We start from the raw sequence: 53709 nt of genomic DNA, 5'->3' as shown, positions 1-53709 counted from the left end.
CACACAGTAAGCGCTCAATAAATACGATTGATTGATTGATTAAGCACTTACTGCTAGCCAGGCACTGTACTAAGCACTGAGGTGGAGACAAGCACTGAGTTGGACACAGTCCTTGTCCCACATGGGGTTCCCAGTCTTAATCCCCGTTATATAGATGTAACTGAGACACAGGGAATAAAATAATAATAATAATGGTATTTGTTAAGTGCATGCTATGTATCAAGCACTATTCTAAGCGCTGGGGTGAATACAAGCCAATTGGGCTGGACACAGTCCCTGTCCCACATGGGGTTCACAGGCTTAATTCCCATTTTACAGATGTGGTAACTGAGACACAGAAAGGTTAAGTGACTTGCCCAAGGTTATGCAGCAGAGCTGGGATTAGAACCCAGGTCTTTCCGATTCCCAGGCCCATGCTGTAGCCACGAGGCCACACTTCTTAGAGGGATTATAATCTGGAAATGGTTTACCATTGCCTCCTTCTTCATAGTAAACTTGAGTCTCTGCCCTCGACTCTCTCCCCTGCTGCTGCTGCCCAGGACGGGTGAGTTTTGACTTTTAGCAGATTGCCTTCCACTTGCTAGCCACTGGCCAAGCTAGGAATGGAATGGGTATGCCTCTGCTTGACTCTCCCTCCCATGGCCAAGACTCCCCCTCCTCCTCCCCCTCACCATTCTCCCCGCCTTACCTCCTTCCCCTCCCCACAGCACCTGTATATATGTTTGTACAGATTTATTACTCTATTTATTTTACTTGTACATATTTATTCGATTTATTTTATTTTGTTAATATGTTTTGTTTTGTTGTCTGTCTCCCCCTTCTAGACTGTGAACCCGCTGTTGGGTAGGGACCGTCTCTATCTGTTGCCAACTTGGACTTCCCAAGCACTTAGTACAGTGCTCTGCACACAGTAAGTGCTCAATAAATATGATTGAATTGAATTGAACTGAGCCCCCTCCTTCCTCTCCCCCTCCTCCCCCTCCACTTTACCTCCTTCCCTTCCCCACAGCACCTGTATATATGTATATATGTTTGTACGTATTTATTACTCTATTTATTTATTTATTTTATTTGTACATATCTACATATCTTTACTTGTACATACGATTGATGATGATGATGATATTCTATTTATTTTATTTTGTTAATGTTTTGTTTTGTTCTCTGTCTCCCCCTTCTAGACTGTGAGCCCACTGTTGGGTAGGGACCGTATCTATATGTTGCCAACTTGTACTTCCTGAGCGCTTAGTACAGTGCTCTGCACACAGTAAGCACTCAATAAATACGACTGATTGATTGATTAATTGATTGATTGATTGATTGATGGTAGAGTGCTGGAAACTTTCCACGTGTGATCCTGAGAGGATTCCCTACCTGTAATTTATTTATTTATTTATTGTAATTTATGTATCTGTTTGTAATTTATGTATTTATTTTTATTTATTTATGTACACCCATGTCTGTTTCTCCCTCTAGATTGTGAGCTTGTTGTGGGCAGAGAATGTGTCTATTTGTTGTGTGTTGTATTCTCCCAAGTGCGTACTACAGTGTTTTGCACATAGTAAGCGCTCAATAATTGCAATTGAATGAATGAATAAATACCTTGCAATGATGTGGGATTAAATAAGGCAACTGATATGAAAGCACTGAGCAAAATCAAGGGATTATTATTATTATTATCACTACTTCATAGAGCACTAGCCTGCTAATTCCTGGATAATGTCTCCCCAGCACTCGGCCTTCCCAAAGTATGACAAACAGGTGCAGGCAACTCAGTGACCTTGGTCTCTCTGAAAACAGAAAAGAATTCGTAACGGGTCACGTGGAAAAGAACCGCAGCCCCGGCTCAGCAATAGCTTCTGAAGCGCTTGAATCATGTAGGGAGAAGACACGTCAGCTCTCTAATTAGAGTCTCACCCAAGAAAGGGCAGTAAGATAATTTGCTGAGGATAAGTTTAGAAAGGTCCTTGAGAAAACATCTAGTCCATCCCCCATTCATTCCTTCAATCATATTTACTGAGCTCTTACTGCCTGCAGAGCGCTGTACTAAGCTCTTGGAAGAGGGCAATGCAACAATCAACAGACACATTAGCTGCTCACCACAGTTTACCCCAGGCTGGTCCTCACTGGTCAGTATAGGGATGACTTTTTCTCAGGAACAAGATTTTCCCAGGAATAGGCATTTTTTTGTTATTGTTGTGTTATTTGTTTAGACCTTACTGTCAATCAATGAATGGTGATTATTGAATACTTACTCTGTGTAGAGCACTGAACTGTAAGCCCTCGGGAAAGTACAATACGACAGAATTAGTAGATATGTTCCCTGTCTATAACGAACTTATAGTCTAGAGGATCAATTTATGAGCTTATAGTCTAGAGTACAATCTTACTACGTGCCCGGCACTGTACTAAGTGCTGGGGTAGATACAAGCTAATCAGGTTGGACACAGTCCACAGTCTGCATGGGACTCAAAGTCTTAATCCTCATTTTACAGATGAGGGAACTGCGGCACAGAGAACTGAAGTGACTTGCCCACGGTCATGCAGCAAATACAATGAACAAATATGACAATTATTATTAATACTAAGTGGTGGAGTCAGGAATAGAACCCAGATCCTTCTGACTCCCAAGTCTGTGCTCTCTCCAGAAGGCTATGCTACTTTTCACTTAAATCTTTTTTCACTAGGTTTTCCCATACCTCATCTTGGTGTCTTATCCTTCCCAGCTCAGCTTTTGACAGTCCTGGCTCCCCATTTCCATTTAAGGAGACCTACAAAAAGCCCCCCAAAGCTCTGTCTTTTGAGTGTCATCTATTGTCAACTTTCCACCCTTTCCCCTACTTCCTCAGCAAATAAAAGCAAGATTTTCCTTCATTCCCATGGACTTTCTAATTTGCTTGAATACGGGATGGGGTAGGAGGGGTAAATGATGGCGCACTGGGAGGATTTCAAAGCTTCTGCTGGGAAATTTGCTAGAACTTGGGGCTGGGACCCCTGTTCTCAATCAGTCAATCATATTTATTGAGTGCTAAGTGCAGAGTACTATACTAAGCACTTGGGAAAGTACAGTACAGCAGAATTAGCAGACACGTTCCCTGGCCATAATGAGTTTACAGTCTAGAGGGGGAGACCGATATTAATATGAATAAATAATTTCTAATACATAATTTAAAGATACGAACATAAGTGCTGTGGGGTTGGGGGTGTGATGAATATCAAATGTCCAAAGGTTACGATTGAAGCCAGAAGAGAAAGCGAGACGGGGAAAAGAGGGTTTGATTGGGGTAGGTCTCGTGGAGGAGATGTGACCTTAATAATGCTTAACAATGGAGAGAGTGGTGGTCTGGTGGATATAGAGGGGATGGGAGTCCCAGGCTAAGGGGAGGATGTGGGGAAGGTGGTCAGTGGCAAGATGGATGAGATCAGGGCATAGTGAGTAAGCTGGCGCTAGAGGAGCAGAGCTTGTGGGCTGGGCTGGGTTTTGTTGTCAGTTCAGCTCCCTTCTGCCTCTTCAGCTCATTGAGGAGGAGGGTTCCCCAGCATTCATCAGAGCAGAAGGGCCCCTGCATTTACCCCTCCTACCCCATCCCATATTCAAGCAAATTAGAAAGTCCATGGGAATGAAGGAAAATCTTGCTTTTATTTTCAGAGAAAGTAGGGGAAAGGGTGGGAAGTTGACAATAGATGACACTCAAAAGACAGAGCTTTTGGGGGCTTTTTGTAGGTCTCCTTAAATTGAATTGGGGAGCCAGGACTGTCAAAAGCTAAACTGGGAAGGATAAGTCACTAAGATGAGAGCTTCACCCCAAGGAGAGGCTCACACCACTCTCTGATTCATTCATTCATTCAATTGTATTTATTGAGCGCTTACTGTGTGTAGTGCACTGTACTAAGCACTTGGGAAGTACAAGTTGGCACCATGTAGAGACAGTCCCTACCCAACAAAGGGCTCACAGTCTAGAAGGGCGAGACAGACAACAAAACAAAACATGTAGACAGGTGTCAAGTCGTTAGAACAAATAGAATTAAAGCTAAATGCACATCATCAACAAAATAAATAGAATAGAAAATATGTACAAGTAACATAGAGTGATAAATCTGTACAAACATATATACAGGTGCTGTGGGGAGGGGAAGGATAGGGCGGGGGGATGGGGTGGAGGAGAGGAAAAATGTGGCTCAGTCTGGGAAGGCCTCTTGGAGGAGGTGAGCTTTGATATGGAAGTTAGGCTGATGGGAACATTTAGCAGAAAGGGTCACCTTGGTGACTACGATTTTTCAAGCTTAAATTACTACTCTCCCATAATCCCTTAACTCCAATTATGCCTTAGCTTAGCCGCCCTCCTACTTGGGTTGTCATTCTCCCCCACCCCGCTTTTGAATGGTATTTGCTAGGTGCTTAGTGTATGTCAAGCACTATTCTAAGCGCTGGGGTAGATACAAGTTTATTAGGTTGGACACAGTCCCTGTCCCACATGGGTCTCAGCATCTAAATAGGAGGGAGAACAGAATTGGGGTACAGAGAAGTTCAGTGACTTGCCCAGGGTCACATTGAAAATATTTGGTGGAGCCGGAAATAGAATGTAGATCCTTTGACTCTGAGGCCCAGGCTCTTTCCATTAGGCCAGGTGGCTTCCCAAGTCTCAGTTTCCAAAGAGGGCCCTTTTTCCTATGGACTGCCAATTTCTAGGATTTCTTCATCCAATGCTAATTGCTCCTCAGACACTTTGGTCCTGGGCTTCTGGTATTCAGGTGGCTTGTCTCTCTCTGTCTAAGGAAGGGGGAGGAGCTCGTTGTGGGCAGGGAATGTGTTTGCACACAGTGAAGCACTCGGTAAATACAACTGAATGAATGCATGCATGATTTAATCCCCATTTTAGGGATGAGGTAACCGGGGCCCAGAGAAATTAGGTGACTTGCTCAAGGTCACACAGCAGACATGTGGCAGAGCAGAATTAGAACCCAGTTCCTCGAACTCCCGGGTCTGTGCTCTTTCTACTGGGCCACGCTGCTTCCCTTGAAGATGAGCTGACTCTTTCTATCTCCATATTAAAGGAGGAAGGTGGAATCATATACTCTAATGACCAACACTGTCCTACCAACAATCCCGCACGGGTTTGACCCTATAACCCTCCAGCCCCCTCCTTCTGGTTGTCAGGTTACCAGTAGCCACATTCTCCCTTTCCCTTCTCTGGCTTGGGTAAATGTTGATTCCAGATCTTTTTGTTTCAGGTAACCCACTCACTCTTTCTAGTCTCTAAACTGGTTACTTTCATTCAGTCGTATTTATTGACTGCTTATTGTGTGCAGAGCACTGCACTAAGCATTTGGGAAGCACAATTCAGCAAAAAAGAGAGACAATCCCTGTCCACAATGGGCTCACAGTCTAGAAGGGGGTAATTATGGTATTTGTTAAGTGCCAAGCACTGTTCTAAGTGCTGGAGTAGATACAAGGTAATCAGGTTGCATGCTTCAGAGTCTTTGCACTCCCCTCTCATGTCTGAAAATAAATAATAATACTAATAATGTTATTTTCTAATCACCTACTGTGTGACAAACACTGTACTAAGCACTGAGGCAGATCCAAGTTGGTCAGGTCTGACATAGTCCATGTCCCACTGAGGGCTCACAGGGAAAGTGTGAGGGAGAACAGGGATTGAATCCCCATTTGCCAAATGAGGAAACAAAGTTAAAGGATTTGCCTAAAGTCACACTGCAGGCAAGTGTCAAAGCCGGTATCAGAACCCAGGTTCTCTACCACATGAGCCTGGGCTGTTTCCTGCAGGACACATTGTCCACACAGCAAAGCAGTAGGGGCCTTATCTGTTCCAGGGAATAGACTGGCTGGACACTGGTTAAATGGTCACTTACTCTGTTTTGGTGGTCTTCTCATTCATTGTTAGGCTGAAGATTCCCTCTCGAGGCTCCTTTTCCAGGTCTCACTTGCAATGAAAGACACAGTGACTATGTTCGTTAAGGGCTCTAACCCCCAATCCCCTCAAGAAGTCCAAAAGGACAGCAAACTAAAAACCATCTCTCATTCAATTCAATTCAATTGCTAGAGAAACAACGTGCCTAGTGGATAGAACGTGGGTCTGGGAATCAGGAGCATCTGGGTTCTAATCCCGGCTCTGCCACTTATCTGCTGTGTGACCTTGAACAAATCACTTTGCTTCTCTGGGCCTCAGTTGTCTCATGTGGAAAATAGGGATTAGGACTCTGAGCTCAATGTGGGACAGGGACTATGTCCAACCTGATTATCTTGTATCTACCCCCAGTGTTTAGTACAGTGCATGGCACATAGTAAGTGCTTAACAAATACCATAAAAAACAAAACAAAAAACCTTACCAGCTATTTGGAAAATGGTCCAAAAATGCTTCTGCGATTTGGCTGCAGAGATTGAGGCAGGAATGGGGAGGCACTGTCATCTGGTGGCAAAGATTCAGAATCACAGCTCAGCAGAAAGAGATTTAAGCTCACAAATTCAGGCTGGGGTAATAATAATAACAATAATAATAATAACTATGGTATTTGTTAAGCGCTTACTATGTCAGGCACTGTACTAAGCGCTGGGGTGGTTATGAGTAAATTGGGTTGGACACAGTCCCTGTCCCACATGGGGCCCACAATCTCAATCCTCATTTAGCAGAGGAGGGAACTGAGGCACAGAGAAGTGAAGTGACCTGCCCAAGGTCACACAACAGGCAAGAGGTAGAGCCAGGATTAGAACCCACGACCTTCTGACTCCCAGGTACATCACCTCTATCCACTATACCATGCTGCTTCTCATGAGTGAGGTGGACAGTGTACTTCTCAGTCAATCACATTTATTGAACGCTTACTGTGTGCACAGCACTTTACTAAGCACTTGGGAGAGTATGATATAACAGACACATTTCCCGCCCACAACAAGCTCACAGTCTAAAGGGGGAGATAGACTAATATAAATAAATTATGTATGTATGAAAGTGCCATGGGGCTGGAAGGGGAGATGAATAAAGGGAGCAAGTCAGGGCGATGCAGAAGGGAGTGGGAGAAAAGGAAAGGAAGGTTTAATCAGAGAAAGCCCTCTTGGAGGAGATGTGCCTTCAATAAGACTTTGAAGACGGGGAGAGTAATTGTCTGTCGGTTATAAGGCCAAAGGTAGGACGTGGACGAGTGGACACTGGCGAGATAGATGAGATTGAGGTACAGTGAGAAGGCTAGCATTAGAGGAGTGAAGTTTGTGGCCTGGGTTGCAGTAGGAGAGTAGTGAAGTGAGGTAGAAAGGGGCCAGGTGATTGCTTTAAAGCCAATGCAGAGGAGTTTCTGTTTGATGTAGAGGTGGAAGGGCAACCATTGGAGGTTCTTTGAGAAGAGGGGAAACAAGGCCTGAACATTTTTGTGGAAAAATTATCCGGGTAGCAGAGTGAGGGATGGACTGGAGTGGGGAGAGATGGGACGCTGGGAGATCAGCAAGGAGGTTGATACAGTAATTGTGGAGGGTTAGGATAAGTAATTGGATTAATGTGGCAGCAGTTTGGAGGGAGAGGAAAGGGCAGATGTGAGCGATATTGTTACGGTGGAACCAACAGGATTTAGTGATGGATTGGGTGGATGTGGATTGAATGAGAGAGAGGTGTCAAGGATAACGCTGGCTTTACAGGCTTGTGAGACAGGAAGGATGGTGGCATAGATTTGCTTGTTCCCGGCTTGGTTGGCTGCTCAGAGGGAGTTGGGAGGAGAGACGATTTTCCTGGCAAAGGCAGTGAGAGACAGGGCAGTGTTGCCTGGTAGAAAGAGCAAAAGACTATTTTTCTTTTTTTTTAGCGGTATTTGTTAAGTGCTTGCTATGTACCAGGCAGGTGACAAAGCCGGGATTAGAACCTTGGTTCTCTGATTCCCAGGCCTGTATTCTTTCCACCAGGCAGCCCTGCTTCTCCTAGGTCTAATCCCGGCTCCACCCTTTGTCTGCTGTGTGACCTGGGCCAAGTCACTTTAACTTCTCTGTGTCTCAGTTTCTTCAGCTGAAAAATGGGGATCAAATACCTATTCTCCCTTCCTCTTGGACTGGGAACCCCTTGTGGGACAGGGACTGTCAGATATACTTACAATATAATAATAATAATAATAATAATAATGGTACTTGTTAAGCGCTTACTATGTGCAAAGCACTGCTGGGGGGATACAAGGTGATCAGATTGTCCCACGTGGGGCTCACAGTCTTAATCCCCATTTTACAGATGAGGAAACTGAGGCACAGAGAAGTTAAGTAACTTGCCCAAAGTCACACAGCTGACAATTGGCAGAGCTGGGATTTGAACCTATGACATCTGACTCCAAAGCCTGGGCTCTTAATGTACACCTAATACATTACGTCTAACACATTCATTCATTCAATCATATTTATTGAGCACTTATTGTGTGAAGAGCACTGTACCAAGCATTTGGAAAGTATCCATAATTATGTTATAAATTATTTGTTTATATTAATGTCTGTCTCCCACCCTCTAGACTGTAGGCTCGTTCTGGTCAGGGAACACAGCTACCAACTCTGTCGTGTTGTACTTTCCCAAACGCTTAGTGCTCTGCACACAGTTAGTGTTCAATAAATACCATTGATTGAGCCACTCAATAAATACCATTGATTGAGCCACCCTAGTGCTTAGCACAGTGGTGGGCACTGAGTAAGTGCCTAACAAATACCACAAATACTAAGGGTTTGGTGAAGCTGGGAAGTGGGGGCATTCCATGGAGGGGAAATGGTGAGAGCAGAGAGTTGGGAATGGAGAGTGGAATGTGAATACAGTTTGGTTTCCTTGGGAGGAGCCAGGATTTGGAGCCGGGTTGCAGCTAGAGAAGAGATCAGAGAAGAAAGAGGAATCCAGCTGATGGAGAGACAATAGCGATGCCCTCTGGCTTGAAGTGCTGCTCATAATGATGTTCTGCTATGGGAGGCAGTGTGGCTTGGGGCCAGGAATCAGAAGTACCTGGGTTCTAATCCCGGCTCCGCAACTTGCCTATTGTGCAACTTGGGCAAGTCTCTTCTGGGCCTCAATTACCTCATCTGTGAAGTGTGGATTAAGATTCTGAGCCCTGTGTGGGACATGGACTTTGTCCAAACTGATTAACTAACTTCTACGTGCCTAGCAAATAGTAAGTGTTTAACGAATAACATTTTTTAAAAAACTGTCCAAAACTCTGCTTATTTCACTAGGTCGACTCCCACTCCTCAAATCAATCTGCAGTGCCTCTCTCTTTGTCTCTTCCTCTCCCTCTCACTCCAATCTCCAAGCCCTCAGGTGATGCCTGCATGCCTGTCTGCATGCAAAACAGAGACCTCTGGCTCTAACCACCTTAGGTTATCTAGATCAATCAAATACTCTAATTTATTGAGTGCTTGCAGTGTTCAGAGCACGGTACTAAGCACTTGGGAGAATACAATATAACAGAGTTGATAGACTTGTTTCCTGCCCACAAGGAGCTTCCCATCTGTAAGGGGAGACAGACATGAAAATAAATTATGGATATGTACATCAGTGCTGTGGGGCTGAGGGTGGGGTGAATAAGGGGTACAAATCCAAGGGCAAGAACAATGCAGAAGGGAGAGAGAGTAGGGGAAAAGAAGGTTTAGAGAAGGCCTCTTGGAGGAGATGTGATTTTAATAAGACTTTGAAGGTGGGGAAAGTGGCGGTCTGTCAGATATGAAGGGGGAAGGATGTGGCTGAGGTGTCTGTGGCGAGATAGATGAGATCAAATTGCTGATGTCCAGGCCCACTGACACGCACATACATATATACATTCCTGGAGAGGCGTCACCTGTCTGAGATGACAGTAATAATAATATCTGTTAAGCACTTACTGTGTGCCAAGGAGCAAGGCTTATTCATTCATTCATTCAATCGTGTTTATTGAGCGCTTACTGTGTGCAGAGCACTGTACTAAGTGCTTGGGAAGTACAAGTTGGCAACATATAGAGACGGTCCCTACCCAACAGTGGGCTCACAGTCTTAGTGGATAGAGCTCAGGCCCGGGAGTCAGAAGAACCTGGGCTCTAATCCGGCTCTACCACTTTGCTGTGTGACCTTGGGCATCTTACTTCACTTCTCTGGGCCTCAGTAAAATGGGATTAAGAGTGTGAGCCCTGTGTGGGACAGGGGCTGCGTTCAACCTGATTAACTTGTATCTACCCTAGTGCTTAGAACAGGGTTTGCCACTTAGTATATAACAAGTACCATAATCATTATTATTATTAGATACAATTTAAACAGATCAGACAGAGTCTGAAGTCCCACATGGGGCTCCCACTCTAAGGGGAAAGGAGAGTGGAGGAGGAAAGAATCCCATTTTAACAGAGGAGGAAATTGAGGACCAGAAAAGTTAATTGATTTGCCCAAGGTCACACAACTGGGAGGTGGAAGAGCTGGGATTAGAACTCCTGAAGACAGAGCATACTTAGCCTCTATCACAAGCACCTTGAGGCCTTACCATTCTCCTGTCAGGCCTCCCTAACTCTTATGCGGGGAGGGGTAGAACCCTGAGGAAAGAGTTGGGAGATACAGTTTCAAGAGAAGCAGCATGGCTTAGTGGATAGAACGTGCTTCAGGGAGCCAGAAGGACCCAGGTTTGGATCCCTGCTCCACCACTTGTAGGTTGTGAGACCCTGGACAAGTCACTTCACTTCTCTGTGCCTCAAATACCCCATCTGTAAAATGGGGATTAATATTGTGAGCTCCATGTGGAGCCCTGAGGAAAGAGTTGGGAGATACAGTTTCAAGAGAAGCAGCATGGCTTAGTGGATAGAACGCGCTTCAGGGAGCCAGAAGGACCCGGGTTTGGATCCCTGCTCCACCACTTGTAGGTTGTGAGACCCTGGACAAGTCACTTCACTTCTCTGTGCCTCAAATACCCCGTCTGTAAAATGGGGATTAATATTGTGAGCTCCATGTGGGATATGGACTATGTCCAACCTGACTAGCTTGTATCTACTCCAGTAAGCAGTACAGTGCCTGGCACATAGCAAACACTGAACAAATATCATTAAAATAAAGAGAGAATCTGATGCAGTTCTAAGAGGAAAAATCCCCATCCAGGAGTGAAAAGATGTGGTATGTAAAAAGCACCAACACAGGGGAAAATTTCAGAATGAACTACGTTGAGCTGTGGGAATTATACTGGAAGGAATTTCCTTCCCGGGTGGATGAGCTGGATGGGCCAGCTGGGCTCTCCTTTTGATCTCTGAGTCAGGGATCAGCTGGCAGCCTGCCTCCTTTGGAGTCTCCCTCTGGCTCATGTCAGCCTTCTTGGAGCTGGGAGAGCCAGAAGAGGAGGAAGTTGGGAGGAGGGGGCTGGACTGAAAGGCTCCTCCCCTGCCTCAGGTGGGAACCAAACAGGAAGCTCACAGGTGAAGAGGAGGAGGAGGAGGAGTCAGGAAAGACAAGCAGAAAATCCCTTGTTGTGAGTTTCTGCCTACATCCGACCCTGTTCTAAAGTCCAGGACTGGGTGTCTGAAGCCAAGCTGGTGGTGACAGAAAGGTGAGAATGCCCCTTGTGTGGCTCTTTGACTTTGGGTTGCTGCCAGGGGTGGGAAAGGGGACAACGAATCAATTTCCTTTGTGCCCTCACCCAGATCTAGGGGCACAGAAATTTTGGAGGGGGCTTTATACGTGTCTGAGAAGCGATCTGGCCCGGAGGGAGGTTGTAGAGATTTTCATAAGGTGCCACCCTGACCCTGAAGGATTCTTTAACCTCTCTGATGCTTTGGCTGCCCTGAGAGAGCCTTGGGAGGATAATGATCGTTTGTATTTACTAGGGAGAGGAGATGTCTGCTGCTTTGGCTGCCCTGGGAGAGCCTTGGGAGGATAATGATCGTTTGCATTTACTAGGGAGAGGAGATGGGGTGTTGGGTTTAGACCTCAGGTCTGGAGGGGCCCAGGCCCAAGTGACTTGGAAGGCAGATGTCATGAGAAGAGAGGTGATGTCGAGGCACCTTGTCTGCTGTATGACCCTGGGCAACTCACTTCATTTCTCTGGACCACAGTTATCTCATCTGTAAAATGGGGATTAAAAGTGTGAGCCCCATGTGGGACAGAGACTGTGTCTAATCTAACTTGTATCTACCCTAGCATTTAGAATAGTGCTTGGTACATAGTAAGTGCTTAACAAGTACCATAATCATTGTTATTGTTACCCATGTGGTCAGTGTCAGGGTCATCATGGAGAAAGAGATCTCATTCTCCATCTCCGGTGGCTCTTATCTCTGTTTGGCAGCAGGCCTGTGGATGGAGCAGAAAACTGAGGATGGGAAATGCTGAATAAGGGCTGCTTTTTGAGTAGCTGTGGCTCTCTGCTCCTCTGGCCTTGATTTTTTTTTTTTGTTTGTTTGTGTGTGGTTTTTTAATGGCATTTATTAGCCACTTACTATGTGCCAGGCACTGTTCTAAGCTCTGGGGTAGATACGAGATCATCAGGTTGGACACAGTCCCTGTCCCACATACAGCTCACAATCTTAATCCCCATTTTCCAAACGAGTGAATTGAGGCACAGAGAAGTGACTTGCCCAGGGTCATACAGCAGACAAGTAGCAGAGCTGGGAATAGAACCCAGGTCCTTCTAACTCCCAGTCCTGAGCTATGAACACTATGCTACGCTACTCCCATCCTAGGCAGAAAAAAAAGTCACCTCCCACTGGCCCTGGTTACAGACATTGAAGGTAAGGGACCGTTTGGCTTCAGATAAAAGTCAGGATGCGATCTCACACTTAGGAGCTTTGTACATAGGTCCCCTGGGCAGTTCCCCATTAATTCTGTTTGGACTTTAATAAGGGCCTCAGACTCCATTTGTGCCTCAGTTTCCTGAAATTGTACCAATCACCTCTTAGGGGCATTGAGGACATTTACTCAGGAATGACTGGGGAGTGTATTGAAAATTCACACAAGAGCTTATTAAAATAATAATACCAGGAGGTGAATCAGCCCATGAAAGCCAAGTCAGGTGTTGAACCAAACCGGCAGTTCAGCTGTGTCAGGAGCAGGAAGCACGAGCCAACTGAAGCTATTTTCTCTTTAATGGTGTGTAAGTGCTTACTGGGTTCCAGGCATTGTATTAAGCGCACGTGTAGATACAGGCTATTCGGGTTGGACCCAATCTACGTCCCAGGGGAGCTCATGGTCTAAATCCCCAGTTTACAGATGAGGTAACCGAGGCGTAGAGAAATTAAGTGACTTGCCCAAGGTAACACAACAGATGTGGCCGAGCCGGGAGTAGACTGCTGAACAGTGGGCTTGTTCTACCCAGTTTTATGCCCTATTTTATTCCTGTTGCCCAACCTGGAAGCAAATTATGGGTCAGAATGCAAAGCACTAAGATAGGGAACGGCAAACAGGATCCTTTGTCCTTGTTCTTAGCTTCAGTAGGTTCTGGGATCTTGGTGAGGTGGGTGACATTACCCAGGGAAATAGTGTCTCCTGAATTAGGATCTGAAACCTTTGGAAATGGCAGACAATTTATTCGTTGAGGTGGCGCCTCTTTATTCGACCCTTGGGAAGCAGCATGGCCTAGTGGATAGAGCATGGGTCTGGAAGCCAGAATGACCTGTGTTCTAATTCCAACTCTGCCAATTGTCTGTTGTGTAACCTTGGGCAAGTCACTTCTCTGTGCCTCAGTTACTTCACCTGTAAAATGGGGATGAAGACTGTGAGCTCCATGTGGGACAGGGATGGGGCTCAACCTGATTATCTCATATCTAACCCAGGGCTTTGTATAGTGCCCGGCACATAGTAAGAGCTTAACATATACTTTTTTTAAAAAAAAAAAAGCCTCTGCTGTTTACCAGCACTCACTACAACCCCTCTTCCTTTGCTGCCTCACTTGTCTCAGCTGGTCCCAGTTCTTGGGGATTCTTGGGGTGGGATGGAGGACAGGTATTGATAAAGCTGCGCTTTGCATGGTTAATGTAAAGGGATGGGGGTGGGGGAGGTCTCCCTTCTCCAAATAGTTCAATCCCTTAATAGCTGGGAAGTCAAGGTGTTGGTGTGCCTAAACACTACTGTATTTAAACCAAGAAAACTCCATGGATACACTACCCCAATGATTGGAGGTGGGGCATGCTGGGAGAGATGCGTCCATGGCATCGCTTTGGGTTGGCGATGACTCAACCGCATAAGACAAGAAAGTCCTGGAACTGAAGGGGGACTATGTAGGGGGGCCACATTCAGTTTCTTGCCCTCACTTATTTTCCTGTCTGGCTCTCCCACTAGACTGTAAGCTCCTTAAGGGCAGGAATTGTGCCTACTAAGTCTGTTGTACTCTCCCAAGCACTTAATATGTTGCTCTGCACAAAATAAACCCAGAATACCACTGCTTTCTGTAGAAGAAATCTAACACTCGAGTGAAGAGTCTGGTTTCCGGATGTCACGTTTTGGATAAAATAAGACTATTTAGCACTGTCCCTACATTTCAGTCTTTGCCATGGGGAGAGGTGGATTTCACCTAAATTAGGTTAGGGAGGCCTGAGTGAGGGAGAGGAGCCTGGAAGGGTTGGCTGGGTAAGCTGTGCCGAAAGGCCTGGAGCGGAAGGACCTGGGTTCTAATCCCGGCTCCACCCCTTGTCTTCCAAGTGATCTTGGGTAAGTCACTTCACTTCCCTGAGTCTCAGTTCCCTCATCTGTAAAATGGGGATGAAGACTGTGAGTCCCATGTGGGACAACCTGATTACCTTGTATCCCCCCCAGTGCTTAGAACAGTGCTTTGCACATAGTAAGCGCTTAACAAATGCCATCATTATTACTGTTATTACTGTATAACAATAAATGAACCCATTCCCTGCCCACAACGAGCTTACATCCTAGAGGAGGACTTATGGTATTTAAGTGCTTACTATGTGCCAGGCACTGTACTAAGCACAGTAGATACAAGGTAAGCAGATCAGACACAGCCCTTGTCCCACCTGGGCCTCAGTCCTAACCCCTATTTTACAGATGATGTTACTGAGGCCCAGTGAAGTGACTTCCCCAAGGTGACACAGCACACAAGTAGTGGAGCCAGGATCTTTCCCAGGTCCTTCTGACTCCCGGGCCTGTGCTTTCTCCATTTACTGTTTGTCAAGATGGTTGTCTATCTTAACCTTCTCATATACTCCATCTGTTGTTGTCTTATGCTGTCAAGTCGTGGCTGACCCATAGTGACATCATGGACACATCTGTCCCAGAACGTCCTACCTCCATCTACAATCATTCTGGTAGTGGATCCATAGAGTTTTCTTGGTAAAAATACGAAAGTGGTTTACCATTGCCTCCTTCCGCATAGTAAACCTGAATCTCCACCCTCAACCCTCTCCCCGGCTGCTGCTGCCCAGCATGGGTGAGTTTTGATTGGTAGCAGATTGCCTTCCACTCGCTAGCCACTGCCAAGCTAGGAATGGAATAGATATGCCTCCGCTTCACTCTCCCTCCCATAGTCGAGACTGGTAGAGTACTGGAAACTCTCCAGGTGCGACCCTGAGAGGCACACACTCCATAGTCGATGATATTTTTTGAGATCTCACTGTGTACAGAGCAGTACAATAAGCATTTAGGAGAGCACAGAGCACAATACAACAGAGCTCGTAGACATGATCCCCATCCTCAAGGAACTTGCCGATAACACAAGGATACTCTCACAGTTCTCCTGCATTAGATGGCAGTGTCGCCATTCCCATTTTTACAGATGGGATAACTGAGGCCCAGAGGTGGTGGCAAGAAGGTCACTGGGAGGGAAGTTGGGCCTAGAAATAAATGCAGGCCTTCAGTACTCAGTTGGGGATCAAATTGGCCCTCCTGAGAAGCCATGTAATGGTGATTAATGAAGTTTTAATAGCTTTGTTGCTTCTCCTACAGTGCGGCTCAGCTGGGAGTGTCCTGCAGAAGGCAGTCTTGCCAACTGGAAGGAGCCCAGGACTTCCTAGTCCTCATTCCAGCTCTGCCACTTAACTCTCTGTGTGACCCTGAGCAAGTCACTTAACTTCTGGGATCCTCAGTTTCCTTATCTGCTAAATGGGGGCAAAGTGCCCATCCTCCATTCACTTAGACTGTGTGCATCATTTGTTCATTCATATTTGAGTGCTTACTGTGTCCAAAGCCCTATACTAAGCACTTGGGAGAGTGCAAAATAACAATCAATAGACACATTCCCTGCCCACAATGAGCTTGCACTCTAGAGGGGGAAACGGATAGTAATATAAATAAATTACAGGTATGTACGTGAGTGTTATGGGGCTACGAGGAGGGGATGAATAAAGGCAGCAAGCCAGGGCAAAGCAGAAGGGAGTGGGAGAAGAGGAAAGGCGGGCTTATTCAGGGAAGGCCTCTTGGAGGAGATGTACCTTCATTAAGGCTTTGAAGGCGGGGAGAGTGATTGTCTGTTGGATATGAAGAGGGAGAGGCAGGACTTGGGCAAGAGATCTGCAGTGAGAAATGATCGAGGGACAGTGAAAAGGTTAGCATTAGGAGAGTGAAGTGTGTGGGGTGGATCGGTCTGTGTCCAGTTGGATTATCTTGGCTCTTCCCCAGAGTTTGGCACAGTGTTTGGGACATAGTAAGCACTTAAAAAAGACCCCCATTGCCGTCACCAGCCTGAAGCCCACAGACATTTTCCCCTGGATCTCTGAATTTCCCAAGCTGTACACTGGACTATCTTGCTCAGCAGGTGGCCAGCGCCTTTGGCTTCAGTGACGTCTTATAAGTCCTTCAGGCGTTTCCTGCCCTAGTTTCCCTCATCTGTGAAATGGGGACTCAGGTCTCTCTGGAAAACCCGCCATCACCCTGGCAGTCAGTGGTGTTGGGAAATTGCGAGACCACCCTGACTCCGCCTCTCCTTCCTTCCTCCAACCTCTGAAGTAGCATTTGAGTAAGGCTGCTGGATTTTGAGAGTGAGGGAGGAGATTTGACTGGTGGCAGTAGGCCAGATTTGTCACGTACCCAGGCAGCTGAAAACTTTGATCAGGTGCCACAAAGACTGAGGGTGTGTGTGAGTGCGTGCGTGCACGTGTTGCACACTCCCTACTCTAATGTACTGTGCTTTATTGTCTCTCCCAAGTGCTTATTATCATTTTTGTTGTTTTTATTATTATTATTATGGTGTTTAAGCACTATGTGCCAACTACTAAGCACTCGGGTAGAAAGGAGTTAATTGGATTTGCACAGTCTCTGTCCCTCAAAGGGCTCACAGTCTTAATCCCTATTTTACAGGTGAGGGAACTGAGGCACTGAGAATCGAAGCGACTTGCTCAGGGTCACACAACAGACAAGTGGAGCCGGCATTGGAACCCAGGGCCTCTAGCTTCTAGGCCCGTGCTCTTTCCACTGGGGCATGCTTCGCTCTGCATGCAATAGGTGCTTAGTAAACACTATTTTGTTATCATCATCATTGCATTTCAGCACTTAGTATGTGTCAAGTACTATTTTAAGCATTGGAGTAGATACAGATTGGATTTGACACAGTCCCTATTCCACATGGAGCTCACAGTCTAAGTAGGGGGAAGAAAGGGCAGTGAATGCCTGTTTTACAGAGGAGGAAATTGAAGCACAGGGAAGTTGAGTAATTTGCCCAGGGTCACACAACCAGACCTCTGGCAAAGCGGAGATCAGAATTCGGGTCCTCTGATTCTGGGGCCTGTTCTTTTTGCTCCTGGTTGATGGATTACTCTCCCAACCACTTAGGTCTGACACTCAGTAGGGACTGAATAAATCAAAGGTAAAGACTGGCTAATTTGTTTCTGCATTATTTTCAGACAATGAGAAACAGCCTGGCCTAGTGGATAAAAAATGAGCCTGGGGGTCAGAAGGAACTGATTCTGATCCCGGCTCCACCACCTGTCTGCTGTGTGAACTTGGGCAAGTCACTTGACTTCTCTGGGCCTCAGTTCCCTCATTTATAAAAAGGGGACTAAGACTGTGAGCCCCATGTGGGACAGGGACTGTGTCTGACCTGATTATCCTCTATCAACCCCAGTGTGTTTAGTACAGTGTCTGGTACATAGTAAGCACTTAACAAATACCACAATGATTATGCTTTTTTATTCTCCGGGCCTCAGTTCCTTCATCTGTAAAATGAGAACTAAGACTGTGAGCCTTATGTGGGAAAGGGACTGTGTCCAACCCGATTTCATTCATTCAATCATATTAATTGAGTGCTTGCTTTGTTTACAGCACTGTACTAAGCACTTGGGAGAGTACAATAAAACAGACACATTCCCTGCCCACAACGAGCTTATAGTCTGGAGGGAGCTGGGAGTGAGACAGATATTAATATAAAAAAAATGCAATGCCTTGCCCACAGTGAGCACTTAACAAATACCACAATTATTGTTATTACTATTATTCTGTGGGCCCTAGTTCCCTCCTCTGTAAAATGGGGATTAAGACTGTGAACTGTGGAAGAAAAACTTCATGAACTCTGTGTTGTGTTTAAAAGGGTACGTCAGAGACAAGTTTAACGCTACTAGTGTTTCTTCCAGCACTATTAGGAAGAGGTGGTTGAGTGGTGGAGCGTCCCCTGCTAGTCAAAGCCAGCTCAACTTCAAGCAATGCACAGTGCCTTTATATAACGTTGGTACTGTGCTTAGAACAGTGCTTTGCACATAGTAAGCACTTAACAAATGCCATTATTATTACTGCATTCATAATCATCAGAAGAATGCAATAAGAGAAATACCTGAGGATAGAAAGCAGCACATCCCTCGGGTGTTTTCTGTTCAGCCCTGGACCTGCATTGTTCTAGGTGATAATAATAATAATGATGATAGCATTTATTAAGTGCTTACTATGTGCAAAGCACTGTTCTAAGCACTGGGGAGGTTACAGGGTGATCAGGTTGTCCCACCGGGGGCTCAGTCTTCATCCCCATTTTACAGATGAGGTAACTGAGGCACAGAGAAGTGACTTGCCCAAAATCACACAGCTGATAATTGGCAGAGCTGAGATTTGAACCCATGGCTTCTGACTCCAAAGCCCGTGCTCTTTCCATTAAGCCATGCTGCTTCTGATCTGATACTACTGCTAAGCAGGGCCTGGAGTCTTGATTAACTCAAGGGAGTAGTTTCTTGGCTTTAGAAGATCAAATCATCGGATACACCCAGAGTGGTCAAGCAAGCCTAGGGCAGAGGGGAAGGGCAGCGAGAAAGGGGGACAACTGCAGGGCTTTGACCATTGTGTTTTCACAGAACCCCACATGGGACAGGGACTATGCCCAGCCCGATTTGCTTGTATCTATCCCAGTACAGTGCTTATCACACTTTAAGCGCTTAACAGATACCACAATATTATTATTATTCAGCTGTGGGGTTGTCTTCCTGCTGCCTAATTATGCAGCCCGAGAGAAAGCTTGACTCAGCAGGCTCCCACTGCCCGGGGCCTGTCCCGTGACAGTGACCATTTCTAGCTGGGCTCAGAGCCGACAGGCACTGAAATTTCCAGCCCTCTCCACGGGGCTTTTCTCTGGACCCGTGCCTTCTCCCCGGAAGCAAAGAGGAGTCGAGTGGAGCAAAGCCATCCAGGGCTCAGGGCTGGACTGGTTCCTGTCACAAGGAGCCCTGCAGAGGGGTCCCCTGGGAGTGACGCGGTGTGGCTTAATTGGACTCACCTCCTCTGAGCAACTCATGGGATGTCCGAGAGCCGAAGGGGGATGACTCTGTCCCCCCAGGAAGACCCCTGGAGAAGCCACTGTAGCCTCCAGGCCTGCAGGACAGGGGGAAAGCAAGCAGCTGATGCTATCTACCTGCCCCCGTCCATCTGGGTAAGGTTTGGGTCTGAATTGTTGGAGCAAGAAGTCTGCCTTCAGGCCGGGTCTGTCTGTCTCTGGTCTGAGGCCCCTCACCTGCTCCTTGGAAGGAAGGTAGGAGAAGCAGCATGGTATAGTGGGTAGAGCACAGGCCTGGGAATCAGAAGGTCAAGCGTTCTAATCCAGGCTCCTCCACCTGTCTGCTGTGTGACCCTGGGCAAGTCACTTCACTTCTCTGTGTTTCAGTATCTCATCTGTAAAATGGAGATTGAGACCAAGTCTCATGTGGGACAGGGACTGTGTCCAACCCGATTTACTTTTATCCACCCCAGAGCTTAGTACAGTGCCTGGCACATAGTAAGCGCTTAACAAACACCACTATTTAAAGCTCTAGTCCACAGCGGCTTCAGGGAGCTCAGTCTCCCAACCTCGCAGCTGCTTCGATGGGATTTATGTTCCCAAGTGCCCTTTAACTAACTGGATTCCGAATTGATCAGCAGTGGTTATCAACCACTTATGGGGTGCAGAGCGCTGTATGAACACTTGGGAGAGTACAATAAAGTAGACACAGCCCTACTCTCAAGGGGCTTCCAATCTAGTGGGTAACAAAGAATCTAAAATAAAACTACCTGTAGGGGAAGCAGCCCGGGGTAGGGGATGAGCATCTAGGTGCTTAGGCAGTGTTGTACTCTACCAAGTGCTTAGTACAGTGCTCTGCGCACAGTAAGCACTCACTAAATACCACTGATTAGGCAATTAGGTATGCGTACCTAGGTGACACAGAAAGGAAGGAATATAGGGCTGGCAGGGGATGAGACTTTAGTCAGGGAAGCTTTCTGAAAGAGATGTGATGTTAGTAGGGCTTTGAAGATGAAGGGGGTACGGGTCTTGTTGGAGATGTAGCGGGAGGGAGTTCCACACAGGAAGAAGGGTGTAAGTAAGGTGTAGACGGCAGAAGAAATGAAAGCGAGGGACAGCGAGGAGGTTGGCTCTAGAGGAGCAGAAATGTGTGGCCTGGGTTATACCAAAAGAGTAGTCAAGAAGTAATGATTGAAAGGAGAAAGCGACTCAGCCAGGTTTCGACCAGGTGACTGAGAACAACCTGACGTTTGAATGCGTACATCGACTCAAGTTAATAACTCGGATGAGCATGTGTTTTAGAACATTCTTAAAAATGAAGGGGTTATCATTTTGGCATTTGTTCAGGCACGAGGTGAATGTAAGAAGGTTTTGCCCTATCTCCTGCAATCATTAAAGCATCTTTTTTTCGGGGGAGAAATATTAAAAATTTCAAATTAACGAACACAAATCTAGGATCCCCTTTGTGCCGTTAATTTAAGAGTTTACCCTAGGTCCCTAAGGTTCAAGAGGCATCGTTTTAAGTGGGCAGATTTTAATATTCTGGTTATTGCTTTTCTGGATGTATTTTAATTATCTGGTTTCTCTTGTATTTGCATCTTGAGGTAATTTCTTACAGCTAGGGAGCAATTGTAAAAATCTTAAAAAAAATGTAAATAACAGATAAATGTATCAGAATTCAGCTTGCCTATGTTTTGAAGAGGGTGTAAGAACAGGTAAGTGCTTAGTGCAGTGGTCTGCACATAGTAAGCACTCAATAAATATGATTGAATGAAAGAACAAGTACTTGAGTGAGGTTGGGTGAGGTTAAGAAGTTGAAACTTAGGTCAAAATGGACATTTGGAGGTGAGATCCCAGAGATTTTTCACTCACTTTAACATGGAGGGAGAGAATCAAATCTCTTTCTATCTTTCGGTTTCTCTGACTCTCCCTCTGTATCTATATTTTTTTGATGATGATGGCATTTAAGTGCTTACTATGTGCAAAACACTGTTCTAAGTGCTGGGGAGAATACAAGGTGATCAGATTGTCCCACGTGGGGGGCTCAGTCTTTATCCCCATTTTACAGATGAGGTAACCGAGGCACAGAGAAGTTAAGTGACTTGACCAAAGTCACACTGCTGACAATTGGCAGAGCTGGGATTTGAACCCATGGCCTCTGACTCTCAAGCTTGTGCTCTTTCCTTTGGGCCATGCTGCTTGGATAAATATGTGCATGGATGGAAGCTGCATTATTTTATTTGACTGTATAATAGTAACTTTGGCGTTTAGGTGTTTACTATGTGCGAAGCAGTGTACTAAGCATTGAAGTAGATACCATACTGCTCCTGTCCCGTGTGGGATTCTCATTCTAAGGGGGAGAGAGAGAACAAAATATTCAGGCCCCACTTTGCAGATGGGGAAATTGAGGCACAGAGATGTTAAGGGAGCTTTCCAAGGCCACACAGCAGATGTGGCAGAGCATAGATTAGAACCCAGGCCTTCTGACTCCATCCTGTTCTCGTTCTCTTAGGCTGTGCTGTAGGCATTTGTGTTTGCTGTTGACACGTGGTTTATTATGTACCTCATGAATATTTCTAATCTGGTATGTCAGCATTTAAACAAAGCTATTAACGCTCATGAATTTTGCACAAAATTCCTCTATCTTACAACACAAAGTGCATCCAGATTTTTCTGGTTAAATAGATATCGAGGGACGGAAAGTGAAATGACAGTCTCACACATAATAATAATAATAATAATAATAGTGGTAGTATTTGCTAGGCACTTACTATGTGCCAAGCACTGTACTAAGTGCTGGGGCAGATACAAGTAGATCAGGTCGGACACAGTCCCTGTTCTATATTGGACTCACAGTGTGAGTCGGAGAGAGAACAGGTATTTCACTCCCATTTTACAGATGAGGAAACTGAAGCACAGAGAAGTTTAGTGATTTGCCCATCACACAGCAGGCAACTGGTAGAGCCAGGATTAGAACCCAGGTCTTCTGACGCCCAGGCTGTTTCCATGAGGCCATGCTGCTTCTCGGCATCTGAAACAGTGGATGAGCTCCAGTTCAATCACAAAGACATAAAGACCATGAAGGAATTGATTGCAATCCATCCAAGGTATTTATTGAGCACAGTAGTAAGAGCTTGGGAGACGTGGTCCTTGCCCACAAGGAGCTTACAATCTACAGATTTGCTTTCGATTGCATAGTGCCTCTCTCTTTGCTCCCAGGCATGACCCCGCTGATTGCGATCAATCATATTTAATCAGTGGTATTTACTGAATGCTTACTAAGTGCAGAGCACTGTACTAAGCGCTTGGGTGAGTACAATATAACAGAATTGGTAGGTAGTTGCCCTGCCCACAACGAGCTTACTGTGCAACAAGTGAGTCAATGGGCAGGAGTAAAATACCCACAAGAATTTTACGTACCAGACCCAGAGACCTCAGCTGAGTTTCTAGGCTTTGCTGTAGCGCCAAAGGTCAGTGGGGTATCTGCCAGGGTAACCACCAGGGCAGCCTCTTTGTCTTTGCCACCCCTATCCTCCGGCTATTTAAGAACCACATAAATAATAATAATAATGATGGTATTTGTTAAGCGCTTACTATGTGCGAAGCACTGTTCTAAGCGCTGATATGAGGACCCTTGGTTTGTGTGCACCAAATAACAGCATTTGAGGGGGGTTTGGACCTATGTTGCCGAGAAGCAGCGTGGTCTAATGGATAGAACACGAGTCTGGGAGCCAGAAGGACCTGGGTTCTAATCCCGGCTCTACCACTTGTCTGCTGGGTGACCTTGGGCAAGTCACTTAACTTCTCTGTCTCAGTACCTCATCTGTAAAACAGGGATTGAGACTGTGAGGCAACCTGATTACCTTGTATCTACCCCAGTGCTTAGAACAGTGCTTGGCACATGATAAGCACTTAACAAATACCATTATTATTATTCTCTGGACCTTACTTACCTCATTCATAAAGTGGGGATGAACACTGTGAGCCCCATGTAGGACAGGATCTGTATCCAACTTTCTAGACTGTGAGCCTGCTGTTGGGTAGGGACCGTCTCTATATGTTGCCAACTTGTACTTCCCAAGTGCTTAGTACAGTGCTCTGCACACAGTAAGTGCTCATTAAGTACGATTAAATGAATCAATGAATGAATGAATCCAACCTGATTTTGCTCGTATCCACCCAAACGCTTAGTACAGTGCCTAGCACATAGTAAGCACTGAACAAATACAGGAATTATTGATGACGATTATTAATGACCATCAAAACCAAAGTGGTTTTTTCTTCTGTCACACAATATGGCATTATACCTGGAGCGAGGGGAGAGGCAGCCGGCCTGAATTTCCCTGGTGCCACTTTCCAAGGCCAGTGAGAGCCTCTGAGGGCCAATCCTGTGGTTCTGGGCTGTCTCCCAGCCCTCTTGCCCTCATTGATTTCCCATTTTTTTTCTCTCTCCCCCATGGGAGGACGCCGGCGCGGAAGAGGGTGTCAATGAGGGCGAGAACCTGTTTGGCCACGTGACTCAATACTGCTTCTCTCTTTGACAGTCCCAGACCATGAACTATGTGGGCCAGCTAGCGGAGACGGTGTTTGTGACGGTGAAGGAGCTGTACCGGGGCCTGAACCCGGCCACGCTGACTGGATGCATCGACGTGCTGGTGGTGAGGCAGCCGGATGGCTCCTTCCAGTGCTCCCCCTTCCACGTGCGCTTCGGCAAGCTCGGCGTCCTGCGCTCCCGCGAGAAGGTGGTAGGTCCCGTGGGGTCCGGCCCCCTCTCCCTCTCTCCGAAATCTTCCTGGTGTGGGGCTGGTCCTCCTGACCCACCGTGCGACAGATGAGTGGCCAGACCTCAGGATCCAGGGTTGGAACACATGGTCGGTCAATGGGGTTTGCTCTGCCCACTGGGGTGGGGCCTAGGGAGAGGAGAGTGAACTATAGAGCACAGGACTGGAAGTCAGGACCTGGGTTCTAATCTCAGTTCCACCACTTGTCTGCTGGGTGACCTCAGGCAAGACACTTCACTTCTCTGCACCTCAGTTACCTCATATGTGAAATAGCGGTTAAGACCTGAGCCCCATGTGGGATGGGGACTGTGTCCAACCTAGCTAGCTTGTATCTCGGCACTTAGTATAGTGCCTGGCATATATAAGCACTTAACAAATGGGGAGTAAGACTGTGAACCCCATGTGGGACTGGGTCTGTGTCCAACCCAATCATCCCAGTGCTTAGTACGGTGCCTGGCACATAGTAAGTGCTTAACAAATACCACAGTTATTATTATCATTATTATTATCAAATACTATTATTTTAAAAAAGGAAAACCCAGAGGCAGCATAGCCCTGGGCTGATGGTAAGAGAAGGGAAAGGAGGAGAAGGGTGAGGAAGCAGGGACTCTCTCTTGGCAATGTGTGGCATGCCTGCTCAGGGAGGTTTTTGTCCCTCAGGTTGACATCGAGATCAACGGAGAGCCAGTGGGGCTGCACATGAAGCTGGGAGACAATGGGGAGGCCTTTTTTGTCCAGGAGCTGGGGGGTGAGGAGGTGAGTGTGTCCCCCCGCCCCCAGACGACAGGCAGAGACCGAGTGACGATGCCGTCTCCATCCCCTGGGCTGGTGGATCGTGCTCAGTGGGCCCCCTTGGAAGTCTGGGGCTCCGTGAGTGAAAAGGGGGAGGGAAGCTCCCAGGCCAAGGCCGGAAAGGGGCAAGGTGACTCCTTTCCCCCATCTGATTCCCCACTCTGAGAATGGATCTCTACTGCCCCAGGAGAGAGTCCCATCCCGCCTGTGCACCTCCCCCATCCCTCGGGAGCACCCCTTGGGACTCCTGCCGAACCCGCCCCTGGGCTCCGGGGCCTCGCAGGCCAGCTGGCTAGGGGAGCCAGGGGTGGCCAGCTCAGACACCCCCACGCGCAAGAAGAGGCGTCGCCGGAAGAAGGCCAAGCGGAAGGAGGAGGCCTTGGTGCCGGACTCGAGCTCTGACGAACCTGAGTCTCTGGAGAGTGAGCCCTCGCTGGAGGAGACACAGAAGCTGGCGCCGAGCTCGTACGTCAGCCTGGGGGTTGGGCAGGGATGGGAGGGACCGGAATTCGGGACCCCTCCTCCTGTCTCCATGGATCAAGTGTGGTCTGATCATCCCAGCCAGGAATCAGCAAAGGGGGTCAGCGTCATGAATCACCGAGGGCCCCTTCCTGCCCCCAAGAGACAGGGGTAGGGCTGCAGTGGTGTCTGGCCTTTCACTGTACCAACTCCAGGGAACTTTCTCCTTCCCCTCCTCCTGGCCCTGGCCAAGGTCACCACACTGGCCTCCTTCCGCCTCTCTCCCAGGGACTCTGTTTCCGTGTATTACTCGTTTACCAACCTGCAGTCTGAGGACGCGACCGTCTTCCAGCCCAAGGACATCTACCCCTCCTCTGATGGCGAGTGGGGCCTCCAGCACAGGTGAGGGTGCCAGCATCAGGTTCCCTTTGGGAGGGAATGGGGATGAGGTGAACAGGGAATGAGTCAACAATATTCTGTAAGCATTCTGCGGGAAAGCTGGTATGCTAAGGGCTGGGCTGCCCCTGGAGGTGAGGAACTTGGAGACTGGAGGATGGATGAATTAATTAATGAAGAGCATCCTGGGAATGAGCAGTATCTGTGGAGCATTGTCGGGTGGAATGGCAGAGAAAGGAGGAAATCTAGCCCCTGCCATCAAGTAACTTTCAACCTAAAAGTGGGAGAGAAACACCCACGTACAAACTGAAGACAGGAGGGGCAGAAATGGACAAAATCTGCATTCCCTCACGTCAACCCATCACATCACCTGAAGGTCATTTCCTAGCCAATCACAAGTGGAACAAGTTGCACCTTATGGATCCTCAGCATTCTTTCTGACGTAGTAAAGTGCTTAGTGCCATAAAAGAAAGAAAAGATGTTGCAATCACCTCCTATTCAGAGAGATGGGTGCTTTTTCCTCATCAGCACCATGAAAACACCATGCACCAAAATGCACCATGAAAGCACACGAAAGGTACAACTTGTTCCCGCCTGTGATTGACTAGGAGATGACTTTCCAGTGATGTGACCGGCCACAAGGCCCGGCTCTGCGTGTCCCTTCATGTGCTACTTCTAGAATGTTGATGTTCCCACCATAAAGCCATAGCAAGGCCCAGGCGAAGAAGAGGCTGTAGAGGTCTGCCCCAAGTCTCCATCGCCCTTTACAATTTCCCTCAGTTCTGCCCAACTTTTTGGAACACTTCCCTGCTATTAATAATGTGGCCTAGTGGAAAGAGCCCAGGCTTGGGAGTGAGGGGATCTGGGTCCTAATTCTGGCTCTGCCATGACCTTGGACGAGTTGCTTAACTTCTCTGGGCCTCCGTTTCCTCATCTGTTAAATGTCAGGGGTGAAATGATCTACCTCCCTACTATCTGTCAATCAGTGGTATTTATTGAGCACTTTCCATGTGCAGAGCACTGTACTAAGTGCTTGGGAGAGTGTAAAGGCACTTACAGTCTAGAAGACTAGTTAGACTGTGAGCCCCATGTGGGATAAGGACTGTCTGGCCTGATTACCTTGTCTCTAAACTGGTTCTTAGTACAGCGCTTGGCACATAGTAAGCATTTAGCAAATGCCACCATTATCAAGCACTTAGTGTGAGCCAGAGCACTGTGATAAGGGCTGGGGTAGATGTGAGAAGGATGTCCAGAGAAGGAGCATGGCCTGGTGGAAAGAATACAGGGTTAAGAGTCAGGAGATCTGAGTTCTAATCCCACTCTGCCACTTGCCTGCTGTGTGACGTAGGGCAAGTTGCTTTCTGTGCCCCAGTTCCCTCATCTGTAACACAGGGATTGAGTACCTATTCTCTTTTTCCCTCTTAGGCTGGGAGACCCATTTAGAACAGGGATTGTGTACAATCAGGTATCATGTATCCATCCAGCGCAGTGCTTGGCACATAGTAAGCACTTACATGGAATTATTATTGTTCATTCGATTGTATTTATTGAGCTGTGTGCAGAGCACTGTACTAAGCGCTTGGAAAGTACAGTTCGGCAACAAATAGAGACAATCCCTACCCCACAACGGAATGTAGATGGTATTGTCATTTTTCACAGGCTCACAGTTGAAGAGCTAAGGAGAGTGGCTATTTTATCATCAGTTTACAATGGGGGTAGGCATATGGAACGTGTTTCCTTAGGAAGCAATGGAGGCAGACAAAATCAGTAGATTTAAGAACCATTTGAATAAATTACTGGAGGGAGGAAAAAGTAGAGACGGTAAAGGGCAAAGTTAGAACCATTCGAAGGGTTCGGCTAGATTTTTGGACTGTCCAAGATGGTATTTAGTTGGAGTGTTAGAAGATGTGTCCTTCGCTGTAGGGGTGGAGGTAGCAGGGTCATTCCTCCACATAGAGTCTGGGGCCCAGGCTGGACACAGAATCTTGGGTTGGTGAGACTTTGGCACTGCCCCAGAATCACTGCCTGCAGATTCATTCATTGATTCATTTGGTCATATTTATTGAGCGCTTACTGTGTGCAGAGCGCTGTACTAAGTGCTTGGGACAGTACAATACAACAATAAAACATGTTCTACGGGCGAACACAGAGATAGGCATGTGTAGTGAATGGAATCGAGTGGGATTAATCTGGGAAGGCATGGAGAGGAGGGGGACTTCAGCAGGAGGTTGAAGGGGGGAAAAGGGAGGGATTTAGTGATGAGGAGGGGAGGACATTTTAGGGTGCTGTGGGCTGAAGGAAATGCAGCCTTGTGGTGGGACTGAAATCAGGTTGGCTTGAGCAGAGCAAGGAACGTGGGAGTGGAGCAGTGTGAAATGAAGACAAGAAATGAAAATATCCCCTCTATTTGCCCTCAGCCCTAAAAGTGGGAATTTTAATTTGAAGTAAGAGGTCACCACGGGTGTCTGAGAAGGGAATCCAACGAGGAGTCCAGTGACTCTTGGATAAGCCCTGGATGTGGGATCAAAATGGATCTCTGCGTCTTCTCTGTGCCTCCCTCCCTCACCTTTCTTCTCCCTCCCTCTCCCTCGTTCTCTTCAGCCTTTCACCAGATTATCCCTCCACCCCAAAGAGCGACTCGGAGCTGGAGATCAAGTCTCCCGAGCCCTCCCCGCCAGGAGCCGAGTCTCACATGCAGTGGTCTTGGGGGAGACTTCCCCAGGTGAGAGGGGAATGGGAATCCCGGTGCCCCCACAGCTCCCAGGCGCAGCTCGGGTCTTCCCAGTTGTCAATCACAGCAGGACAATGAGCGGGGAGCTGAGTCTCAGTGGGCAGATGCATCTTGAAGGTTCCAACCACCTTTTGATGAGGGATTCCCTGCTGGGAGAACATCTGATCGTGTGTGACCTTGGGCAAGTTACTTCACTTCTCTGTGCCTCAGTTCCTTCATCTGTAAAATGGGGATTAAGGCTGTGAGCCCCGTATGGAACAAGGACTGTGTCCAACCTCATTAGCTTGTACCTACCCCAGTGCTTAGAACAGTGCCTGTCACATGGTAAGCACCTAACGAAGAAAAATCAGCAATCAGGGTTAAGGGGGCGGCCCCTTCTGTGGGACCCTCAATGTTCACGTTCTTCTCTCAGCTGTTTAAGATGGAAAAGAGATCATCTGGAGGCCCTGGGAGGATGGGATCTCAGGACTTCTGCTGGGATAATCCTGTCTCCTGGTGGGATGATTCCCCACCCTCTCCTGTTGGCTTGTCTTTTAGGTGGCGAAATCGGAGCGAGCAGAGCTGCCCAGGTTCTCCAGTAGCAGTACGACAGCGTACCTCACCTCTCTGGGAGAGTCTGGCCACATGGTCCCTGTCCTGGCTATCTTGGGCTCTGACGTGGCCCCCCTGGACTCCCAGAGCCCCTGCCCAAGTCCTCTGTCTAAATCCGTGCCCGCCTCCCAGAAGGGGAAGGGGGCCGATCTGGAAGAGGAGGAGCCTGAGGCAGTCCTTGTGGGGGCCCCTCAACCCAGGATGGAAGAAGGGCAGATGTCGTGCCCAGGAGCAGTGGGGACAGTGAAGGGTGGTGAGGATCGTGACGCAGAGGGGGCAGAGCCAGCCCAGGAGTCAGTGCCCCCTCAGGCCTCGGAAGTAGCCACCACTGCCATCGAGAGCCCACGGGCCCCGGAAAGCTCGGGATCCATTGGGCAGAGAGTGGGGAGCAGAGGGAGGAATGGTGAGAATGGCAAAGATCTGGGTAGGGTAAGTGGGCTGCTGGGAAACCACAGTGTCTGGCCTAGCCAGGCCTCCAGCCACAGGATTGAGACTCCTGGGATTCCCCTACCACAGAGGGACGGGGACTCTCTGGGGAACCTGTCTCACAGGCTCCCCCCTCTCCCCTTGGACTGTGGGCCCCATGTGGGAAAGGGACTGCGTCCAACCTGATTATCCTCCGTCTACCCCAGCACTTAGCACGGCGTTTGGCTCATAGTAAGCACTTAATAAATAACATGATTATTGTTATTATTATTGAAGGTTGGATGCTGTCAGGGAGGCACCTAGGGATCACCCTGTCCCCAAACTGGTGGTGCCCTGGGCAAACCCCTACCCTGTGCCACTCAGGTTCCCTGAAGAAAAGCCAGCACCTGGGTCCCAGTGACATCTACCTCGATGACTTGGCTTCCCTGGATTTGGCCGACGTAGCCCTGTACTTCCCCAAAAGGTACTGGAGTTCTTGCCCACCTCTGGGCTCCATCTCCTCTCCTGCTGCCTGCTCTGGCTCCAGCTAAGGCCCAAGGAAAGGCTTGGGGCCAGGGAATGGCTGGCAGAACATCCCCTAGCCGTAGCCCGGGCACTTGAGCCAGGGTGGGCCTCGGTTGCCCTTCCGCCTCCCTTGTTGGGCCTACCATGGCCCACTTCCCTTCATGGCAGGGAGAGGAGGACAAGGGTAAGGAGAGCCATCCCTCTTGGTCCTTCTTTCTCCTTCAGTGATGAAGAGTTGGCTGGCAAGGCCTGCAGCGAGTCTGGCAGCTCTGGGCCCATCCCATCCCAGGCCGGGGCCCTCGTCGACAGTAGCACCGACAACCTGGCCGAGCCTGCCCAGGAGCCAGAGGGCCCAGTCACGCTGTCCCTCTGCGGTGGTCTTGTGGACAGAAGGGAGATTTCACAGGGTAGGTTCAAACTGGGCATGGCCTTCTCCCCTCCCCATAGGGGCACCGACGCTGGGGATCTTCTGACCAGGAGGCAGGACCCTGGCGGGCAAGGTCAGGGGTAGAGGGGAGCCGGAGTGCCTCCTTCAGTAGGGGCAGATGAAAGTTGAAGGGATTGAGCTGGGGGGAGGAAGGAGGCCTGGAGGCCCATTTGGGTGGGTGAGAAGAAAATAATCCACAGCATTACGCCTAGGAAGCCCCCCCGCCCAACATTGAGTCTCTTTGGGCCCTTGATCAAGAAATAATATAATCTATGTCACTGCCTTTTTTCTTTCTCCCTCTCTCTCTCTCTCTCTCTTCCTCCCCTACCCCCCCTCCCCCACCCCCCGCTCCCCCCGATATCTCTTCCCTCTAGAAAAGTTCATGAAGCACATGATCTCCTACCAGGACCTTGCCGACAACCCCAGTGTCTTGGATGATCCCAACTTGGTGGTTAAAATCTACAAGAAGTGAGTCTCTCCCAACTGGGCTGGTACAGAGAGTGGTTTGCACTGGGACCACAAGACCTGACTTCTAGTTAGTGTCCTTCCCACCCACCCCCATCCCCCCCACTTGCCTTCCCTTTCCAGGTATTACAACTGGGCCGTGGCTGCTCCCATGATCCTTTCCTTGCAGGCATTTCAGAAGACTCTTCCCAAGGTAAATGGAAGAAGAGTTCCTGATCCTCCCTGCTCCCTCCCAGCTGGGTCCTATCTGCTTTGAACGAGTCCGGTGGGGAGTGCTGGGAAAGTCACCCTAGGATAGATCAAAACTGTGGGATGGGGGGTGAAGGAAGGGGGCGGTTCCCCAGTTGCCAGTATTATTATTTATTTATTTTTATTTAATGGCATTTATTAAGCGCTTACTCTGTGCAAAGCACTGTTCTAAGTGCTGGGGAGGTTACAAGGTGAACAGGTTGTCCCACAGGTAGTCATAATCCCCATTTTACAGATGAGTTAACTGAGGCACAGAGAAGTTGTGACCTGCCCAAAGTCACACAGCTGGCAATTGGCAGAGCTGGAATTTGAACCCATGACCCCTGACTCCAAAGCCCGTGCTCTTTCCACTGAGCCACGTTGCTTCTGTTGTTTGGGTGGGGTGGTCCACCAAACTGGAACCCTTCCAACCTTCACCCTGCCTGCAGGGCACTGTGGACAAGCTGGTGAAGGAAAAGATGCCCAAGAAGAGTGGCAGGTGGTGGTTTTCCTGGAGGAGGAAAGAGTTCTCGGCTGAAGAGGTAAGTGGGCAGCCCTGTCCAAATGTGTGCCTTGCCCTCTCTCGTTCGCCACCTGTTCTCCCACTTCTCTGACCCCATCTTCCACCCCAATCCCTGGGATCCGGTGAGTTGGCTCTGGAATTGGATTTAGGGTTGAAGCCGGTCCCTCCTTGCTGGCAAGTGGCACTCTGAGCCTGGATTGCCCCGTTCTCCCTCTGGCCCCCACAGCACAGCTCCGGGACAGAAAAGGCCACGGCAGAGGAACTGGCAGAGGGGCCAACACCATCAGGGTAAGTTGTCCTCCGTGGGCCACAACACTACCTCTCCTTCTGGCCAAAATGGAGAAACGAGAAGTGTGGTCTAGTGGCTAGAGCACAGGCCTGGAAGTTAGAAGGACCTGAATTCTAATCCCCTCTCTGCCACTTGTCTGCTGTGTGACCCTGGGCAAGTCACTTCACTTTTCTGTGCCTGTTACCTCATCTGTAAAATGGGGATTAAGACTATGACTCCCATGTGGGACAGTGACTGTGTCCAATCTGAATACATATCCCAGTGCTTAGTACAGTGCCTGGCACGTGTTCATTTAATCGTATTGAGCGCTTATTGTGGGCAAAGCACTGTATTAAGTGCTTGGGAGAATACAATATAACAATAAACAGACACATTCCCTGCCTACAGTGATCTCACAGTGCTTAACAAATACCATAAAAAAATTCCTAAGAAATCCCTGCTCCAGGGGCTCTCCCTCACTTGCTGCAGTTAACAGATAGGGTTTCCTGAAGGCAGGCTCTGAGCAGGGGGGTGAGGAGGCTCAGGAGAAGGAATCTGGGGAGGCTGCAGTAAAGTATTCCATGACGGCAGGGGGGACCAAGTCAGGGACTTGGAGGCCCCTTCCAGTCCTCCTTTGAGCCTTTTCCCCCTGGCCTCTGGAGGAACCTGGGCCTGTGCTCCCATCGGATCCACGGAGAGAAGAAGTCTCAATGAATCATTCAAATCTCCTTGGGGAATTCTCCACAGGCCAAAGACCGAGCTCCCATCCAGCGAGGATGATTCCCCAGAAAGTCCCGTGATCCTGGAAGTCCTCTCTCCCCAGGTTCCATCCCAGACTTTCTTCCCTACGTACAAGAAGTCCCTGCGGCTCTCGTCAGATCAGATTGTAAGTGACGGGGAGGACCCTCATGATCAGTCAGGCCATGGAGTTGGCAGGGTTGGAAGTTGGCAGGGAGATGGGCTTAGAGAGAGGTGGAAGGGAGAACTTGGGTGTTGATGGCCTGGCTTGGCATCTCCTGGGTGATGGTGAGACGTGATTGAGGACGAACAGTTCTGGTTTTGGTTCCTTTAGGGTGAAGGGTTTCAGGACCTGTTTGAAACCAGGGGAGAGGGAGACCCTACAGATAAGGGGTGAGCTGGCATTAGTGAGACAGTCCATGCTAGGTGGTGAGAAGATTGGGCTCCTGACAACAGAAGGAAGGGTGGGCTGCTATTCTCAGAGTCCCCAGAGTTGCCCATGACCCTGAGTTCACAATGGCCAACAACAGCAGTAGCAGTACCCACCCCACCACATGCATGACATGAAGCAAAGAACTGGAGGGATCAAGGGGCAGGAGAAAAGTGAGGCAAATGGGAGCAGGAGTAGAAAGAATGAGACTCTTGGAACATGCCTGAAAACGGGCACAGTGACTGTGCCAGGGGTGAGGAGGGGGGATTGTGAGGGTGCAGTCAGCAGGGGGAGGGCATGCCGGCTGGCATCACTCTTCTCCTTGAGAGTGGTGAGAAGCCAATGACATTGACAATGACAGAAGCCTTCTCACCGTGCTTCGATCTCACCTGTCCCACCATCGACCCCTGGCCCATGTCCTATCTCTGTCCCAGAATGCTCTCCCTCCTCAAATCCACCAAAAGATCACTCTCCCCCCGCCCCCCCACAAAGCCCTACTGAAGGCTCACCTCCTCCAAGAGGCCTTCCCAGACTAAGCCCCCCTTTTCCTCAGCTTCCCCTCCCGTCTACATCACCTCAACTCACTCCCTTTGCTCTTCCCCCCCCCACCACACAGCACTTATGCATTTATGTATATATGTATATTTCTATTTATTTATATTGATGCCTGTATACTTGTTTTGATGTGTACATTTCTGTAATTTTATTTATTTATATTGATGCCTGTTTACTTGTTTTATGACTGTCTTCCCCCTTCTAGACTGTAAGCCCTGTGTGGGCAGGAATTGTCTCTCAATTGCTGAATTGTAGTTTCCAAGGGCTTAGTACAGTGCTCTGCACACCGTAAGTGCTCAGTAAATACAATTGAATGAATGAGTGACATCCTCTGGGGACTGCATGGCAGGAACGTCATGCCTCCTGGGCAGGGTAGCGGTGCCCAGGCTTGGCAGGAGCAAGGACCTGAATTCAGGCCCAGAAGCTGTGGACATCCCTCTGCTCTGGGGGAGTGGGTGAGGCTGGGGCCAGAGCCTGGGGTTCCTTCATCCTCTCCCGCTCCTCTCTGGTCTTCCAGCGGAGCCTGAACCTGAGGGATGGGGCCAACGATGTGACGTTCAGCGTGACAACCCAGTACCAGGGCACCTGCCGCTGCGAAGCCAACATCTACCTATGGAACTGGGATGACCAGGTGGTCATCTCGGACATTGATGGGACCATCACCAAGTAAGAAGCCGGGGGTCCCTTTCCTGAAGGCCTCAGGGCCCGGGCAGCCACCAGAGAGGCGGTTTGGATGGTGGACCACTATTACATGTGCCCAGGGAGAGGCACCATGTGCTGGCCAAGAAGTTGGTGGGCACTTTGGGTTCCCTACCTGTAAAAGAAAGGACGCCAGCTCCCCCTTCTTGCCCCCTCCTCAAGGTCTGAGGGCGAAATATTGCCATGCCATGAGTGGTGATGGTGCGGGATTTTATCTGGGCCAAGGATCGATGAGAGGTGGGCGGATTGACCCCAAATCAGCTGATCTGCTGTCCCTTGGAAGGGTGGACTCGGTTATCGGCCTTCACGTCTCTCTCTTCCAGATCGGATGCATTGGGCCACATTTTGCCCCACCTGGGGAAAGACTGGACTCATCAGGGCATCGTCAAACTCTACAACAAAATCCACCTGTGAGTACTGGAGGCGGGGTCTCCGTGGGTGGGCGGGGGCCAGGGGTCTTGGGAACAGCCTCGGCAGTTAGCGTCTGGGTAGAAAATGCCTGTGGGCAAAGGGAGTGAGCATCATGTGGCCTTTTCCACCCCCTGCAGAGGCTGGCATCCCAAATCCAAGTCCTACCCTTTTCTGGTGAACCCTGTTTCCCATCATGGGGTGTGGTGGCGAGGGACAGGAGGTGTGGCACATTTCATACCCTGCACCTTTAGGTGAAGTGGGAGCTGAAAAATCGTGCACTGGTCTTAAGGGTTTGAGCATCCCAGACTTTGGATCCACCTGGCCCTGCCAGAGGTGCAGACTGGAGAATCCTGACCAGGTTTCTGGCCTGGGACTACTTTTCTCCCCAGAAGGAGCAGAGCAGATGGCAGTGGTCAGAGGTCCACTGGAAATTTGGATTCTTGATCTGGGGCGAGGGAAGACCCTGTGTCTGGAAGAGAAAAGGAAGGCGATCCCTCCTTAAAAGGCTGAGGAGAAATCCAAAGCAGATTCCAACGGGAACTGGGAGCGGATTTGAGGGTGCCTGAGGGGCTCTGCTTTCTCTCCTCCAGGAATGGGTACAAGTTCCTGTACTGTTCAGCCCGGGCCATCGGTATGGCTGATATCACCAAGGGCTACCTGCAGTGGGTGAATGAACAGGGCTGCGGCCTCCCCAAAGGCCCCATCCTTCTTGCCCCAAGCAGCCTCTTCTCAGCCCTCCACAGGTAACCACCGGTGCCTCTGGGGCCTTCTGGGTGACACTGATCAATCAGACATGTAGATTGAGCACTTACTGTGCTCAGAGCACTGTACTAAATGCTTGGGAGAGTACAATATAAAATAACTGATTTGGTAGCCACTGTACCTGCCCACAATGAGCTTACGGTCTTCCAGAGCACTTTTTCCTGCTCAATTTATTTTGACAGTGTTTTATGCTTGTCTCCCCCATTAGGATATAACCTCTTCATGGGCAGGGAATGGGTCACTTTATTGTTCTGTACTTCCCAAGAGTGTGCTAAACGAATGCTACGATTCCTATGTATTGAATACCTATTGAGTGCAGAACCTGGTATTAAGCACTATGGAGAGTACACTAAAGTCACAATCTCTGTCCTCAAGGAGCTTTCGATCTGATGGGTGCAGACAAGCAGCGTGGCCCGGTGGAAAGAGCCCGGGCTTTTTAGTCAGAGGTTATGAGTTCTAATCCCGGCTCTGACAACTGTCAGCTGTGTGACTCTGGGCAAGTCACTTAACTTCTCTGGGCCTCAGTTCCCTCATCTGTCAAATGAGGATTAAGACTGTGAGCCCCCTGTGGGACAACCTGATCACCTTGTAACCTCCCCAGTGCTTAGAACAGTGCTTTGCACATAGTAAGCGCTTAATAAATGCCATCATTATTATTATTATGGGTGAAACAAATGCGGAGTTGCTTAGTTAAGAAAAAAGAATGAAAAGATGGTTAAGTGAATAAATCAGGAGATCCTGGTAAAAGTCATGGAGAATGTAAGTCGATGAGGTAGAGGTGGCCTCCTGGTACCTACCTGACTGACCTTTTCTCTCCCACCTTCACAGGGAAGTGATTGAGAGGAAGCCTGAGGTGTTCAAAATCGCCTGCCTGACGGACATCCGGAACCTGTTCTCCCCTCTGGGGCAGCCCTTCTATGCCGCCTTCGGGAACCGTCCCAACGTGAGCCTGCGTCCCCCTCCCCTTCTGATCGAGGCTGAGCCTGGGAAGGGCCCCTTCCTCTCCTCAACTTCTGGCCTCCCTCCCCCAGGATGCTTATGCCTACCGGCAGGTGGGCCTGCCTGAATCTCGGATCTTCACTGTCAATCCCCGAGGAGAACTGATCCAGGAACTCACCAAGAACCACAAGTCCACGTAAGCAAGGCCGTTTTCTTCTATTTTCCCTTCACCTGCCTGCTGCCAGGAGAGAGCTTCTAACCCTGGACTTGCCAAGGCAGAGGCAAGCCTCCTGCCCGAGATGAAAAACGGTGTTGTTGGGGCGTGGGGCGGTCTGAACTTGTGGGTTCCCACCGAGCCAGCCCCTGTGTCCTGGGTCCATTTCCCTCCCGTGGGCTGGGCCACTGGCTGCATGTGGCACAGAGGTGACCCAATGCCTAGAATCCCTGAGAAGTGCTCTGAGCTCCTTGGATGGAGGGAGTGAGCAAGGGGGGGTCTTCTGGAGCAGCCGCCAAGCTCTGGGCCCTTCAGTATCAGCAGGTCAGACAGTTCGTTCCTTGGAAACATTTGGGTAAGACCTGGCACCCCCTCAACTCCCAACAGCAGGGTCTGCTCCTGGACTGCAGAGTGGCTCTCCTGACTCCTGCCCCCTGCCCTTAGGTATGAACGGCTCAGCGAGTTGGTGGAACACGTCTTCCCGCCGGTGGCTCATGGACCCAGTGTGGGGCTTGTCCACCCTGACTTCAGCCAGTTCTGTTTCTGGAGGGACCCCCTGCCTGCCATTGACTTGGAGGACCTTGGCTAGCCCCCCTCCAGCAGGGCCAGGGGGGACCCACCGGCCCCACCCTGGCCCCGAGGATGCAGGCGGCTGCCCCAGTCTCCTTTCCTGATTTTTCAGGGAGGGGCAGCGGGAACTTGAATGGGGCTGCTATTGAACCGGTTGTGGCAAGGGAGAGGGACTGAATGGGCGAGTCAGGGTCCTGGGAACCACCAGCCAATCCTGTACGTTCCCTTGCCAAATAGGGGGTCCCCCAATACTTACTCAGATCTCAGCCTCCTGTTACAGGTGGTGCTTGGAGCCCTCGTAGGATGGGTTGGGGTCCTCCCCGGCTTAGGTGGCCATTGGGCTTGAGGAGAAGCAGCTCCTCCTCCCCTGGGTGGGATGTTTCACTTCCTGCCCCATGGGTCTGGCCTGGGGTGGATGGACAAGGGTGGGTATGAGGGAAAACTCCCAGCCTAGGCCTGGCCTAGTCTGGCTTGCTCTCCGGTTCTGACAGTTTGCTAGCATTCATCTCTGTGAGCTGGGCCAAGTCTTGCTCTGGCATCGGACCGACCCCAGCCTCACTGGAGCTATGGCAGTCTGTTCTGCTCCTTGGTCGGGTGGGAGCAAGGTGACTCCATACAGCAACGAGAAGCTCTTCCTGTGACAGGTGCGTGCGTGTGTGTGTGTGTGTGTGTGTGTGTGTGTTTTTCCAGAAACAAAGCTCCTAATAAACTATTCCTAGTTCACCTATTTTTTTTGGTTAAATGTCTTGCTCTTCTGGCTGCCTTGTGGTGATGGTGGTTAGAGGGAAAAGGCAGGATCGCCGAGGCCTCCTATCCCAGATCTTCCAGGAGCTCACTGTACTTCCTCTGTCCCGGGGGGTCCATGGACTGGAGCACTGATGGGCTAGTTTGCTCGGATCAGTTCTGCTGTGGCCTCAGCAGAAGTAGCTGGGTTGGTCCTGGCTGATCAGCTTGTGGTGGCAGAGTAAGGGAGAGCAGGAGAGGGCTGCCCCTTGCCTATGCCCCTGTCTCCTTCCCTCCTCCTCCAGCAATGCCCTGCCCAATTTCTGTCTCCCATCTTTAAATCCTGTCCCACCTACGGTGACCAGATACCTTATAACCAGGCCCTGCCTGGGACCTCAGGGGTCTGCTACTATTATTTCAGGTGGGTGTCTGAGAGAGTCCAGAGCAGCTCTAATGGGATCAATTTGCCCCAGACCTAGACCCCTCACTGGAACAATTGTTGGGAGACTGAGAGGATAGGAGAGTGCCTGATATAGTTCAGCCCCCATAGAGGGCTCTCCTAAAATGGGAGGGGGGCCTGCCGCTCTGGGACATGTGCCCACCCCTGGCGCACACACAAAGCCCAGTGCTCATCAGTCTGGGGCCAAAGCCCCCCGAGCACTCATGCTAGCCCAGCTCCCTTTCTTTGAATCAGGGCAAATAACTCTAGACTGGGGCAAGATGTTTTAATTCAATTCTTGTCATCCCTCTTCCCTACTCCCCCCTTCCTCCCCCCCGAAAAATAACAGAAAACTAAAACAAACAATTCCAAACCAGAATGAAACATACAATTGTACAAAAGACAAAACAAAAGGAGCTGTGAAGGGAAGCTGCACTGTGTCACGTGGATCCCCAGGCTGCAGACCTCCGCGTGGCTGGGGACCCGAACAAACAGACGAGTTTGGTAGCAGGAATAGACAGGCTGTGAGCTGTTTCAAGTCATTTGATGAAAAACAAGTTCAGTTTAGCACCATCATTTATTTGTGTTTCTCCTGAGGGAGTTTTAAGCTGTTGCTCAGTGCCCAGTCCCCAGGGCCTGTTTCCTGGTTTCTGATACCCAGATTTCCCATGATCCCAATCTAATGCCCATAGTTACTCAACAAGGATGGGGAGGTCAAAGTGCACCTGGAAATGAGGTTCTTACTCACTTCCCTTTAGTTCTTGCCTCCCCAATCTCCTCTGTTAATGTGCTGGTTTTGAAGGAGGAGGGACCACCCAGCCCAGGCCCTAACTTGGTCTGTGTGCTCTAAGGGAAAGAGCCCAGGCCTGGGAATCAGAGGACCTGGGATCTAATCCCGGCTATGCCATGGGTCTGCCGCATGACTGTGGACAAGTCACTTAACTTCTCTGTGCTTCTATTACTTCATCTGTAAAAATGGGGACTAAATCCTACTCTTTCCTACTTAGACTATGAGCCCTATGTGGGACGGGGACTGTGTCCAGTTTGATTAACTTGTAACTACTCCAGAGCTTAGAACAATGCTTGGCACATAGTAAGCGCTGAACGAGCACCATAATTTCTAATGCTGGCTCTGCCACAACAGTCATATTTATTGAGGGCTTGGGTGCAGAGCTCTGTACTAATGTCTGTTGGGTCACTTTGGGAAAGCCATTTAACTCCCCTGTGCCTCAGTTTCCTCATCCGTAAAATGGGGTTAAATACCTGTTCTCCCTTCTACTTAGACAGTGAGCCCCATGTGGGACAGGGATTGTGTCCAACCTGATTATCTTATATCAATAGACCAGTGCTTATTACAGTGCTTGGCATGCAGTAAGTGCTTGTAAATACCATTATTATTATTAGGGATGCCTGCTGTAGATGGTAAAGGAATAGTTGAGGTTAGCTGGATGATCCTTTCTGTGAAAAAAAAAAATGAAATCACAATCCTAGACAGGCGGTGAACGACCAGTTTTTTGAGCTGGCTAAATCTCACCTTCACCCAAGTCTCTCAGCGTTATTTAAGAATGCATCTCTTCCTTCAACAGTCCCTTTTGGCTCAACTTTTCAACACCCAACCTGGCTGGCCAGGCACAAATACAACAGAAGAAGATCCCAGGGTCAGAGTTGACCGCAAGCTGAACAGGAGTCAGCAACGCAATGTCGTTCATTGATCCCCGTACTAAGTGTCTTCAGTTACTGGAAGATGTGCAAGGGTCAAAACCCAGGCTTTCTAGTATCCTCCACATAGTTCAGAGAGTCTTATGGTCTGTTGGATCATCTGTAGACGAGTGACGAAAAATAATCAAAGGGATTGATTAAAGATGAGTTTCTGTGGAAGGGTTAAATGAATTGGCAAGATGAGCCCAGCTTGGCCCGTGACTGTGAAAGTTTCAGAAGGAAGTCACCAAGAAGCAGAGCAGACCAACTCCTCTTCAGACCTGCAAGCAATCTGTACCAGAGTGCCAAGCAGTGGAAACTCCTTTCAGACAAGCCCAGACCTCTAGAAGAAACCAAAAGAGGTCATTTTGTCTATCTCCCTGCTTCAGACTGGACCACACCTAGGCACCCATCCAATTCTATTTTTAATTCTTTCCAGGGCTTTGAGAGTGAGGAACAGGACTAGCATAACCCAGCGTCTCAGGCTCGGAAACTGATGAGATAGCTGGAAATCACTGGTTAAATATAGAGCTGGAATTTAAGGGTTGGGATGGAAGCTCCCATGGAGATTCAGTAAGGGGACCAACAGGGAATTCTCTCGGGGATTGGTGAGGGGCAGCTCCACCCAGAGAAAGGGGTGGATTTAATCTCCTCACAAGGTCCCTTTAACTTGACGATCACCGCAGCTGTAGGAGTGACTTTGAAGCTGGGCCCTTACTGAAGAGCTGCTCCTACCCTTCCTTCACCACCCTCGGCGACTCAGGTTTAAAATGGCAGGTGTCCCCTGAAGGGATGAAGTAATTCTGGATTCTGGGCTGCACACCCTGGGCCCATCTCTCCCTGGAACATCCGAAGGGGCCCTCCTCCACTTCCCCCCTCTTCCCTCCTCCCCCGCCACCGCCAGCTGGACTTATTCCATTCTCTGCAGAATGAGTTTAAGCTTCAGTTTCAGCCAGTCCCCGTGCCTCTTAAAGGGCCTGGCAAACTATGGCTTTGGCCGTGAGGAACCTGGTGGGCCCTGAAATCACGTCTCTCCGGCGTGATGACGGGGTTTCTGGGCTCCTTTCTGAGGTCTGATATTTCCGATCCTCTCTCCAAAAAGCAAAAGAGGTTCCTGATATTTAACAGCCGAGAGACCCGATCCAAAAGCGTGTCGATTGAAGGAGCAGAACTTTTAAGAAGCCTCCAACTTCTGTTTCTCTTGTAGCTTCCTCCCGCAGAATCTGAGGTGAAGAGCCTGAGTCTGTATCCAGCTGAGAATGGAGTCGTGACGGGCATCGTATGGCTAGAAGAGGAGGGTGAGAGGGGCTAGGGGAGAGGCAGGCCGCAAACTTGGGGTTGGGCAGCCATGGAGAACAGGCAGAATTGAGGTCGTCCCTCAACATCTTGAGGGGAATTCGACATTTCAAACTGAGGTGGATCCTCATCACAGTGACAGTTACCCCCGTGGGTGGGGGTGAGGAGGGTCGAGAGAGCCAGCGGCCATCCCAAATTCTTGTATATCCAGATCCGAGCAGCCGCGGTTGGGTCCCATTAGGCTAAAAACCGGATGTCCAGTTAAGAAATGCACTATCTCCATCCTCCTTTCCTTCCTGCACCCTTCCGGCCTACTAAGATGCTATTTTTTCCCATCACTGAACCAAGTGTCCTTGGGCTGACTTCTTTAGACTGGCCTCTGGGTCCAGAGGTAACTTGGCAAGAAAGAGCTGTCCTTCCTGAAGCAGAGCCGTTTGGCTTAGTAGAGGAAGTAAATCCCCACCACTAACGCACTAAGCTTCACGACCACTTAACCTCTGGATCCTTCCTGGATTTTCTAGCCTTAGTGGCAAAGAGCCAGGGGTGGGATGGGATTCTGGGCATTCCCGCTGCTGGGATGAGCAGGAGGCCGTTTCCTTGTCTCAGCAACAGAGCCCTCCAAAATGGTCTCCAGAAATGGGAGAAGGAATTGTAGCAGCTTTCATTCATATTAGAAAAAACAAAAACAAAACAAAAAAATCAGAAAACAAAGCACCAAGAACTTCGGTGGCGTCCGTCCCTTTGCACTAAATTCATTGATTGAGTTCATCAGAGCCCGCCCGAGGAGGAATGGCGCTCCCTCCCAGCTAACGACTCTCTCGCTCTGCCACGTCCGGCAAATGGCTCATCTGCTCCGACAGTTCTGAGACTTTGGCCTGAAAGTCCAGCAAGTCGTTCCTCAGCATGGTGATCTCCCGGGCATGGGTGGCCAGAGTGGTGTTGATCTGGTCCACTGAGCCCCAGAGGGCTCCCGTGGGCCCCAGCAGCTGCTCCTTGATGTCGTCCAAGCCTCCTGCGGCTAGGCTCAGACTCCCGCACAGGCTCTCCACCTGGGCCACCCGCTGGTCAAAGCGGCCCACCTCTCGCTGAATATCCTGAGCCACGTGTTTGCAGTGGCCCAGGTCCTGGGCGATCCGGGCCTTGAGTCTCTGCAGGTCCCCCTTGAGGTTCAGGACCCGCTGGTTGCTGAACAAGAGCTGGGCTCCTTGGCCGCTGACCTTGTCTTGGAGAGCTTGGACCTCCCCGTCCACCTTGCGCTCCCGCTCACCCAGAGAGGAGTTGACATGGAAGATGGCATCCGAGTACTGGTGGACGGAGTCCTTGAGCCCCGTGAGGGATTTGCTCACGGTGTTGAGGTTGACCTTGAGCAGGGTGATCTCCCCCTGGAGGGAGCTGGCCTCCCCGTCCTCCTCTAGCTGCCTCTGGATCTCCAAGACGGTGAAGTTGAGCTTCTGGAGGAGCTCAAAGTTGCGGTCCACCTGGAGGATCAGGTTCTGGCTCTTGCTCTCAAAATCCTTGATCTCGGCAGCGATGGTCTCTGCCTCCCCAGAGACAGGGGCGCAGCGGGCGGAACACAGGGTTTCCAGGGCGGTGAGACGGCTCTGGACCACTGCCAGCCCCGGGCTGCTGTGCCTCCGCCCGCTGGACGGCTCGGCCTCCAGGAAGGGCACGGCGGCTCCGTCCATGGCTGCTGAGGCGCTCACGTTACTTAGCTCCCCGACGATGGTGAAGAATCGGTCCTCCAGGGCCCTCATTTTGTCCTCGAAAGCGGTCCTGATGCCCTCCACCTCCGAGACTCCCATGCCCTCGTCTGGGCTGGGGCAACAGCCGCCTGCCCCTCTCTCCGAGGCGTTGACCCTGGCCTCCAGGTCTTCCAGCCTCCCATACACCAAGTCCTCCAGCGTCCTGGGGGAAAGCTGAGCCATTTCCCCATCCAGCCGGGCATGCAGGGTCTTCTGGGACTCCGAGAGGGCGTGCAGACCCTTCTCCAGGATGTCCATCCTCTCGTTGATGTGGTTCAGGTGGCCGCAGCAGCTCTCCGCCATGCTCAGCCCCTGGATCTGGGTCTCCAGGTGGGAGATCTCCCTCTTGATTTCCAGCTCCTTACCGTCCAGAGCCTGTTGGAGCTGGAGGCTGCTGGCTTTCTCCTCCTCGCACTGCTGTCGCACCTCTCGGATCTGGAAATCGCACGTGCTCTGGATGTGGACCAGCTTTTTCTCAAAGCCGTCCAAAAGCTCTCCCCGGAGGCGGCTCAAGCGGGCATCGACGTATTCCTCCAGCAAGGCCAGGGAGGTGAGGGGTGAGGGGCGACTGGACTCCAGAAGTTGTTTGATCTGACTGTCGTGGTCTAGCACTAGCCCTTGCACCTGGTCCAGCAGGCCTGTCTTGGTCTTCAGGGTGTCGCTCACCTCGGTCACCTTGGTCAGAATCTCCCCCACCGGGGGTGGAGCGTCCCCTGGCCCGCCTGCGGCATCCACGACGCCCTCCGGGATGACCCCGAAGCCCACCGTGGAGTCCGGCGCCCTGGGGCTGTGCATCGGGGCCCCGATCATCGGGGCGATGTCCTCCCGAGTGGCCAGCCTCACGTGGCCCCCCAGCCCACTGACCATTCCCTGGAGAGTGCTGTAGGATTGGGAGAGGCGGTGCACATCTTCTTCCAGCCGGTCCAGCCTTTCTCCAAACAGCCCAGGGAGTTTCCGACCTGTTGAGGAAGCCAAAGAGCAGCTATCTTCGGTCGCCTTGAAAACAAATGCAAACCGCGTTGCAGTCCATACGTAGAGTTGGTTTTCTTCCCAGCCATGGGCAGAAAGGGACCCAAAATGAACATTCTGTCCCCAAACGAGCTATCTAGTCCTCACCTTGGGTGAGTGGCTACGGGCAAGGCAGGTTTAAAATTCCGGTTTCTGGCCAGGCCATGACTTCCCTTCAAGACTAGAGGTCCAGGGCTGGTCAGAGAGGACAAGGGACTCCAGGCAAGCCCCTTCTAGACTGTCTACCAAATCTGTTATATTGTACTCTCTCAAGTGTGCAGTACAGTGCTCTGCACACAGTAAGCGCTCAATAAGCACCATTGATTTTGATTGCCCCTCAAATCCTCAACTTGACATTAATAGTTGTGGTATTTGTTAAGCGCTTACTGTATCCCATACTATATCCTTACTATACTTATATGCTTACTATAGCTCCTCGCCTTACCTCCTTCCCTTCCCCACAGCACCTGTATATATGTATATATGTTTGTATGTATTTATTACTCTATTTTACTTGCACATTTTTATTCTACTCATTTTATTTTGTTAATATGTTTTGCTTTGTTCTCTGTCTCCCCCTTCTAGACTGTGAGCCCACTGTTGGGTAGGGACTGTCTCTATACGTTGCCAACTTGTACTTCCCAAGCGCTTAGTACAGTGTTCTGCACACAGTAAGTGCTCAATAAATACGATTGAATGAATGAATGAATGAATATGCCAGGCACTGCACTAAGTGCTGGGGTAGACACAAGATAATCAGGTTGGATGCAGTCCCTGTCCTACGAAGGGCTCACAGTCTCAATCCCCATTTGACAGAGGAGGGAACTGCGGCCCCGAGAAGTAAAGTGACTTGTCCAAGGTCACATATAGCAGGCAAGTGGCGGAGCTGGAATTAGAACTCAGGTCCTTCTGATTCCCAGGCCTGTGCTCTATCTGCCAGGCCAAGCTGCTTCACATTAGGTGAGTTAGTATTCCTAAAGTGGCGTTCCTTTCCCAGACCCCCATCCCCCTGTCTCCCTTAGTCTTTGGGGCTGAATCAAGGTCAGTTGGTGAGCATCAGCATGGCTTAGTGGATAAATCCCAGACCTGGGTTCTAATCCCGACTCCGCCACTTATCTGCTGGATGACCTTGAGCAAGTCACTTAGCTTCTCTGGGCCTCAGTTACCTCATCTGTAAAATGGGGGTTAAGATTATAAGCCCCACTCTTGGGACAGGGACCATGTCCAACCTGATTAACTCGTCTCTACCCCGGAGCTTAGAACAGTAATTGCTTAAACAGTATTATTATTAATATTTTATCTACCCCCAAGGCCTGGATTAAAGCGAAGGAGACAAGAGACGAAGTAGGGGGAGGAGGGGAAGAGGGGGTGGGAGAGATAGTCACTTCCTGATTGGCTGCTCCAAGAGGACTCACTGTAGTGATGGTTCCCGGGTCCTGGGAGCTGGTCCGAGTGAATTCTGGACGGAGGAGGCATCCTGGGGACGGGAAACAGCTTCTGTCCAGGAGGCATCTTGGGGCTTGGGTGGGGGGGCAGGTGCCCCAGGTGGTCAGTAGGCCGGCCGGGGCAGCCTTGTCCCGTGACTCCCGGGCAGCACCTCCAGGTCAGTTCTGTCACTGTCTTGTAGCCGATCTTATACCTTGGTCTGAAGAGGGTGCGGTACCTTGGGGTGAGATGTGGAAGGGGCGGGAGAGAAATGAGTGCCGACACCCCCAGTTTCCACATTGGGAGGAAGACGCTCTAGACTGTAAGCTCACTGTGGGCAGGGAACATGTCTACCAACTCTGTTATATTACGCTCTCCCGAACATTTAGTTCAGTGCTCTGCACAAAGTAAGCTATCAAAAAATATGATTGATTGAAGAAGCTGATTTAGCCTCCTTTATTTCCTTCTCCTCCTCCTCTTCCCCCTCCTCTTCCTCGTCGTCGTCCTCCTCCTCCTTTCCTACTCCTCACTGTGGCTTTCTTTGAGCCAGGACAGCAGAGGAGGTTTAGCGTGTGAGCTGTTAGGATTGAGCCTGTCTTTTCTCTAAGTTCTCCCCCTCTAGACTGTAAGCTCACTGTAGGCAGGGCACATGTTCACCAACTCTGTTATATTACACTCTCCCGAGCATTTGGTTCAGTGCTCTGCACAAAGTAAGCGATCAAAAAATATGATTGATTGAAGAAGCTGATTTAGCCTCCTTTTTTTCCTCCACCTCCTCCTCCTCTTCCCCCCCTCTTCCTCGTCGTCTTCCTCCTCCTCCTTTCCTACTCCTCACTGTGACTTTCTTTGAGCCAGAACAGCAGAGGAGGTTTAGAGTGTTAGGGTTGAGCCTGTCTTTTCTCCAAGTTCTCCCCCTCTAGACTGTAAGCTCACTGTGGGCAGGGAGCATGTCTACCAACTCTGCTATATTGTAATAATAATAATAATAGTGTTGGTATTTGTTAAGCACTTACTATGTGCAAAGCACTGTTCTAAGCGCTGGGGTAGATACAAGGTAATCAGGTTGTCCCGCGTGGGGCTCACAGTCTTCATCCCCATTTTACAGATGAGGGAACTGAGGCCCAGAGAAGTGAAGTGACTTGCCCAAAGTCACACAGCTGACAATCGGCGGAGCCGGGATTTGAACCCACGACCTCTGACTCCAAAGCCTGTGCTCTTTCCACAGAGCCACGCTGCTTCCCCTATTGTACTCTCCCAAGTGCTTAGTTCAGTGCTCTGCCAACAGTAAGTGCTCAATAAATACAACTGATTGATTGATTCAGCTTTCCCAACTCCAAGCCACAGGGTTTCCTCCGTTTGCCACCGTACATTGAGGGGCTGTAGTAGCCCCTTAGTAGCCATGGGTGCAGGATGAGAGCACTAGGGGTCGCTTACATGCAATTTATTCCTCTAGGCCTGTGAGGAGGATTCCAGTTGTCCTTGTAACCCAACCTCCCTGGAAGGAACTACCTCCCCCTCTCTTTTTTCCTCTCCCCTCCCTTCCTTCCTCATTCATTCAGCTAATCCTAGTTATTGAGCACTTACTGTGTGCAAAGCACTGTACTAAGCGCTTAGGAGAGTACTTATAACAACAGACACATTGCTGCCCACAACAAACAAACAAGCAGCCTCTCCTTCAGGTACCCTCACACACAGGAGAGAAGATACTACCAACCTCTCTCCTATCAGTTAATCAATCAGTCGTATTTATTGAGTGTTTACTGTGTGCAGAGCACTATACTAAGCGCTTGGGAGAGGACAATATAACATATTTGGTAGACACATCCCATGCTCACAACGAGCTTACAGTCTAGAGGGAGAGACAGATCTTCATTCGTTCGTTCATTCAATCGTATTTATTGAGCGCTTACTGTGTGCAGAGCAGTGTACTAAGTGCTTGGGAAGTACAAGCTGGCAACATGTAGAGATGGTCCCTACCCAACAACGGGCTCACGGTTTAGAAGGGGGAGACAGACAACAAAACAAAACGTGTGGACAGGTGTCAAGTCATCAGAATAAATAGAAATAAAGCTAGATGCACATCATTAGCAAAATAGAATAGTAAATATGTACAAGTAAATAGAGTATTAAATCTGTACAAACATATATACAGGTTCTTTGGGGAGGGGAAGGAGGTAGGGCAGAGGGATGGGGAGGAGGAGAAAAAAAGGGGGCTCAGTCTGTGAAGGCCTCCTGGAGGAGGTGAGCTTGATCTTGATATAAATAAATTACAGATATGTACATAAATGCTGTGAGGCTGAGGGAGGGATGAATAAAGAGAGCAACTCAGGGTGACAAAGAAGGGAGTGGGAGAAGAGGAAATGAGGACTTAGTTGGGGAAGGCTTCCTGGTTTTGAAGGTGGGGAGAGTGACCCTCTGTCTGACGTAAAGGGGGAGGGTGTTTGAGGCCTCTCCTCCCCTCTCTTCCTTTCCACACCTCTAATAATAATTATGGTATTTCTTAAGCACTTCCTATATAACTGCTTCCTGGGAGTCTTTGGTGGCCCAGAAAGGCTGGCCGAATATGTCTATACACCAGAACTGGCTAGTTCCATCCAGCTAACTTCCAGCCTTTTTGTGCAGTGCCACACAAACACGTGCACGTGCGATTAGCACATGTGCATCCACACCCAGACGCACAAGCACAGAAGAATTGCATGTGTGTGCACACACATAGACATACAGACACACACAAACGCGGCTGTCAGCTGCTGCCAAAGGAGGTTCAGATCTGGTGGGGTGGGCCAGGGCTAAGAAAGAGTCTCGTGTCTCGGAGATGGACCAACCCTGAGTGGACCAACCTCCTCCAGGAGGCCTTCCCAGACTGAGCCCCTTCCTTCCTCTCCCCCACGTCCCCCTCTCCATCCCCCCCACCTTACCTCCTTCCCTTCCCCACAGCACCTGTATATATGTATATATGTTTGTACATATTTTTTTTACTCTATTTATTTATTTATTTATTTTATTTGTACATATCTATTCTATTTATTTTATTTTGTTGGTATGTTTGGTTTTGTTCTCTGTCTCCCCCTTTTAGACTGTGAGCCCACTGTTGGGTAGGAACTGTCTCTATATGTTGCCAATTTGTACTTCCCAAGCGCTTAGTACAGTGCTCTGCACATAGTAAGTGCTCAATAAATACGATTGATGATGATGATGATGATGATGACTAGCCGTGATGGGGCTGTGAAGGGGCAAGCATGGCCAGGAAGAAGCACGGCCTAGTTGAAAGAGCACGCGCCCGGGAGTTCTCATCCTGGTTCTGCAGATTGCTTGCTGTGTGACTTAACTTCTTTGTACCTATGTTTTCTCAACTGTAAAATGGGGATTCAAAACCTATTCTCCCTCCTAATTACTGTGAGCCCCAAGAGGGAAAGAGGCTGTGTCCAACCTGATTAATTGTATCTACTCCAGTGCTTAAAACAGTGCTTGAGACATAGGAAACATTTAAGAAATACCATAAAAAAAAAGGCTGGGTGGGGCTTGGTGGGTCCAACCTGATTTGCTTGTATCCACCCCAGCACTTAGTACAGTGCCTGGCACATAGTAAGTGCCTACCAAATACCATCATTATTATTAATAGCAGTAGGGGTGGTTTACAGATCCTTGCTCAAAACCACACCCAGGGCAGGCACTTGTGAACGCTGCACTCTCTGCTGCAGGGAAGCACCTGTAATGCTGCACCCTTTATTGCAGGGAGGCTCCTGTGAACCCTGAGCCGGGATTAGAACCCATGACCTCTGACTCATTCATTCATTCAATCATATTTATTGAGCACTTACTGTGTACAGAGCACTGTACTAAGCACTTGGAAAGTGCAATCTGGCAACATAATAATATTAATAATAATAATGGTGGCATTTATTAAGCGCTTACTACATGCCAAGCACTGTTCTAAGCACTGGGGAGGTTACAAGGTGATCATGTTGTCCCACGGGGAGCTCACAGTCTTAATCCACATTTTACAGATGAGTTAACGGAAGCACAGAGAAGTTAAGTGACTTACCCAAAGTCACACAGCTGACAATTGGTGGAGCCGGGATTTCATCCAATTCATTCATTCATTCAATCGTATTTATTGAGCGCTTACTGTGTGCAGAGCACTGTACTAAGCGCTTGGGAAGGACAAGTTGGCAACATATAGAGACGGTCCCTACCCAACAACGGGCTCACAGTCTAGAAGGATTTGAACCATGACCTCTGGCTCCAAAGCCCGGGCTCTTTCCACTGAGCCATGCTGCTTCTCTAGAGACATATAGAGAGACTCCCTTCCCAATAACGGGCTCACAGTCTAGGAGGGGGACTCCCAAGCCCATGTTCTTACCACTGGGCCACGCTGAGGATGGCAGGGGAGAGGTAGACTGAGCCTTTGGTACTTTAAGAGAAGCAGTGTGGCTCACTGGAAAGAGCACGGGCTTTGGAGTCAGAGATCATGGGTTCAAATCCCGGCTCCGCCAGTTGTCAGCTGTGTGACTTTGGGCAAATCATTTAATTTCTCTGTGCCTCAGTTACCTCATCTGTAAAATGGGGATTAAGACCATAAGCACCCCCATTGGGCAACCTGATCACCTTGTAATCTCCCCAGTGCTTAGAACAGTGCTTGGCACATAGTAAGCACTTAGTAAATGCCATTATTATTATTATTATTATTATTTCCCCCCAGCTCCCCTGCCAACCGTTGCCACCTCCCCCGCTGCTACTCACACGACTTTCCCAAGGCACTTAGGGTTCCAGCCACACTTATGGTACTCGGCCTTCACATAGCTCTCAGCTCCGTCCTGCAGGGCGCACGTGATGTTTCTCTGAACCACATATGCACAGTATGTCCTGTGAAGGGCACAAAATCGGACGTGGGTGGGAGTGGGTGAGTCCTCCCACCCACATCCCACCTCCCCCTCCCAACCCCTTTCTCCCCGCCCCCCGGCTGTTGCTGCCATCTAAACAGTCTATGTCCCTGGAGAGTTTAAATTGAGGGGGTTTTGACCACCACTGGTCAAGGGTGAACATGCCACCTGCCAGGAAAGAGGAGGGGGCTGGGGGTCGACAAGATGAGCTCTTTCTTCAGCATTTCTCCAGTTTAGGATTCTATGCTCGTGATCTGTCTGCGAGTCCACGGAAAGTCTGAAAAAAATTTGGATTTCCTTGGGTCTCTGGGTCTCCCAGCTCCCCAGGCCCTCAACCCACTCGCTCAGAACTCAGGTCCAGGACGAGAGCGTGGGTAGGCAGGTAAGTGTGGAGTCAGGGAATGTCCCTGAAAATCTCTAGGTCTCCCCTTTTCCCAACCCTCCCATCCCTGAGATGGGTCAGGGCACTGCCTGATGGAGGGCAGGATTCAGACACACACACACACAGAAGCAGAGAGACACACAGATGCAGGGACATGCCAAGAGACAGTCACATAGAGACAGCAACATAGAGAGAAAGCTACACACAGAGAGATGGACACACAATCATACAGAGAGACAACCACCTAGAGAAGCACACACACACACACACACACACACACAATCACACAGAGAGTGACAGACTGAGAGAAAGATACACACAGGGACAGCCACATAGAGAGGCACACATGTATACAAACATAGAGCCATGTAGACACAAGCAGAGAGACAGAGAGATACACACAGAAGAGAGAGCTTCACAAGCAGCCTGAGACAGCCACAGAGAGAGACAGCCACAGAGAGAGGCACAACCATACACAAACATAGAGCCATGTAGGAACAGACACGCAGAGAGACAGAGAGAGACACACAGAGACGGTCACATAGAGATGGACCCACAGAAGAGACAGCCTTGCAAAGAGGCTGACACAGCCACATAGAGAGGCATGCACATGAACAAACATAGAGCCATATAGAAACAGACATGCACAGAGATACACACAGAGAGATACACACAAAGACAGTCACATAGAGTTGGACCCACAGAAGAGACAACCTCACAAAGAGGCTCAGAGAGACAGCCACATAGAGAGGCACGCATATACACAAATATAGAGCCATATGGAAACAGACGGAGAGAAAGACACACACAGAGACAATCGCATAGTTACCCACAGAAGAGAGAGCCTTACAAAGAGGCTCAGAGAGACAGCCACACAGCAAGGCAGCCACATAGAGAGGCGCACACGTACACAAACATAGAGCCATATAGAAACAGATGGAAAGGCACACACAGACAGTCACATAGTTACCCCCAGAAGAGACAGCCTTACAAAGAGGCTCAGAGAGACAGCCACACAGAAAGGCAGCCACATAGAGAGGCGCACACATACACAAACATAAAGCCATGTAGAGACAGACACACAGACAGAGACAGTCACACAGAGATGGACCCACGGAAGAGACAGCCTCACAAAGAGGCTCAGAGAGACAGCCACATAGAGAGGTGCACACACATACACAAACATAGAGCCATGTAGAAACAGACACGCAGAGAGACAGAGAGATACACACAGACAGTCACATAGAGATGGACACACATACACACCCAGACAGGCTAGGAGAGACAGTCACATAAAGTCAGCTTAACAGAAAGACAGCCACCGAGAGAGGTAGAGAGACACCCACAGAGAGAGGCACATACAAAGATGGTCATATAGAGAGACACCCACAAAGACGGTCATATATAGAGACACCCACACATACAGATAGGAGGACACCCGCGCAGAAAGGCACGTAGGGGAAGAAACCAGTTACTTACTTGTGTTTTCCCAGCAGCTTTCCGGGGCTGAACTGGGGCTCGGATCCCGAGGTGTACAGGTTAAATCTGTTACTATACGGGCCCGGGGCAGGGACGGGGACTGGAACCGGGGCCGGGAAATAGGTTCCCTTTGCCTCCAACCCGCACAGCACAGTCCCCACACAAAGGACCAGCCGTGGCCACAGCCGACTCCACCCCATCCCCACACCCTCTCCAACCCTCTGGGCAGCGGGGTTAGAAGGAGACAGAGAAACACACACACAGAGGCAGAGACGCAGTGGCACAAAGAGAGTGGGAGAGAAGAGAGATGGAGTGGGAGAGAAGAGAGAGGGGAAAGAAGAGAGGGAGAAAGGGAGATGGGGAAAGAGATGAGGGAGAGAGAAATGGGGAGATAGAGAGATGGGAGAGAGAGATGGGGAGAGAGATAGGGAGAGAAAGATGGGGAGAGAGAGATGGGGAGAGAAAGATGGGGAGAGAGATGGGGAGAGAAAGATGGGGAGAGAGAGATGGGAGAGAGGGATGGGAAAGAGATGGGAGAGAAGGATGGGGATAGAGAGATGGGGATAGAGATGAGGAGAGAGATGGGGAGAGAGATGGGGAGAGATGGGGGAGAAAGAGATTGGGAGAGAGAGATGGGAGAGAGATTGGGGGAGAGAGAAGGGGGAGAGATGGGGGAGAGAGATGGGAAAGAGAGATGGGGGAGAGAGATGGGGAGAAAGCGATGGGGAGAGAGCGATGGGGAGAAAGAGGTGGGGAGAGAAAGGTGGAGAGAGAGAGAGAGATGGGGAGAGAGATGGGGGAGAGATGGGGAAAGATGGGGAGAGAGAGAGAGATGGGGATAGAGAGATGGGGAGAGAGAGATGGGAGAGAGAGAGATGGGGGGAGAGAGAGGAGATGGAGGATGGGCTGCCGGTCCTGTCCGGTCCTGTCGGGTCCTGCCGGGATCTGCCGACCGCTTGGAAAGTTGTGCGGAGGCAAAGCGCGGCCGCCGGGACGGGATGAGACGGGACGGGACGGGACGGGACGGGACGGGCCCCCCCCCCCGCCTCCCTGTCCTTCCCGTTCTTCCCGCTCCTCCTTCCCGGCCCTCCGGCACCAGGGGCCGGGCACACACGCTCCTCGAGCCCGGGC

The 53709-nt window shown here is 49.6% G+C and overlaps 2 protein-coding genes and 1 non-coding gene across 4 annotated transcripts; 1 reads left to right on the top strand and 2 right to left on the bottom strand.

The window, feature by feature from the left end:
• Window positions 1-11437: 11437 nt before the first annotated feature.
• Window positions 11438-38231, top strand: LPIN3 (lipin 3). Of its 2 annotated transcripts, none has more exons than XM_038750635.1 (20): window positions 11438-11515; window positions 24139-24339; window positions 25036-25131; window positions 25355-25632; window positions 25915-26028; window positions 28624-28744; window positions 29291-29747; window positions 30134-30233; window positions 30500-30681; window positions 31076-31169; window positions 31290-31359; window positions 31844-31936; window positions 32144-32205; window positions 32933-33071; window positions 34426-34574; window positions 34931-35017; window positions 35609-35761; window positions 36609-36723; window positions 36812-36915; window positions 37378-38231. In XM_038750635.1, exons 2-20 carry the CDS (start codon window positions 24148-24150, stop codon window positions 37520-37522), a joined length of 2751 nt encoding a protein of 916 aa, XP_038606563.1. In that variant the 5' UTR covers window positions 11438-11515; window positions 24139-24147; the 3' UTR covers window positions 37523-38231. The 2 variants fall into 2 exon arrangements, with proteins under 2 accessions (XP_038606563.1, XP_038606562.1); XM_038750634.1 differs by lacking the exon at window positions 11438-11515 and adding an exon at window positions 19475-19750.
• LOC119931967 lies at window positions 15351-15487 on the bottom strand. The gene has a single exon (XR_005452260.1). It is a non-coding gene; the product is annotated as a small nucleolar RNA SNORA7 (small nucleolar RNA).
• Window positions 38232-42285: 4054 nt separating the features above from the next.
• EMILIN3 (elastin microfibril interfacer 3) lies at window positions 42286-52778 on the bottom strand. Its single transcript, XM_038750625.1, has 4 exons — window positions 52579-52778; window positions 50578-50700; window positions 45825-46072; window positions 42286-44360 (listed from the first exon to the last, which is right to left on the bottom strand). The coding sequence occupies exons 1-4, from the start codon at window positions 52776-52778 to the stop codon at window positions 42466-42468; spliced, it is 2466 nt and encodes an 821-aa protein (XP_038606553.1). The 3' UTR covers window positions 42286-42465.
• Window positions 52779-53709: the final 931 nt, after the last annotated feature.

Source organism: Tachyglossus aculeatus, chromosome 8 (genome assembly GCF_015852505.1).
Source record: "Tachyglossus aculeatus isolate mTacAcu1 chromosome 8, mTacAcu1.pri, whole genome shotgun sequence".
Lineage (NCBI taxonomy): Eukaryota > Metazoa > Chordata > Mammalia > Monotremata > Tachyglossidae > Tachyglossus > Tachyglossus aculeatus.
Note: the sequence above shows the minus strand (reverse complement) of the source record. Positions and strands in the feature narration are given on the sequence as shown.

What these genes read in the sequence shown, in the direction of transcription:
- LPIN3 (XM_038750634.1), top strand. Translation starts at nt 19,619, where the DNA reads ATGTCCGAGAGCCGAAGGGGGATGACTCTGTCCCCCCAGGAAGACCCC. An exon ending in GAGTGGGGCCTCCAGCACAG is followed by an intron (nt 26,029 to 28,623) that starts GTGAGGGTGCCA and finishes CGTTCTCTTCAG; the next exon opens with CCTTTCACCAGATTATCCCT. An exon ending in AAGAGTTCTCGGCTGAAGAG is followed by an intron (nt 31,937 to 32,143) that starts GTAAGTGGGCAG and finishes TGGCCCCCACAG; the next exon opens with CACAGCTCCGGGACAGAAAA.
- EMILIN3 (XM_038750625.1), bottom strand. Translation starts at nt 52,778, where the DNA reads ATGGGGTGGAGTCGGCTGTGGCCACGGCTGGTCCTTTGTGTGGGGACT. An exon ending in AAGTGCCTTGGGAAAGTCGT is followed by an intron (nt 46,073 to 50,577) that starts GTGAGTAGCAGC and finishes TCTCACCCCAAG; the next exon opens with GTACCGCACCCTCTTCAGAC. An exon ending in ACCCGGGAACCATCACTACA is followed by an intron (nt 44,361 to 45,824) that starts GTGAGTCCTCTT and finishes CTTCCTCAACAG; the next exon opens with GTCGGAAACTCCCTGGGCTG.